The following is a 71,252-nucleotide window of genomic DNA, read 5'->3' as shown; positions in this document are numbered from 1 at the left end:
CATCCCAGTCAGTAGCGTCTGCAGCCTCCTCTGCCTCTCAAGTCCGTTTGCGTCCGACAGCGAGGACCACCGGAAGGCTGGAAGTCACCGGAACTCATAGATGGCAGCGCTGTGCTCAGGAACGTGGGTGAGATTGAGAGACTGGTACCTGGAGGAGCAACGACACGGCGCTTGTTAGGAGGGACGCAAAGGAGACACAGAAACAAAGAGAGAAACTGAATAAGCCAGCAAGCTGCACGTGGGCTGCTCCCAACTACACTTTACAAGCCCAGGGCAACTCATGCTGTGGAGCCTGGGCCACGTTCTGACCCAGACACATCAAATATCCATCAGAGGGCAAATGAAGATGACGCACATCCTTCAAGGAGGCCTTCATCTGCACCAGCGCCAACCAGCATCACCGTACCACATCCGTACACGTACACAGCGCTGGCTCGTCCTGCAGTACCAGAACAGCGCTACGTAGTCACAATGCAGAGAGGAGGTATCTGTAGTGAGCCCACGCTATGTGTAGGACCACCAGTATTCATATTACAGTACTCTATACATTTTGAGGAGACCACTTTTGGAATACTTCCTTACGAATCAGCGTCGGACTTCCAGGTGGGACGATCCGTTCATGTTTCGTCGGCGGGTGAGCGTGAACTCACGTGACAATTTTAAAACTGAATGGAAGGAAATTGTCTTTTTTGGATTCCCCCCCCCCCTTTTTCTCCTTAGTTGTACTTGGCCAACTACCCCACTCTTCTGAGCCGCCCCGGTCACTGCTCCACCCCCTCTGTTGATCCGGGGAGGGCTGCAGACTACCACATGCCTCCTCCCATACATGTGGAGTCACCAGCTGCTTCTTTTCACCTGACAGTGAGGAGTTTCACCAGGGGAACGTAGCGCGTGGGAGGATCATGCTATTCCCCCCAGTTCCCCCTCCCCCTCGAACAGGCGCCCCGACCAACCAGAGGAGGCGCTAGTGCAGTGACTAGGACACATACCCACATCCGGCTTCCCACCCACAGACACGGCCAATTGTTTCTGTAGAGACGCCTGACCAAGCCAGGGGTAACATGGGGATTCGAACCGGTGGTCCCCGTGTTGGTAGGCAACGGAACAGACCGCTACGCTACCCAGGTGCCCGGTTGAGATCTTTTCTAATCCAGCTTTTCATCCATCCCTCCATTATCCAAACCACTAATGCTTACTCATGATCGCGGGGATGCTGGAGCCTATCCCTGGAGTCACTGGGTGGCAGGCGGGGAGACACCCTGGACAGGCCGCCAGGTCATCACAGGGCCCACACACACACACACACACACACACACACACACACACACCTAGGGACAATGTAGTATGGCCGATTCACCTGACCTACATGTCTTTGGACTGTGGGAGGAAACCGGAGCACCCGGAGGAGGAAACCCACACAGACATGGGGAGAACATGCAAACTCCACACAGAGGACGACCCAGTTTCCCCCTACATATTTTCCTAGGTGGTCTGGGGTCCAATCTGGGGACGTTGTGGTCACCAGCCCTCGTATGAAGTGTGAACATGCTAAAAATAGTGAGCTGCACTTTGCTGCCTTACCATTCAGAGCTCCGGTGGTAGTAGTAGCCCTCGATAGTTGCTGTGGATTTCTGGAAGCAGATATAATAAAATCCAGCAAAGGAGGCTCCGCTGATGTCTTTGATGGTGTGGTCAGGGACGAGGAACTGCTCCTGGTTGGGGGAAACAAAGAAGTTAAAAAACACTTAAATAACTTTTTTATAATAAATGAATAAATTAAATAATCTTTTTTGGTTCATCTTTGGGGATGTTGCGTTGGACCACTCAGGTTTGGTGTCTGGTTGTTTATATCATTGGACAGGACAGTGAGGGCTGGTGGTGAGTAGGGGTGTAAATAAATATCAGTACGCTTGAGTATTTCAGTACTATTCTTCACAATACTGTATTGATATTGCATCAAAATGCATTTTCAATATGCAATGCATATTTTCAAAAACACTGCATCGATTCTCAAGATTACATACAAGAAGACCTGGAGGAAGCACTACTTCCTGTTTTGTTTACATCCCTGACCACCCCCACAGGTCCTGGGCCAGTTCAGAAGCCGGGACGGATGGTCCAGGGTGAACCACCAGTATCTACTCATACTGAGCTGGACGGTTCTGAAAACGGACCTCCTGAGACACGGCCATGCTGAGGCAAAACATCGTACCTTCCACCTCATGAAGATGTAGTCGGAGTTCTTCAGTTCCTCGTAGTCAAAGTCATCGCAGTTGAACATCTTCGCATACTGATAAAAGGCCTGGAACTTGCCCTGGATGAGGACACAGAAAAAAATAAAGGGGTCGGACATGGAGGGAGCGGGACACGTGCTGTTATTTTGGAGCGAATAGTCAAAAAAAGCTGTGAACTTACCCAATGTTTTCGATCCACATCTTCGTCTGCGTCCCATTTGCGGGTCAGGAAGGGTCGCTTCCTGCTGATAATCTCTCCTGCGAAGAACGTGGTCAGAGTCGGGTACTCCTGTGACAGGGAGATAATTAAAAACTCAAGGTCAGCATCCTGCCCCAGCAAGGGTCTTGTCTGGCTCTTACCCCTAGCCAGGGTATGTATTCACCTTCAACACACGCGCACACACCCTCCTATTTGATCCTATGCTCTCATGTAGAACACATTGGGTTGCATTTCTTGTGCAGAATATGCTATATAAATCCCCCCCCCTTTTTTTCTCCCCAATTGTATCTGGCCAATTACCCCACTCTTCCAGTCATCCCAGTCGCTGCTCCACCCCCTCTGCCGATCTGGGGAGGGCTGCAGACTACCACACGCCTCCTCCAATACATGTGGAGTCGCCAGCTGCTTCTTTTTCACCTGACAGTGAGGAGTTTCACCAGGGGGACGTAGCGCGTGGGAGGATCACGCTATTCCCCTCCAGTTCCCCCTCCCTCCCTAACAGGTGCCCCGACTGACCAGTGGAGGTGCTAGTGCAGTGACCAGGACACATACTCACATCTGGCTTCCCACCCGCAAACACAGCCAATTGTGTCTGTAGGGACGCCCGATCAAGCCGGAGGTAACACGGGGAATCACACCGGCGATCCCCATGTTGGTAGGCAACAGAACAGACCGCTACGCTACCCGGACGCCCCTGCTATATAAATCTATTGATTGATTAAAAGCAGTTGTCACTGTTTTGCGATGTCAGCTCTGGTTCTAAGCAGAGCATCCTGACAGGATGCAGACTTAGTGAGCTCTGAGTGGCGAGTTTCAACATTTATGTGCTCAGAAACCAGAGGTGCAAACTTCCCTCACCTCTGTCAGGCCTTTTATCTTCAGGTAGCCACATAAGTAGGAATCCTCCATGGTGACATGCTGAACAGAAAGGAGGGGAAATGTTCACGTCTCTGTTACTCAGTACATTACGATTTGCAAGTAAAGCAGCGAATGCATTTGATTAGCTGTGTGCAGCTGCACACATCCCCACCCAAACCTCCGTGCTTTGGGTGGTAAGGGTGCACCTGACAATAAAATAACAAGCGAGCTGGACTGAGAGATGATTTCATGCTGATCTAAGGCAATATGGATCAAATGACAATAACAAGCCAGAAATTAATCAGTCTTAAATGATCTCTCGTGGCAATTTGCAGCAAATATGAATCATGTAATATTGCGACTGGCAGTAACTCGCTATTGTGTCCTTACTTACAAATCATTATTATCAGTGTCTTCTGTTGAGTCCTCCTTCTTTTGCTTTTCTGGATTTTTCCTTCTTTTTCACCCTAATTGTATCCAGCCAATTACCCCACTCTTCCGAACAATCCCGGTCACCGCTCCACCCCCTCTGCCGATCGGGGGAGGGCTGCAGACTACCACGTCTCCTCCGATACATGTGGAGTCGCCAGCCACTTTTCACCTAACAGTGAGGCGTTTCACCAGGGGGACGTAGCGCGTGGGAGGATTAAGCTATCCCACCCCCCAGTTCCCCCTCCCCCCCAAACAGGCGCCCCGACCGACCAGAGGAGGCGCTAGTGCAGCAATCAGGACACATACCCACATCCAGCTTCCCACCTGCAGACACAGCGAATCGGCTCTGTGCATGACTGTAGTCCAGTGACTTCCGGTTTCTACTGCAGCGGTCATGCCAGTTTCCTGTTTGTTGGCGTGTGCTATTGACAGTGGCATATTTTTCACGATGCTCGCAAGATTTTCCATGGATAAATGTCAACCACATGCACAGAATTGTTGACAAACTTTCACCTGCACCTATCACCAAACGGGTGAAGGGTTTCAAGCTGTACATATCAAGTTACGTCCACAATTATGAGGACGAGCAGACGGACGGACAGATGGAATTGTGGACGTAACTTGATATGTACAGCTTGAAACTTTTCACCACAATTCCATCCGTCCGTCCGCTCATCCTCATAATTGTGGACGTAACTTGCCTCTGCATCTTCCTCTGTCACTCTAGCCACCTGCGTGTCCCCCCTCACCACATCCATAAACCTCCTACTCTTCCTCCTCTCCCGCTGCCTCTGGACATGCCTTCCCCCTCACCTTCTCCTTCGCCCAACAGTAGCAAGTTTCCACCGGCACCCTGCTGGCCAACAGTACCGGTGGTGGGTGTTGGTAACTCTGGCCTCAACCGATCCGGTATGGAAATATGATTTATAATAAAAAATCCATCCATTATCCAAACCGCTTAGCCTTACTCAGGATCGTGGGGATGCTGGAGCCTATCCCAGCAGTCATTGGGCGTCAGGCGGGGAGACACCCTGGACAGCCTGCCAGGCCATCACAGGGCATAAATGAGATATAGCTGATGAACCTAATCCATTCTGCTATCTGATAGTATTCAGTCATCAGAGATGTGTCACCCAGGACAAACCAGCACCTCCCAAGCCATGCATTTCAGCATTTCTCCACTTTTATAAAATTCCTTTCGTCCCAGAGGCATCCCGGGGAAGATCTCTGTTTGTCCCAAACCCATTTTCTATTATCCCCGGGACGATGGGCTGCCGTTGGTCTCGAGCCCTGTCTTTCAAAGACAGAAGACCAGGAAAGCATCGGGTCGACGATGTTTCCCCCTCCTGTCTTAAAGCCTGTACTGACCAACTGGCTCCAATCTTCACTCAGATCTCCAGCAGATCCCTAGAACTGTGTGAAGTCCCCCCCTGCTTCAAACGCTCCACCATCATTCTAATGGGCAAACAGATCAGTGAATGACGCAGTCAACATGGGACTGCACTACATCCTGCAACACCTTGATTGCCCAGCAACATATACAAGGATCCTGTTTGTGGACTACAGCTCAGGCATTCAACACAATCATTCTCCCAGCTCACTGTATCCCCCGTCATCTGTCAGCGGATCACCAGCTTCCTGACAGGCAGTAAACAGCGAGTGAGGCTGGGGGAAGTCATTTCTGGTATACTGACAGTCAGCACTGGTGCTCCCCAGGGATGTGTCCTCTCCCCACTGCCCTTTTCCCTCTACACCAACGACTGCACCTCCAAGGACCCAGCTGTTAAACTCCTTAAGTTTACAGGCAACACTACTGTCATCGGACTCATCTAGGATGGTGATGTGTCTGCATATCGGCAGGACATTAAGCCACTGGTGCTCTGGAGCAGTCAGAACAACTTGGAGCTGAACACGCTCAAGAGACTGTGGGGATAACAGTGGATTTTAAGAGACACCCCTCAGCACTGCTCCCCCTCACAACATCCAACAGCCCTGTGTCAACCATGGAGACCTTTAAGTTTCTGGGAACTACAATTTCCACAGACCTGAAGTGGCACACCAACATCAACTCCATCCTCAAAAAGGCCCAGCAGAGGATGTACCTTCTGTGGCAATTGAGGAAGTTTGGTCTGCCACAGGAGCTGTTGAGCCAGTTCTACACCGCAGACATTGAATGAGTCCTGTGTACATCCATCACAGTCTGGTTCGGAGCAGCTACAAAATAGGATAGGAACAGACTGCAGCGAACAGTAAGGACAGCAGAAAAAAATGATTGGTGCTCCCTGCCCACCGTGCAGGACTTGTATACCTCTAGAGCCTGGAAACGGGCCAGCAGAATCAGCACAGACCTACCACACCCAGGGCAGTTTGTTTGAACTCCTAGCCTCTGGCAAGCACTACAGAGCAATGTGCACCAAAACCACCAGACACAGGAAGTTTTTTCCCACAGGTCATCTCTCTCATGAACACTTGTAAACATGACCCTTTGTAAATAGCCCCTTCTCGTCAAGATTTCTCACTTACAGATCTCCGATGTGCAATACAAATGGACAACTGTAAATACATACAACTACTGTATACTGTTATGTTATTATATATATAATAGTAACTTAATTATATAACAGTATATAATTATATAAATATATATATATATATATATATATATATATATATATATATATATAGGTATAATAAATTACTCTGCCATAACAACACTCTGTATAGTTCACACAAAGTTGAATCAGTTCATCTGGAGACGTTTATTGAGAGAGAAACGTTTCATCATCATCGTCTAAGTGACCTCTTCAGTCTCAGCTGACTGCAGGTATCCCCACCCTGATAAACAATGCAGTGGCATACGACCGAAAACAACGATCACTTTCATATGCAAATTGCCGTGACCATTAACTAGAGTTTCAATGGCCATGTGTACGATTCAAAGAGGATTTGGGAATGTTTGCAATCACAGCGTTGTAAGATGGCGACAGATGTACTCTTAGACCCCCCCCCCCCAGTTCCGGCATGGTTATTCCATTCACACAGACGGCCTCTTTGACTTTGTTCCTCCCTATCAAGGATGTGCACATCCTCATCCTTGAAAGAGTGGCCACTGGCCTGTAGACGGGTGTAGACTGTGGAGTCCTGGCCTGACGAGGTAGCTCTCCTGTGTTGTACCATCCTCTTGGCCACCATCTGTTTGGTTTCCCCGATGTACAAGTCACGGCAATCCTCCCGGCACATAACAGCGTACACTATATTGCTCTGTTTGTGCCGGAAGACCCGGTCCTTGGGGTGGACCAATTTCTGGCGCAGTGTGTTTTGGGGTTTGAAAGTAACCGAGATGCGGTGTTTGGATACTACATGTCTCAACTGTTGCGAAGGTCCCGCCACATACAGAATCACCGCTGGTTCACGCTAAGGCAGCTGTTGTCCTCCTCTCTTCGATCGGCTGGTGCACTGTTTGGGCGTCTTCCTGGCTTTGTGACAAACGCCCAGTTAGGATAACCACACTTATCCAGGGCCTGTTTAAGGTGGGATCTCTCCCCTTTCCAGGCCGCTGTGTTGATGGGGACGTTGTCAGCTCGGTCGTGTAGCATCCCGATGACTCCTAGTTTGTACTACAGTGGATGAAGAGTACATTTGTCATGAGTACATCTAAGAGTACATCTGTCGCCATCTTACAGTGCTGTGATTGCAACCATTCCCAAATCCTCTGTGAACGGTACACGTGGCCATTGAAACTCTGTCACAGCCATTTGCGTATGAAACCAATCGTTGTTTTCGGTCATTATGTCACTGTGTTGTTTATAAGGGTGGGACTACCTGGAGACTACAGAGCTCTCGTTTCTCTCTCAACACACGTGTCCAGATGAACTCATTCCCCTTTGTGATTTTCTTACCAGGATTACTGAGCATGCATAAAGACACTGTATAGTTGTGACACACCTTTTTGTGCATACATACTTACCTCCAGCATTCTATTTATCATTCCTATTTATTTCTTTTGTTTGCCTTTGAGTGATATATGTACGTGCTAGAAGCTACTGTAACCCGGAACCAAAATCCTTGCATGCGTAAGTACACTTGGCCAATAAAGTTGATTCTGATGTGATAAGTTGTGCAGCAGACGTGCCACAACTTGGTGCAGCGCCACTAGGACATGGCATGCAGCGCTCTGCGGTGCCGTCTGCACACACTCGCGTGTCGCCCGCTAAAGGGGCGAATGTAAAGATAATGGTGCCACCGCCGCGCAGCCGCCGGACACACGGGCCGTCTGACAGGTCAGCTGACGGGGCGTCGGGGTAACCGTCCGTACCGCGCCTCACCTGCAGAACCACCTCCACATCGTACGAATTCCCTTTGCTCTTCTGGTGGCCTCGGAACTTGGATCCGCTGTACAGCAGCGAGGTGACGACGCCGGGCTGCCGGGTGTTGATGGGCGGCAGGGGGATAAGCGAGGCCGAGGACGCGGAGGCCCCGGCTGGGGAGCCGCTGAGGTATCCGGCGGGGACAGGCATGTTTCTCGGATCGCAGGCTTGAACACCGACCGTGGTCGGCGACCGTCCGGCGGTTAAGTACGTCGCGTTCTACGGAGCGCGGAGGAGGCTCGTCGACATTCAAATCCGCCGTCACTCCCCCCGTGTAGTCCGCCAAGGACCGAGAAAAGTAAGCGGACCTCGACGCGGCGCCATAGGTGGCAGCAACCGCTTCTCTCATTGGTCGACAAGTTTGGCCGGCCTGAGAGCTCGGCGCTCATTGGGTTCTTTTGCGGAAGGCGGCGTGCGTCATTTGTTTTTGTAGTTTTTTCTGTTGCGAAATGGCAAGGAGAAGAGGGGAGTGTGCGCAGTTTGAGAACTACAATTACCAGAACCACATTTAAAAAGAAACCCTCCGTTACACACGGAAGGTCACGCAGGCGATTGAACGCCGAGGCGTGTGTCGCAGCACCGGGTAATAATACAGCTGCGTCTCACGCGTCGCTTCCTTGTTGGTGAAGTACCCGGGCGGTCTCCGTTGTCTCTCACACAGCGCTGCATCCATGAAGTGAGTAAGAGCCTAGATCCCCCCGACAACGCCGCACGCTGCCGCCCCCCCCCGCCCGACCCCCGACAACGCCGCACGCTGCCGCCCCCCCCGCCCGCCCGCCCCCCCGACAACGCCGCACGCTGCCGCCCCCCCCGCCCGCCCGCCCCCCGACAACGCCGCACGGTTCTGAGCCTGCCACTATGTTCAGGGGACTGGTGAGATTTCCCAGTCGTCTTTGGGGACCTGCTCTTTCCCTTGGCAAGGACTGCTCAAAAGGTCCGCTGGCCCCCCTCCCCATCACTCGCAGCGCCCACTCGGCCGCCACCTCGGGTAAGACCACCAAACCAGATCCACATACATGCATGCAACTACTGTAATCCAGCCATGCACCAGTTCTGTAGGTTGTCTCTGCTGATCTTTCATGTCAACAGAGAGGAGGAAGTTTTATGAGGATGTCAGCATATCCCAGGGAGAAGGTACGTTTTCACGCGGAGGGCATGGTGGGTCAGAATATTGATACAATCCATCTTTACAGACTGTATTTCTCTGCACGTGCGCAACACGGCGCCGTCGACGTTGCGATGCCTTCTGTCAAGGCTCCATTGCTGCTTGTTCAGGTGGCCTGTATGAGATCAACCTCGACCGGAGGAAACTGAAGACACCAGGTGGGAAGCTGTTCACGGTGCCAAATGAAGCTCTGGCCATCGCCGTGGCAACGGAGTGGGACGCACAGAGGGACACGCTCAAGTTTTACACCATGCACTTGGTATGAACTTTGACCTTCCGGGGATGTTGGGGCGTTAATAGCCTGGGTGCGTAAGATGTTTTACCCTCGCTGTTTGCAGGACCTCCCTAAAAATCACGGTCAGCGATGTACATCACATCGGGAGGGCGTCCTCTGTTGCTCACATGAGCAAAAAAGAAAAGGGGTTTGTTTAAGATTGTGTATAGTTGTTAAAGTATAGCTCAGCACGCATTGCAATCTGCTACGTGTGTGTGTGTGTGTGTGTGTGTGTGTGTGTGTGTGTGTGTGTGTGTGTGTGTGTGTGTGTGGGTGGGTGAGAGAGAGAGAGAGGCATGGTGGGAGTGGAGAGACTGAACAGGTGAGTTAATTTGGCAGGGGCGATTCAATGAAATGATACAAATCAGACATACCTGGTGTAAAACCAAATGTCCTCATCGGAACCTGCAAATGGCCTCAGGCTGAATCTGGACTGTAGCTGGACGGTCTCCAGTTGTTTCTGGAGCACTTCTGTTTGTTTCCTCATTGACTGGTTTTGGGCCGGGGCATCACCCCAAAGTGGCAGGATTAGGAGCCACACAGTAGTCCTGCTCTTGCAGGCAGCTGCTGACATCCATCTCATTATCAGAGGAGTCCAGAGCTGGCAGAGGGGCGACAGCAGGATGCTCCTGGCGCTCCCACACACCTAGCCTGGGTGCAGGTTTGGAGTACTCATGCCATGCAAAGAGTGTGGGGACAGCTCCTTTCTTGAGCCTCCTTAACAAACCTGTAGCTGGCACAGCGAAATCACCCAGTTCAACATGCCCACTACACACTTCTGTACTCTTGGTGACGGTAAATGCATCCCTCCGAATCTTCGCTAGCCACTATCTCTGTCTTCCCAGTTACCAGGGAATGAATGAAAACTTAAAAAGAGAATTATAACGCGCCGAATTCACACACTGTGGCACACAACAGTGCTCATGGAGCCTGATTCACGGCTCTGACACTTGAATGGCCCTTTTTGCCCTGTTGGATTCATTGATTTATTTGGACGAAGTTAAGATTTTGGACGGATAAGTTGGCAGCTAACTAATGATTCAGTAGGACGTAAGCATCCGGTTGTACCGGAAGTTCTTATGCAAACAGACACACCGGGAAGTTGTGCAGCGAGCCTATTGGTGAGATATATTCACTGGTACTGTTTTCTGTCCTTAGACCACTCTGTGCAACACTGCTATAGATAACCCCACACAGCGGGACAAGGACCAGATGATCAACGCTGCACTCAAATTCTTGGAGACTGATACAATCTGGTATTGGGTTTTTTCCATCATTTAATAACTTGTTAATTTTAGCCTTTTGTAATATAATTTTTTTAATATAATACAGAGGACTGATTGAAAGATTATGTTGGAGAGAGAGGTAGAGGTCATGAACCATCATCTTTACTCAGGACACTGATCAGCCTTGCATGTAAGAGGCTTTACTGGCTAAGGTTTGTCTTATATACTGGCCACCTGAAGAAATAGAAACAAATAGAAATACAAACACCTGATTTCAGAGACATTGAGCTGTTTTTATACAAATTTTAAACATTCAAGAGGGATCAAATTTTCAACCACAACACTATAACCCCATGAGGCTGAGTCACTGCCGGTACATGGTTTTGATTTCAACATGTGAATAAGCCTTTTGGTATAGACTGAGAATTTAAATCATTTTCGCTGACAAAGATTCACATTTGAGTCCCTTATTTGAATAAGCTGTTAATTTCGGAATCAGAATGTGAATTGTTTTTGTTGATGGAGATCAGCGCTTCATTACACTCATCCATCCATTAAATACAGGAACTCTCCACTTGTCCTGATGCACTTTTGAGTGTTGTCTGCGGGTGCTTTGGCTGTAATTGTCTGTGGTTTCTGTCTTCCTGTCAAGCTACAGAGTGGACGAGCCTCCGGGTTTGGTTGAGCTGATGAACAACGAATGGGAACCGGTGCTGCGCTGGATTGAGAAAAGGTTGGCTGCACATGACGTCTACAGCAGCTAAACTAGCCACAGCCTTTCCTGGGTGGTGACTCGGTCTCGCTGTTCTGTCCATCACTCAGAATCAGAACTAGAATACTTTATTCATCCCCGAGGAGAAATTGGGTCCTATTACAGACTCGCGCTCTAGTAAAGAAAAAACGAAAAACTAACAAGACAACAAGAAAAACAGAAATGTAGAAATAAAAGATGAAATAAGAAATAGAAATAAAAATATGTATAAAGACATATGAAAGATCTGATTAGGATGCCTCCTGGGCGCCTTCCTTTGGAGGTTTACCAGGCACAGCCAACTGGGAGGAGACCCCGGGGTAGACCCAGAACTCACTGGAGGGCCTACATGTCCAATCTGGCCTGGGGACGCCTTGGGCAAGTGGACGGGCCAGTCCCATGACCGGGCCAGTCCCATGACCATAAACCCCGAGTGTGTGACCCTCTGAGGGAGGGGTTGTAAAGTCTGATGGCCACAGGCAGGAATGACCTCCTTTGCCAGAATGCTCTGTAGTGCGTTCTGGCAGAATGAGTCTATCACTAAACGTACTCCTGTGCCCGACCAGCATGTCACGGAGTGGGTGGGAGACATTGTCCATGATGGCACATAACTTCAACAGTGTCCTCCTCTCAAAAACCACCGCCAGAGAGCCCAGCTCCACCCCCACAATGTCACCGGCCTTGCGGCGGATCACTTTATTGAGCCTGTTTGCATCCGCTACCCTCAGCCTGCTGCCCCAACACACAACAGCCACAGGAGAGCACTGCCACCACAGACCCACACCACATCCTGAGCATTGTCCGGCAGATGTTGAAGGACCTCAGCCTCCTCAAACAGTAGAGACGGCTCTGTCCCTTCTTGTAGAGGGCATCAGTGTTCTTAGCCCAGTCCAGTTTATTGTCTCTATACACCCCTGGGTACTTATAGTATTCCCCAGTGTCCACACTGACCCCCTGGATGGAGACAGGGTCACTGGTGTCATGTCCCTCCTCAGGTCAACAACCCGCTCCTTTGTCTTAGCCACGCTGAGCTGCAGATTGTTCTGCTCACACCAGGTGACAAAGTTCCCCACCACAGCCCTGTACTCAGCCTCCTCACCCTTACTGATGCATCCGACTACAGCAGAGTCACCAGAGAACTTCTCAGGACGGCAGGACTCTGTGGTAGTTGAAATCCGTGGTGTAGAGGGCGAAAAATGTCCCCCGTCCAAAAAAAAATACTTGAACTGTCTCTGGGTTGTCACATGTCAGTAGGTGTCCTAATTTAATTTTCACATGTAATCCTTCTGTTAATAGTCCTTTGTTGAAATCTTTTGAGGTGAGATGCAGTCATAAATTGCCTTTATACAGTTTTTGTTTGCTGCTCATTGGAGTAATATTATTAATAATAAGTAACAAATAAATGTTTGTTTGTAATTATAATTTTTTTAAATACCAATCAACTCTTAAATCCTGGATTGGTGCAGCATCAGCAGTAATGCGGACGTTGTACTGGACCGTTGCAGTGAAGAGGGAGCTGAGCTGGAAGGCAAAGCTCTCAGTTTACCAGTCAGTCTTGGTTCCAACCCTCACCTATGGTCATGAGCTTTGGGTAGTGACCGAAAGGGGGAGATCGTGGATACAAGCGGCTGAAATGAGTTTCCTCCGTAGGGTGTCTGGGCTCAGCCTTAGAGATAGGGTGAGGAGCTCGGACATCCGGAGGGAGCTCGAAGTAGAGCCACTGCTCCTTCGCGTCGACAGGAGCCAGTTGAGGTGGTTCAGGCATCTGATCAGGATGCCTCCTGGGCGCCTTCCTTTGGAGGTTTACTGGGCACGGCCAACTGGGAGGAGACCCCGGGGTAGACCCAGAACTCACTGGAGGGACTACATGTCCAATCTGGCCTGGGAACGCCTTGGGGTCCCCCAGGAGGAGCTGGAGGGCGTTGCTGGGGGGAGGGACATCTGGAGTGCCCTACTTAGCTTGCTGCCACCACGACCCGACCCCGGAGAAGCAGCTGAAGATAAATGAATGAATTAACTTTTTTAAATAATCACCTCTTTTTTATTGCCGTTTCGATTAAACCAAAAGTCTGTGTCTCCCACAATTGATTTGCAGATATGATGTCGTCATCGGCTCTTCCTCCAGCATACTGGGTCCAGAGATCCCGGAGTCCACCAAGGAAACATTTCGACAGCATCTCAACTCCTACAACTTCTGGTCCCTGACAGGTAAAACACTTGAGAATGTGCTCACGTTTAACACATCAGACAGCCCTGTCTCGACATGTTAGAGGTGCCACTGAGGCTGCTGTGTTGTGCAGGATATTGGTTGATATTGAGAATGTGTAGTGATAAAAAGCTCACATCAATCAAGCAGTAAAACTTTAACACAGCACATTACTTACATTAAATTGCAATGCAATGTATTTTACACTCTGAAAGAGCACAAATGCACTGAGGGTAATGATAAAGTAAGAAAACAGAGTGAATAACTAAAGTAATGACATATAAAAATATAGCTCTTAATAGAATAGAGTGAAGAAGATGTAGCAGAATAATAAAACGGTATGACATGATTCAAAATAAGATTGAATAGAATTAAAATGGACTTATTTAACTAGATTATTTAACACAATCTTGGAAAGTGAGAGGATGCCTGAGGAGTGGAGAAGAAGCATACTGGTACCGATTTTAAAGGACAAGGGTGATGTGCAGAACTGCAGCAACTACAGAGGTATAAAGTTGATCAGCCACAGCATGAAGATATGGGAAAGAGTAATAGAAGCTAGGTTAAGAGGAGGAGAGGTGATGATCAGCAGCAGCAGTATGGGTTCATGCCATGAAAGAGCACCACAGATGTGATGTTTGTTTTGAGAATGTTGATGGAGAAGGACAGGAGGAGGTCAGAAGGAGTCACATTGTGTCTTTGTGGGTTTAGAGAAAGTATACGACAGGGTGCCAAGAGAGGAGGTGTGGTATTGTATGAGGAAGTCGGGAGTGACAGAGAAGTATGTAGGAGTGGTGCAGGATATGTATGAGGGAAGTGTGACAGTGGTGAGGTGGCGGTTGGAATGACAGATGGGTTCAAGGTAGAGGTGGGATTACATCAAGGATCAGCTCTGAGCCCTTTCTTGTTCACAGTGGTGATGGACGAGATCAGGCAGGAGTCTCCGTGGGCTATGATGTTTGCGGGTGACATTGTGATCTGTAGTGAGAGTAGGGGGCAGGTGGAGGAGAGCCTGGAGAGGTGGAGGTATGCACTGGAGAGAAGAGGAATGAAAGTCAGTGGGAGCAAGACGGAATACCTATGTGTGAATGAGAGGGAGGACAGTGGAATGGTCGGGATGCAAGGAGTAGAGGTGATGAAGGCATACGAGTTTAAGTACTTGGGAACAACTGTCCAAAGTAACGGGGAGTGCAGAAGAGAGGTGAAGAAGAGAGTGCAGGCAGGGTGGAGTGGGTGGAGAAGAGTGTCAGGAGTGATGTGTGACAGCAGGGTACCAGCAAGAGTTAAAGGGAAGGTTTACAAGATGGTAGTGAGACCAGCTATGTTATATGCTTTGGAGACAGTGGCACTGACAGAAAGACAGGAGGTGGCAGAGTATAAAATAAGATTTTCATTGGGAGTGACGAAGGAGGACAGGATTAGGAACGTGTTACGGGACACTCAGGCGCAGACACAAAACTTGCTCCCAACTGACTTCGGAGTTTATTACAGGGGGCCAGCTAAAGCGACAACACACAGTGGAGGGAATTGGGCTGGGGAAACAGGACTGGGGGCAGAGACCGTGGGTGGTGGAGAGAGCAGCGATCTGGAGCAGGTGAAAATCTGGAGAACAGGGACCAGAGGCAGAGCAGGATGACTGCGGGGAAAAGGAGGATGTTAGTCAAACAGCGGGTTCAAAAATACTGACAAAAACAGATTTCACGAGCAAGGGCTAGATGCAGCACAGTGACGGATCAGAGGCTACGATCTGGCAGGCTGGAAGTGGCAGTGCTGGTCTTTTATAGCAGGTTGGCTTGATTATGGAATGGGTTGCAGGTGGTGAGGCTCTGCTCACCTATCTCCACTCACACACAGAGAGAGAGAGAGAGAGAGAGAGAGAGAGAGAGAGAGAGAGAGAGAGAGAGAGAGAGAGAGAGAGAGAGAGAGAGAGAGAGAGAGAGAGAGAGAGAGAGAGAGAGAGAGAGAGAGAGAGAGAGAGAGAGAGAGAGAGAGAGAGAGAGAGAGAGAGAGAGAGAGAGAGAGAGAGAGAGAGAGAGAGAGAGAGAGACAGGGACTCGGGGAGTGGCTCAGGTTAAGCAGCCTTTGAGGTGGAGGCTGTGGAAGGAGGGACAGATGTAACAGAACGATTGTATTAGAGGGACAGCTCAGGTTGGACGGTTTGGAGACAAAGCAAGAGAGGAAAGATGGAGATGGTGTGGACATGTGTGGAGGAGAGATGCTGGGTATACTGGGAGAAGGAGGCTGAATATGGAGCTGCCAGGGAAGAGGAGAAGAGGAAGGCCAAAGAGGAGGTTTATGGATGTGGTGAGGGAGGACATGCAGGTGGCTGGTGTGACAGAGGGAGATGCAGAAGACAGGAAGAGATGGAAATGGATGATCCGCTGTGGCGCCCCCTAACGGGAGCAGCTGAAAGTAGTAGTAGTAGTAAATTTAAAACGGACAGAGCTAACAACTGGTAAGCGCTAATAAATAAAAGTAGAAGAGGTTTACTGAAGATGAAAGCAGGATTAAAAAGATGTGTTGAGTTAACATGCAGAACACATCCTTATTATCAGTCATCCTTCTATAGTATATATCATGCTGTTCACATCTTCAGTTTTAGCTGCTCTCCAAAACTCTTGATAAGATGCTAGAATCTGTCACGTGAGATTGCTTTTCATTATTGTTTTGTTTGGTGATAACTGGTAATGTGCTGTCTCCAGTAATAATACAGCTTCTGATTATAACATGGCTCCCCCGCTGCAGGACTGGAATATGTGATCACCCAGTTGAAGTCAGTGGTGCTCTCCTTTGGACTGATTGACAGACGCTTGACTGTTGAACAGGCTGTACTGCTTTCCAGGCTGGAGGAAGAATACCAAGTAAGAAAGGAGTTTAGGGGTGTCTGGGTAGCGTGGCGGTCTGTTCCGTTGCCTAGCAACACGGGGGAGACGGTTCGAATCCCCTTGTTACCTCCGGCTTGGTTGGGCGTCCCTGCAGACACAATTGGCTATGTCTGTAGGTGGGAAGCCGGATGTGGGTATGTGTCCTGGTCACTGCACTAGCGCCTCCTCTGGTCGGCCGGGGCGCTTGTTCGGGGGGGGGGGGGGGACTGGAGGAAATGGCGTGATCCTCCCACGCGCTACGTCCCCCTGGTGAAACTCCTCACTGTCAGGTGAAAAGAAGCGGCTGGTGACTCCACATGTAAGGGAGGAGGCATGTGGTGGTCTGCAACCCTCCCCGGATCGGCAGAGGGGGTGGAGCAGAGATTGGGACGGCTCGGAAGAGTGGGGTAATTGGCTGGATACAACCGGGGAGAAAAGGGGGGGGGGGTCCAAAAAAATAAAGGAGTTTAATGAACTACAATACCTACCATGGAGTTTTATGTGTTCAGATCTCAGGTTTACATTGTGTGTGATTTTGATGATTATGTGATTGATTAGAATTAATGTCAAGACTTGCTGGAGAAGAGCTTTGAAAGCCTGCCTCCTCCTAGGAGGTTATAGTTCCAATTCCTGTCATTTTGTCTCCCCAGATTCAGCGTTGGGGGAACGTGGAGTGGGCCCACGACTATGACATGTACGAGCTGAGGGCACGGACAGCTGCCGGAGCCCTGTTTCTCTATCTGTCGTCAGAGACTTCCACCGTCAAACGCAAACTCCTACAGGACTAAAAAGGTGTCAGATCTGTCAGGGAAATGCAGCGTATGACACGCAACCGCAGATGCGTCATAAAATGCGCAGCATAGCTGTGTTGGTCTGTTCTGGTCTGGACTGGCAGCTGCTCGGGCAGTGATCTGTTAAAGCACCAGTGAGTCATTTCCCCCCCAGTAACGCCAAAACATTGGCTTGTCTTTATCTGTAGTCTCATAGGCGTCAGCTGCCAAGTGCAGCACCCGTCTTTGTTAACAGTTTTGTGTTTTGAGTCCGTTCGCAGTCATCCGTGACATTCTGGACACGGTGCAGACTTCCATGGGAGCAGCAACAAATGTTGTGCATTTGAGGGCTGCATGTTTACTTCCTGTATGTCCCGTCTTGCTAGGTTTAAAACATTATTTAGCATTTCTACGATCTTCAGCACAAGCACCATTCCTGCTGTAGCCGCTGTGCGATGTTAATGCTTGTGTTTTGTGCAGGTGTGCCATGTGACAGTTTAAACATGCTATATTGAAACCAGACTCATGGAAGTGGTAATTTTGCCGTCATCCATGCTGCACATCATAATGGGATTCCCTCTTCTCATTAAAGCAGTACAGCATTTTTGAGGATTTAAGTGTGAGAGGAGGGGGGGTGAAACGGGCTTTAACAAGAAATCCTGCCCATCTGTAAACCCTGTAAAGTGTAATGCATCATCCAGACATTTCTGTTTCAGCACAGATATATACCTCCTGGCCTTATGTTGTCATTTGTTTGTATAAAGTTGTCTGTGTTGCAAGATATGTTGAAATAAATTCAAATCATCAATAGAATGGGCTAGCCTGTTGTGTCTGAATGACTTTGCCTGGGTTGTGAATATGAACCAGACTTATGAAGACGTGAGTTTGCTGTTTCCATCCATTATCTGAACCGCTTGTCCTGCTCTCAGGGTTGTGGGGGCCGCTGTCACTGGGCGGCAGGCGGGGAGACACCCTGGACAGTCCGCCAGGCCATCACATGGGGCCGACATACGTATCTATATATATATAGATAGATAGATAGATATAGATCAGTGTTTCTCAACCGGGGGTCCGCGGACCCCTAGTGGTCCGTGGTGTAATTGCAAGGGGTCCGTGAAAATAAAATATCTTTAAAAAAAAGATCCTATGACATTTATAGAAATAGGATTATTTTACTCAAATGTGACTGAGACCTTTATCTACCTAAACTATAAAGGGTAACGGGACTTTTTTCTCTAATTACATCTGTTTCACAAGTGTAATTTATTGTATTTTAATAAAGAGATCTCGCTCCCGTTTGCATTGTTAAAAGTTACTGCATAAAAATTCTGTTGTTACATATATCTGAAAGTTACTGAATACATATTCTGTTTTGTTACATACACTACCGTTCAAAAGTTTGGGATCACATTGAAATGTCCATATTTTTGAAGGAAAAGCACTGTACTGTTCAATGAAGATAACTTTAAACTAGTCTTAACTTTAAAGAAATACACTCTATGCATTGCTAATGTGGTAAATGACTATTCTAGCTGCAAATGTCTGGTTTTTGGTGCAATATCTACATAGGTGTATAGAGGCCCATTTCAAGCAACTATCACTCCAGTGTTCTAATGGTACAATGTGTTTGCTCATTGGCTCAGAAGGCTAATTGATGATTAGAAAACCCTTGTGCAATCATGTTCACACATCTGAAAACAGTTTAGCTCGTTACAGAAGCTACAAAACTGACCTTCCTTTGAGCAGATTGAGTTTCTGGAGCATCACATTTGTGGGGTCAATTAAACGCTCAAAATGGCCAGAAAAAGAGAACTTTCATCTGAAACTCGACAGTCTATTCTTGTTCTTAGAAATTAAGGCTATTCCATGCGAGAAATTGCTAAGAAATTGAAGATTTCCTACACCGGTGTGTACTACTCCCTTCAGAGGACAGCACAAACAGGCTCTAACCAGAGTAGAAAAAGAAGTGGGAGGCCGCGTTGCACAACTGAGCAAGAAGATAAGTACATTAGAGTCTCTAGTTTGAGAAACAGACGCCTCACAGGTCCCCAACTGGCATCTTCATTAAATAGTACCCGCAAAACACCAGTGTCAACATCTACAGTGAAGAGGTGGCTGCGGGATTCTGGGCTTCAGGGCAGAGTGGCAAAGAAAAAGCCATATCTGAGACTGACCAATAAAAGAAAAAGATTAAGATGGGCAAAAGAACACAGACATTGGTCAGAGGAAGACTGGAAAAAAGTGTTGTGGACGGATGAATCCAAGTTTGAGGTGTTTGGATCACAAAGAAGAACGTTTGTGAGACGCAGAACAAATGAAAAGATGCTGGAAGAATGCCTGACGCCATCTGTTAAGCATGGTGGAGGTAATGTGATGGTCTGGGGTTGCTTTGGTGCTGGTAAGGTGGGAGATTTGTACAGGGTAAAAGGGATTCTGAATAAGGAAGGCTATCACTCCATTTTGCAACGCCATGCCATACCCAGTGGACAGCGCTTGATTGGAGCCAATTTCATCCTACAACAGGACAATGACCCTAAACACACCTCCAAATTGTGCAAGAACTATTTAGAGCAGAAGCAGGCAGCTGGTATTCTATCGGTAATGGAGTGGCCAGCGCAGTCACCAGATCTGAACCCCATTGAGCTGTTGTGGGAGCAGCTTGACCGTATGGTACGCAAGAAGTGCCCATCCAACCAATCCAACTTGTGGGAGCTGCTTCTGGAAGCGTGGGGTGCAATTTCTCCAGATTACCTCAACAAATTAACAGCTAGAATGCCAAAGGTCTGCAATGCTGTAATTGCTGCAAATGGAGGATTCTTTGACGAAAGCAAAGTTTGATGTAAAAAAAATCTTATTTCAAATACAAATCATTATTTCTAACCTTGTCAATGTCTTGACTCTATTTTCTATTCATTTCACAACATATGGTGGTGAATAAGTGTGACTTTTCATGGAAAACACAAAATTGTTTGGGTGATCCCAAACTTTTGAACGGTAGTGTATATCTGAAAGTTACTGAATACATATTCTGTTTTGTTACATATATCTGAAAGTTACTGAATACATATTCTGTGTTGTTACATATATCTGAAAGTTACTGAATACATATTCTGTTTTGTTACATATATCTGAAAGTTACTGCATAAGAATTCTGTTTCGTTAACTATATCTAAGTTACACTGAAAGCTCTTATTTTTTCCCCAAAGAGTGAATAAATGCCATAATGCAATTTAAAATGCAGTTTCTGCTGTTTCCATCAAATTGCAACCCCCCTCCCCCAAGATCAGGTGGAGGGGTCCTCAGGGTAGATCAAAAATACGCAGGGGGTCCAGGACCCCAAAAAGGTTGAGACCCACTGATATAGATAGATAGATGGATAGATAGATATGTATGTATGCCGGCCCCTGCACACCTAGGGACAATTTGATAGGGCAGATTCACCTGACCTACATGTCTTTGGGCTGTGGGAGGAAACCCACGAACATGCAAACTGCACACACGGGACGACCCCCAAGGTTGGACTCCCCCGGGGCTCGAACCCGGGAGCTTCTTGCTGTGAGGTGACCGTGCTAACCACTGTGTTTGCTATGTATGCAAGCATAAATAAACAAATGCCAAACTCGGCTCCTGCCAACTCTCACTTGTATCCTGATAAATGCCCGCAGTGTTGCCTCGTTAATGTCGGCGTTTTAAAATTCCGACTTCACTCCGGTTTCACGGATTTCCGATTTCTTGATCCCGGTTTTACACGCCGTGTGCTGACGCCGGCCGTGCACGCGTGATGGGCGTTGTGCTTGTCCAATCGTCTTCGTTGTTATCGGCGCTTGGCCAATGACGGCGCTCGGTGGGCGGAACCTTCCGCGCGTCTCCCCCCCACAGCGTCATTCCATGGACTGACCGCCGCCGAGCAAGATGGAGTTCCTCCTGGGGAATCCGTACAGCACCCCGGTGGGGCACTGCATCGGTACGTACCTCGCTGCTCCCCCGGGCGGCCTGCGATGCAAAGAAACATGGCGGCCCTGCCGCGTAAACCGGTTGGGACGGGTTGCCACCGCGCTCGATCATGTACTTGGCTAGCCCGAGCCGCTAGCCCGAGTCCGTGAACGAGTTCTTGGCTGCTGGCGAGCCTCCGGAGGCTAGCCGCTGTTAGCCCGCTAGCTAGCTAGCTAGCTAGCTTGCGAAAGAACGTAATGTCTGCTGTGGCTGCGCCAGTGTTACAGCTGGGCAGCAGTCTTCTAACATTATCCCTTATTTGTCATTGTTCGGTTAGCTTTGCTCACGTAGACACCACTGTTATCGGTGTCCACTCTCGTGCCCTCTCCCCTGCACCTGACATCCCGTCCTCTCATGTCTGCGGTACTGATGTGTCAGTGTTCATGTACTCCTACTCTGATTCCGCCACTCGCCGCCTCTTGGCGAGCTGGCACAGTTCACCTGCATGTACTCAGGGTGACATTTGCTCCCGACTATGACAGGATTACTATGAAGTAAATGTACTGCTAATGCTCCATGCAGTACTTGGGTAGCAAATGTATTACCACTATTACTTCATGTAGTACTACTATATGATTACTATTTAACAAATATACTACTACTACTTCATATAGAATCATTATGATGGTTTCTACATGGCGAATTCATTACTGCTACTATTTCTACTTCATACAGAGATAGAGATGTACGACTACAAACCCTGCTGTTGTGACTGAGACAGAGTTCTACTGTTCTACTGTCAGCCTGACTGGCAAACAGTCATCAGTCGGGACATGAGCTTCAGAGTCGAGACGTATAAGTGAAATGCTGTGACCAGCAGAGCTGTCACTTTTACCTGTTTTAATCTCCTTTTCTGTCTTTTAGAGAGAGCCACAGATGGCTCCCTTCAAAGTGAAGACTGGACCCTCAACATGGAAATATGTGACATCATCAATGAAACTGAGGATGGGTGAGAGACTAAGGAGAATAAATCAATGATTGACAGTGCCACATCCTGGAAGTTAAATCTGTTTAACCCTGTTTTGTTTGCTGTTAACATGGTATGTGACTGACTTAGAAGAGACTACAGCCATTCTTCTCTCTAACTTCCCTTATCGGACTGTGGCATTTTAAGAGGAGAAGCCTAGTTTTTGATTTATGTCTGGGCTTATCCAAGGCCTCATGCCTTATCTGACTGCACCAATACTGTTGTATGGAAAAGACTTTGTAAAAGGTCCATGTCTTGTTTGAGAAGGAGTTGGAAGCTTAGTTAGGTGCCTTTAGCCCCGCACCTCAATTAGCCTATTTAGAAATATGTACCCGTAGACTCAAGAGATGACCCACCCACCAGCACAGGGCTGTAATCGTCTAATGATACTTATTGTTGTTAATGCCAACAACAGTCCACAGGCATTTATGAAATAGCTAAAAGGATCAGGTTATAAACACAGAATGACCGAAAAGGGACTCATTAACAAGTGTCTGCAGTTATTGTTCCACATGGCAGTTATGTAACTCAAAGGTTTTTTTCAGTGACAGTACATGAAATTATGCTCTTTCTCACCCTCAGCTGTTAAACTCTTGATAGTTGTCACAGTAGGTCTAGCAAGTCTTATCGGTCCATTTGAGACCTTTGGACTTGAGCTGCATGGTCCTTGCCTTTGATTCACCCTGTCCATGTTTGTGTGTAAGTGCATATGTGTATGTACATTTGTGTGTGTTTATTTGTGTGTGTATGTACATATTTACATTGATTTGTGTGTGTGTGTGTGTGTGTGTTTGTGTGTGTGTGTGTGTCCCCGCCCCCCTCAGGCCAAAGGATGCAATCAGAGCAGTGAAAAAGAGGCTTAATGGCAACAGGAACTACAGGGAAGTGATGCTGGCCCTGACGGTGAGTAAGCCTGGAGGGGACAAAGAATAGAAAAGTGGGAGGCAATAATCAGAGTCATTATCGTAAAAATTTTAATGGTACTGGAGCATAGGTTTGATGTAACCAGAAGTGATTGGCGGTCTTTACTCAGATAGAGAGGACATTATTTTTAAGATGTCCTCCCCACACTGTACTATGCCTGTAGAGTATAATACTTTTGGGATCAATAAATCATCTCATCTCAAGAATTTCTATAAGGCCCAATAAATTATTAATCTGATTACAAACGTATGCTTATAAATTGATCTATAGTTGGGCAGCACGGTGACCCAGTGGTTAGCACTGGCCTCACAGCAAGAAGGTCCTGGGTTCAAACCCCAGGCCGTCCCAGGTCCTTTCTGGGTGGAGTTTGCATGTTCTCCCGGTGTCTGTGTGGGTTTCCTCCGGGTGTTCCAGTTTCCTCCCACCATCAAAAAGACATGCATGCCAGGGTTAATACTCTTGTCTGTGCCCCTGAGCAAGGCAATGGAAAGAAGTGGAGTTGGTCCCCGGGCGCTGCAGCTGCCCACTGCTCCTGTACAATAGGATGGGTTACATGCAGAGAACACATTCATTATAAGAATACAATTCGTTGTAAGGTACAATGACAAAATAAAGTGGCTTTCTTCTGCTTTCTTCTTACCGTATAAAATGTAATTTTATGCAACAGGTTCATAAGCCTCTTTAGTAAATAGTCAGTGAATAGTCACTTTCTAGAGGATTCTGATAATAAGACATTTATACAAGTGTAGCTCATAATATATTCTTTCCCTTAAGTGAGATCTGATTTCTCCATTCTGATGGGATTTGGCTACTTCTGTCCCTCCTGCAGGTGCTGGAGACGTGTGTGAAGAACTGCGGCCATCGTTTCCATGCCCTCGTCACCAGCAGGGACTTTATTGACGGTGTGCTCGTTAAAATCATCTCACCTAAAAATAACCCTCCAACCATTGTACAGGACAAAGTGCTGGCCCTGATTCAGGTATGGCTGAGATGAAAAGGATTAAAAAAGTACATGTGTTTACATACTTGCAGCCTAGGTGCCATGCTTAAAGCTGCAGTAGATAACATCGAACATTCCAATGCAAATCCTTCTGCCTCGTATCGCTCCGCTAAGTCCTTCCCACCAAATGACCTCCGCATCCCTCTTCAGCCCCGTACACTCGGGTACAAACAGGAAATATCAAAGTGAGACTTGTGAAACTCGTATCGTAGTTGATAATCTATTCATATAAAAAAAAATTTTCGGTAAATCTCCTAGTTACACAATGTTGTTCATGTGAACTTGACATTTCAAGTTGGTCTTTAGGGTTAGGGTTACAACTACAAGTGACTGACGGGGCAGGGCGGACACGAATTGATCGCGGACGTGCGCATCTGCATTTGTCGAACAGCCATTAAGAACACCCTCTCTCTAGTGACCCGTGATTGGCTAAAATGTTCCGTCCCAGGCTAGATTTTTTTTTTTAAGCTTGAATACAGAGCCAAGAGGAGATGCAGAAGTCCAGTTTTCTCTCATACCAGTTGAATTACTGAATGGTTATTATGGAATTTTTGCCCAATTACGCCATAAAAAAACTGCCTACCCCAGCTTCAATCATTTACACACTACAAACTGTGTACTCTGTCATGGTTGTGTTATGAGCAGTGATTTGTTATAACTTTGGTGACTACATCTGACTGATAGGTGTTGAGAAATCTAAGAACCTCGGCTGCGGCCTCTGTCAGAGAACTGGACTTTCTAATGACAGAACAGAGACTTAAGATTAAGATGTACTTTATTAATCCCCGTGGGGAAATTCATCCTCTGCACCCATCCCAACACACACTGTAGCTAGCAGCAGTGGGCAGCCGCCGTGCAGCGCCCGGGGACCAACTCCAGTTCTTCTTGCCATGCCTCGGTCAGGGGCACAGACAGGGGTATTAACCCTAACATGCATGCCTTTTGAGTTTTGTAGCCCTTATCAACTGCTGGAACTTAACGAGCTCATTGAGTGTCAGGTTCTGATTTTGCTTTTCCATTGGCGACGGCCTGGTTTTGGAGGTAGTTCCAGGATCCTAATTTCGACCCTGCTCAGGAGGAAATACTGAATCTGAGTGCCGAGAACCGAGGTGGGGCTAACAGTACTGTCAATCATGATCGGTCAAGTAGTGTGTCATCAAACCATCACCACTATGCTCCAGCCCCAACCACCATTTTTAAAAACAGCGGCAACAGAACCATTATGTTAGCTTTGCATGACAAACTCGCATGACAAATGATGTTGACAGTGGGTTTAAACCGTTGTGAGACAGGTTAGTTGTACTCTACGGATGATGTGTTGTTGCAATACTAATCCTGCTCAGTACGAGAGGAACCGCAGGTTCAGACATTGGTGTGTTTGCTTGGCTGAGGAGCCATTGGTGCGAGGCTACTATCTTTGGGATTATGACTAAACGCCTCAGAGTTCCCCCCTAGACACAACGATACCATGGTGCCACAACCTTCAGTTGGAACAAGTTTTATTTAATTTCTTTCTTATTTAATTCAGTGCTTTGAGTGGCTGACCAGGATAGCCGGCTTTGGTCGGTGAGCAGGGCCTTTTGTGACGGGGCTGGGGTGCGGCCGGATGACGGTCGCCCCTCTCTCGACTCGCAATGCATGTTTGTGGAGAACCAGGTGCTAAATCACCTGTAGACAACCTGATTCTGATAAGAGGGAATGACCATCCCAGAACCGGGGGGCGGGGCCTAAGAATACATCTGTCACCATCTTACAATGCTGTGATTGCAAAAATTCCCAAATCCTTTGTGAATAGTACACATGGCCATTGAACCTCTAATAGCCACACCCATTTTTGCATATGAAACTGGTCGTTGGTGTTGGTCGGTATGCAGCTGTATTGTTTATAAGGGTGGGGATACCTGCAGTCAGGTGAGACTGAAGAGGTCACTTAGATGAGTGATGAAACGTATCTGTCAGTAAATGTGTCCAGATGAACTGATTCAACCGTCTTTGACTTTCTTAGCTAGATTATTGAGCGTGTCTGTGAATGTTCTCATTCATCCAGGTCATGGTTATCCAAAGGAGTTGAATCAAGTGCAACTGGACTTGGTATATATCCGTGAAGACGTTTCGCCTCTCATCCAAGAGGTTTCCTCAGTTCGTGCCTTTCCGACTAGACGAAGCTAGTCTGACTGACTGATGATGAGACTCAGAATTTATCCTCTAGGAGTCGTTGTCAGAGCTATAGATGCCCATGGCTCTTTGTGTCCCGATGTTTACCAACGCCCGTCGCTAACAGAGCCATAGATAGGAGTGGCTCTTTTGTGTACCGATGTTTGGCCACGCCCGTCGTTATCGGAGCTATTGATATGCGTGGCTCTCCTGTGCTCCGATGTCCAGCCGCGCCCGTCGCCATCGGAGCTATTGATTTCCACTAGCCTGCACCTGTGTATCACAATGAAAGGACATAGAGCAGACAGAATCATAGAGAAGGCACAGAATCAACTCCTGAATGAAAGAGTGAGACAGGTCCATTTCACTGTTGAAAGGCTGAAGGAGAGATCTGACCAGCTACTCCAGCAAATAACATCCCACTTGCCTGGTGCGGTCTTGGAGAGGATCACTGATTTCACCAAGAAAGCCCAACTATCTCAACACCACAAAACCAAAGAAAGGCAGACAAGGAAGTTTCAAAACTTACAGCGACGAACCAACAACACTAGCCAAGCAGATATACTTACCTGGAGACAAAAGACAGAACATCCCACACAAAACGGAACGCAGAGCAGATGGATCAAGAATCTGTCGGACAAGGTACTTTCCCAATCAGAGAAGGAGGTCTTAGCCAAAGGACTGAACTTCGCCATGACAACCAAACAACTACCTAAAGTTGACCTCATCACATCCACAGAATCAGCGATAAGGAAAAACAATCTTAACGGAACCTGAGGCATAACAGCTTAAGGTTAAAGGTATCAGCAGCTCTATCCAATGCGAAACTCCCTCCTTCCAACCTAACCATGGAGGAAAGCAAAGCCGTGACAGCCTTGAGCAAGGATGAAAACGTCACTATCCTTCCAGCAGATAAGGGGAGATGCACGGTTATCCTCAACACAACAGACTACCACGCCAAGATCACGTCATTACTCAGCGACACCGACACCTATGAACCTCTGAGACGCGATCCTACTAGTGGTTACAAGAGGAGAATAATAGAGTACCTACAGAAACTACAGAAAGGAGGAACCATTGATCGGATACAATACCACCGTCTCTACCCACAAGATAACATTCCATGCATATATGGACTCCCTAAGATCCATAAAGATGGAACCCCCCTCAGGCCCATCGTCAGCAGCATAAACTCGGTCACGTACAACATTGCCAAACATATAGCCAACATCTTGACCCCTTTAGTGGGTGAAACACCTCACCATATCCAAAACTCCATTGACTTCGTAGACAAGGTCCAAGGCGTAAAACTGGAACCGGATGAAACCATGGTATCCTACGACGTGACCTCGTTATTCACCTGCATCCCAACCATGGAGGCTTTGGAAACTGTGAGGCAACGTTTGCTACGGGACAACACCCTCCACAATAGGACCAACCTCAGCCCAGACCAGATTTGCCAACTACTGGACCTTTGCCTGAACACTACATATTTCCAATTCAGGGGCCAGTTTTACAGACAGAAACACGGCTGTGCAATGGGCTCACCAGTATCGCCCATTGTGGCCAACTTATATATGGAAGAGATAGAACACAGGGCCCTGAACTCCTTCAGAGGAACACCTCCGAGCCACTGGTTCAGATATGTGGACGACACATGGGTCAAAATCCAAACACAAGAGGTGCAAGCGTTTACCAAACACATCAACTCAGTGGACAAGAACATTAAATTCACAAGAGAAGACGTAAAGAACAACAGTTTGCCCTTCTTGGACTGTGACGGCCACATTGGGGAAGACAGGAGCCTCCACATTGGGGTTTACAGGAAACCTACACACACAGACCAATATCTACTTTTCGACTCACACCACCCTCTGGAACACAAACTGTGGTTTGCGACACAAAGCTGACAATGTGCCCAGCAGCACTCAGGCCCAACGAGAAGAACACAAACACCTGAGGGGAGCTTTAAAAACCTGCGGCTACCCCAGTTGGACCTTTGTGAAAACTGCAACACGTTCCAAAAAGACCAACCAGGTGAGCGACGAGGAGAAAAGGAACAGAAGGAATAGAACAGTCATCCCATATGTTTCCGGGGTCTCCGAGAAACTCAGGAGAATTTTCAACAAACACCGCATCCCGGTATACTTCAAACCCAGCAACACACTCCGACAAAGACTGGTTCATCCCAAAGACTGTGTACCACACACCCAAAAAAGCAATCTGGTGTATGCTGTACGATGCAATGAGGATTGCACTGACCTATACATAGGAGAAACCAAACAACCACTACACAAACGGATGGCCCAACACAGAAGGCCAAACTCCTCAGGACAAGACTCGGCAGTCTGTCTACACCTAAAGGAGAAGACACACTAGGCCTGTCAGATAGCATTTGAAATTCGAATGTACATTCGAATTATGGTAATAATATTCGAATTTGAATATGAAAATATGAAATTCGATTTTTTTGTAATATATTTTTTTAATATATTTTTCCCCCTTATTAATATTATTATTATTAATGCACACACGTTTAAATGGAAATAAATGATGGTTTCGTGAAACGTATTTTATGAAAATAAGCATAGCCTACATCCGTAGTAAAACCGGAAATTAAAAAGCTCTTGTCAGTTCCCACGCCGAGCGGGCGGGCTCATAGAACACAGGAAATGGCGGAATCCGAGAAGAACGTTGGCTGTGACCCAAGCGCTAGCACTAGCACTAGCACATCTCCTGCGAGAGTCATTCATACTCCACAACATCTGAGAAGTTACGTATGGAAATTCTTTGGGTTTTGGGCTGTTAATGGGAAAATCGAAGAGAGAATATATCCACACCTCGGGAAGATGGCTCAGAGATACCTCGCCGTGCCAGGGACATCCGTGCGCTCTGAGCGTGTCTTTTCTGATGCGGGAAACATGGTCACCAAAAAAAGGAGCGCTCTCGAGTCTGAACACGTGGACGCTTTGGTTTTTCTCGCAAACCACTATTAGCACAACTTCTTATACTACTACAGTGAGTAGGACTCTTGATTTTATTTTTTTAAGCCCCGTGGGTCATGGATAATTTACTATGCCTATGTTACTTACGGTAAATTCGTTAACACCATCTGGCCTTTTCCTAGTCAGATTTATTTTACCTGTATGTTACTTAGAGTAGGCCCTAGTTAACATCATCTGGCCTTTTCCTAGTCAGATTTATTTTATGTTTAGGGGTGCTCAACAACAGTTTTTGGACTAATATGTGCGGACAATGTGCTGGAGTTGTATGTTGTCATAAATATGCTGTTAATAAAAACACGGGCTACAATAGACTTACTCTCTCTATTGATTTTTGGGGGTGATATGCAAATTCAAGGTATTCGAATGCCATTCGAACCTCAGTGTGTAATATTCGTTATTCGTTCGAGGCCTATTTTTGGCATTCGTTCACAGCTCTAAGACACACTCCTTCGAGGACAGCAACGTACACATTTTGGACAGAGAAGATAGATGGTTTGAAAGAGGGGTGAAGGAAGCCATCTATGCAAAACTGGAAAAACAATCCCTCAACAGAGGAGGAGCTCTGCGACACCACCTATCTCCCACTTACAATGCCGTCCTTTCATCTCTACCCAGGAGACTCAAGAAGCCTAGCCTCCAAGAACAACAGTCGGTCACTAACGGCTCCAACGACTCTCATGACCACTGAATAATGAAGTCGAAACTAACACCCCCAATGACCGTCGCTGCTAAACAATTGCAAATCAATTGCTCCGATGGCGACGGGCGCGGCTGGACATCGTAGCACAGGAGAGCCACGCATATCAATAGCTCCGATAACGACGGGCGCGGCCAAACATCGGTACACAAAAGAGCCACTCATATCTATGGCTCTGTTAGCGACGGGCGTTGGTAAACATCGGGACACAAAGAGCCATGGACATCTATAGCTCTGACAATGACTCCAAGAGGATAAATTCTGAGTCTCATCACCAGCCAGTCAGACTAGCTTCATCTAGTCAGAAAGGCACAAACTGAGGAAGCCTCTTGGATGAGAGGTGAAACGTCTTCACGGATATATACAAAGTCCAGTTGCACTTGATTCAACTCCTTTGCATTATTGAGCGTGCATCAAGACATGTTGACAGTGTGACTGTGGCTTTTTCAGTCGTATTTCTTAAGCTTTACAGTTCTTGAAATACAGTGGAAACAAAAGGAAGAACCTAGACCAGAATTTACACAGGTTCTTAAATGTTCTAGATAGGGAAAGTTCCAGGTCCCAGGTTTTCCAGTTCTGACAGTGGGTAAAGCTGATAGAGAGGGGTATGCAGTATCAGGCCGAGATGTTTCTTACATTACTGTGTTTGCTTGGAGGCTCAGGATGTGCCTGTGATCTGCAGGCAGAGCTGTGAGTGACGTCCAGTCTCTCTTGAGCCCCAGTCAGTCTGGAGGCTTCAGGTTACCTGCTGCAGCTCAGGTAGCCTGGCTGGCTCAGGTGAACCACTCTCCTTTCCCCCTCGGAGATGGCCGAGACCTTGCCATCACCATTGACAACACCGTGGTGATGCCAAATTGGACTATGAGGAATCTGGGTGTGATCCTGGATGACCAACTCTCGTTTTCTGAAAATGTTGCATTGGTTGCTCGCTCCTGCAGATTTCTCCTCTATAACATCAGGAGGATTCGCCCATTCCTCACCAACGAGATGGCACAGGTGCTCATCCAAGCTCTGGTCATCTCCCGGCTGGACTACGGCAACTCCCTCCTTGCTGGCGCCCCGGCGTCGGCCATCAGACCTCTGGAGCTTGTTCAGAAAGCTGCAGCTCGTCTGGTGTTCAACCGCCCTAAGTTCTCCCACACAACTCCCCTTCTCATGTCCCTACACTGGCTCCCAGTAGCTGCTCGCATCCAGTTTAAGACTCTGGTGCTGGCCTACAGGACAGTGAAAGGAACAGCTCCTTCCTATCTCCAGGCCATGGTCAAGCCCTACACCCCCGCCCGACCACTTCGCTCAGCTGCCTCGGGACGCCTGGTTGCCCCGTCGCTCAGAGGCCCTTGCTGCCGATCGACCCGGTCCCGGCTCGGTTCTGGCATGGCCCCACAGTGGTGGAATGAACTCCCCACTGATGTCAGGACAGCTGAGTCGCTGCCCATCTTTCAGCGCAGGTTGAAAACTCACCTCTTTAAGAACTACTACCCTGTTACTTGTTCTTAGCACTTATTGTATTCACTCATTTAAAAAAAAAAATCTCTTTCTTGAACTTTTATTTTAGCACTGGTTTTGCTCTTAGATGCTTGTTTAGATGCATGTATGACCTCTGATGACTAGTTGTTCTCCTGACTTCCTACGTTAAATGCACTTATTGTAAGTCGCTTTGGATAAAAGCGTCGGCTAAATGACTGTAATGTAAATGTAACGTAGAAGTCCATCTAGCTCCAGATGGAGCACAGATCTGGGACGGCAACACAACACAGCTAACAGGCAAACGGAACTGAGTTGTTGTTTTGGTTTTTTTACCTTTATTTACCCAGGGTAGTATGCTGAGCATATGTGCTCTTTTTCATTAACACCCTGCTGTACATTCACACTGTTCCACACATTCACACCTTGGAGATGCCCCGTGCAACCACAGTCTTCGCTGGTGTCTTGACACATGCTCAGTAGTCCAGGTAAGAAAATCCCAGAAAGCTGAATCAGTTCATCTGGACACAACATTGATTGGGAAAAATGTTTCATCACTCATCTAAGTGACTTCATCAGTTTCGTCAGTCTCAAATGACTGCAGATATCCCCCAACCTTATAAACAGCACAGTTGCATAAGGACCGAAACCAACCATCAGTTTCATATGCAAATGGCCATGACCGTTAACTAGAGTTATAATGGCCATGTGTACTATTCACAGAGGATTGGGGAATGGTTGCAGTCACAGCCTTGTAAGAGGCCATCTGTGTGAATCAGGAACGACCATCCCTGAACGGGGGGTGGGGGTTAAGAGTACATCTGTCGCCATCTTACAATGCTGTGATTGCAGCTATCCCCAGTCCTCTGTGAACAGTACACATGGCCATTGTAACTCTAGTTAACGGTCACAGCAGTTTGCCTATGAAACCGAAGGTTGGTTTCGGTCGTTATGCAGCTGTGCTGTTTATACGGCTGGGGAATGTCTGCAGTCAGTTGAGACTGATGAAGTCACTTCGATGATGATGAAACATTTCTCCCAATAAACGTCGTGTCCAGATGAACCGATTCAACTTTCTGGGAGTCTTCACTGGTGGCTACTGAGCGGCTCCACTGGAGCAGTTGGTTTGGGGTTTAAGTGCCTTGCTCAAGGGCACATCAGCCATGGTTATTGAGGTAGGGGAGAGTGCCATTCATTCACTCCCCCCAGCCACATTTTCCTGCCGGTCTGGGGATCAAACAAGCCCACTTTTCTGAGTCACTGTAGCCTTGAGAGTAGGCTAACAAGGTTGTAACTAGAAGGTTGCTGGCTCAAATCCACAACTGGCTTGGATATTCTGTGTGGGAACTTGAGGGAGACACTCTAATTGTCTGCCACTAAAGTGGTCTTGAGCAAAACGTTTCACCAGCAACCCTCCACTGGTTGAATTCTTTACGTTTGGGGTGTAAATAAAACGAGATCGCCTGCATAAATCCACTGCAATAATCCAGTCTGTCCTGTGCACATCCATCACTGTCTGGTTTGGATCGGCCACCAGACTACAACCAACAGTTAGGTCTGCAGAGAAAATCATTGGTGCCAACCTGCCCTCCATTCAGGACTTATACACCTCCAGACTCAGGAAACGAGCGGGCAACATCCCTGCAGACTCATCACTCTGGTCACAACCTGTTCAAACTCCTCCCCTCTGGCAGGCGCTACAGAGCACTGTACCCCAAAATAACCAGATATAAAAACAGTTTCTTTCCGTGGGCTGTCATTCAAATGAACACATTTAACACTGTCAATAAATCCAACCATGTTTTATATACTGTACTGTACATGTTGTACATACTGTACTGTACATGTTGTACATACTGTACTGTACATGTTGTATATACTGTACTGTACATTGTCGTATACTGGTACACTCTGTCATGTACATCTACCTCAGGCGTGTATTTCAGCATCTCTGATATATTCTCTGCACCACTGCACCTTATCACCTCTTATTTCACCTGTATAAGTCAGTCCTTGTGTATATATGTGAAGGTTGTTGTGTTGTAGAGGTGTTATTCTATGTATAAGTCAGTCCTTGTGTATATATGTGAAGGTTGTTGTGTTGTAGAGGTGTTATTCTATGTATAAGTCAGTCCTTGTGTATATATGTGCAGGTTGTTGTGTTGTAGTGTTGTTATTCTATGTATAAGTCAGTCCTTGTGTATATATGTGCAGGTTGTGTTGTAGTGTTGTTATTCTATGTATAAGTCGGTCCTTGTGTATATATGTGCAGGTTGTTGTGTTGTAGAGTTGTTATTCTATGTATAAGTCAGTCCTTGTGTATATATGTGCAGGTTGTTGTGTTGTTGTGTTGTTATTCTATGTATAAGTCAGTCCTTGTGTATATATGTGCAGGTTGTTGTGTAGTAGTGTTGTTATTCTATGTATAAGTCAGTCCTTGTGTATATATGTGCAGGTTGTTGTGTCGTAGTGTTGTTATTCTATGTGTAAGTCAGTCCTTGTGTATATATGTGAAGATTGTTGTGTTGTAGTGTTGTTATTCTATGTATAAGTCAGTCCTTGTGTATATATGTGAAGGTTGTTGTGTTGTAGTGGTGTTATTCTATGTATAAGTCAGTCCTTGTGTATATATGTGCAGGTTGTTGTGTTGTAGTGTTGTTATTCTATGTATAAGTCAGTCCTTGTGTATATATGTGCAGGTTGTTGTGTTGTAGTGTTGTTATTCTATGTATAAGTCAGTCCTTGTGTATATATGTGCAGGTTGTTGTGTTGTAGTGTTGTTATTCTATGTATAAGTCAGTCCTTGTGTATATATGTGCAGGTTGTTGTGTTGTAGTGTTGTTATTCTATGTTAAGTACACTGAGAGAGCCACCAAATTGGAGTCGCGTTCCATGTAGTGCAAACCTACATGGCCAATAAACATGATTCGGATTCTGAAGCCTCTTTCACACTGGCCAAAACCCCGCTAACATCCACCTTTGGTGGTCGGTGTAAAAGGGTACAGTCGGCATTCACTCCCGGGTCACATGTCTGTGCAGGAGTCGCGGGTTTTATCGGCTCCACCTCCGATCGGCATTGACGTAAACGTGACACTCGGCTGGACACGCGAATTTGCGCGATGACGTAGCGCCGTTGTCCGTACGTCATAAAATCGCGCCGGCAGCTGAGGAAAAGCATCTATCGTTTGTGGGTACAACGTCTTCGTTCAAGCAGCGCTCGAACATGGGTCAGCCTGCGTTGAGTTTGTATGGTGTGAAAGAGAGACCGAGGTACAAGATATAAAAAGTAACGTTAACCACCGTCTCTCTGGCGTCCACGCTGCTTTCTACTGTTTACTTCCTGTTTTCCGGCGCCTTCGGGACGTCGCGAACGTGGTGACGTCAAAGATGACGCGACAGAAGAAAAAAAGAAGGGCAAACTCGTCTGCTGGCGGCCAGACCCGGGTCTGTTGGCACTGTGAAAGGGCTCAACTGCCCATTTTTAGCGGGTTTACCTGCTTTTGAAAACCCCGCTCATACGCGCTGGTTTTGGTGTACAAAGGGTTTAATTAGGGGTTGGGAAGCGGAGCCTTACACGCCGTTGACTGGTCGTAGCTGGGGTGATGTCAGCTGTGTCTCTGCACCCAGAGCAACCTTCAGATGTAGACCTTCCAGGGCAGGTCACCGGGACAGAGCTAGACTGTTTGTCCAAGGACTCGTCTTGCATTTGAAAGCCCTTGACAAACCTGCCTTTGGTCTGTCCTTTAGCAACCCGCTCCAGCGTCGCCTCACACACTGCCGAGTGTGAGTGACTAAGAGGTCAGTTGTCTGCTTTTCTCTGCCCGTTCCTCGCTGTGTCATCTCCAACAAACCTTTGTTTTGCCCCCCCCCCTCCCCCTCCTCCCCTCCTCCAGGCGTGGGCTGATGCGTTCCGTAGCAGTCCTGATCTTACGGGTGTGGTCCACATCTATGAAGAGCTGAAGAGGAAGGGCATCGAGTTCCCCATGTCTGACCTCGAGACCCTGTCACCCATACACACACCGCAACGGGTGCGATGACGTCATTATAGGCTGCTTCACGAGTCATGTGAGTGCTCTGCACACGCGTGTGTGTCTCCGTGTGGTGTAACTTTGTTCTCTCTCTCTTCAGCTGGCGTCTGCCCCGGAGGGTGACCCCAATCCGCAGAAGTACAGCGCCCCACCCCAACCCACGCCGCGCTCCGTTCCCCCAGCCTACACCACCCCACAAGTCCCCAACATCCACGCCTCCGGCTCCATCAACCCCACACCTGAACAGGTAACGTACCGCACACCTATAGACAGTTCCGACTCAGGCACAGCTTCCTGAGAGTCGGCCCAGTACAGAACCTGTCTGTCTGTCCTTCTGTCCCTCTGTCCGTCTTTCAGTCTGTCTGTCTGTCCTTCTGTCTGCCTGTCTGTCCTTCTGTCTGTCTGTCCTTCTGTCTGTCTTTCAGCCTGTCTGTCTTTCATTCAGTCAGTCAGTCTGTCTGTCTGCCCTTCTGTCCCTCTGTCCGTCTTTCAGTCTGTCTGTCCTTCTGTCTGTCTGTCTGTCTGTCCTTCTGTCTGTCTTTCAGCCTGTCTGTCTTTCAGTCAGTCAGTCAGTATGTCTGTCTGTCCTTCTGTCCATCTTTCAGTTTTCACTTCAGTTCATTTCAGTTTGCTTTCTTGGCATGACCAAAGTGATACATTTGTGTTGCCAAATCAGTCAACAAAGCTGAAAAACAACAATCTGGTAAAATAACAACAATATGAATGTAAATAATAACAGTGATATTAAAGTAGATCAATAATATTAAGTTACAGCACACATTAAACAATAACAGTGATATTAAAGTAGATCAATAATATTAAGTTATAGCACACATTAAATAATAAGTGTTAAAGTACATCAATAACATTAAGTTATAGCACACATTAAATAATAACAGTGATTTTAAAGTAGATAAATAATATTAAGTTATAGCACACATTAAATAATAACTGATATTAAAGTAGATAAATCATATTAATTTACAGCACACATTAAATAATAACTAATATTAAAGTAGATAAATAAGTTACAGCACACATTAAATAATAACTGATATTAAAGTAGATAAATAATATTAAGTTACAGCACACATTACATAATAACAGTGATATTAGAATAGATAAATAATATTAAGTTACAGCACACATTAAATTATAACACTGATATTAAAGTAGATAAATAATATTAATTTACAGCACACATTAAATAATAACAGTGATATTAAAGTAGGTAAATAATATTAAGTTACAGCACACATTACATAATAACAGTGATATTAAAATAGATAAATAATATTAAGTTACAGCACACATTAAATTATAACACTGATATTAAAGTAGATAAATAATATTAAGTTATAGCACACATTAAATAATAACAGTAATATTAAAGTAGATCAATAATATTAAGTTACAGCATAAATTAAATAATGGTAATATTAAAGTAGATAAATAATATTAAGTTATAGTATACATTAAATAATAACAGTAATATTAAAGTAGATAAATAGTATTAAGTTACAGCATGTGTGTGTGTGTGTGTGTGTGTGTGTGTGTGTGTGTGTAAGTTTTTGTCTGTATGTGTATGTGAGGGTGTAAAAGACTTGTTTTGCATGTGTGTGTGTTTGTTGATCACCCGCTGTCCCTCTCTCTGTGTCTCAGTCTCTTTCCCGTCTCTCGCTCTTCCTCTGTGTCTCTTATCTCTGTCTCTGTCACTCAGAGAAAGACCTGCTTCCTCCTTTACTTGCAGGACATGTAGTCATCGTCAGGCTTATAATCTGACAGCTCAGCTCATCAGTAACATGAGTTTGTTGTCATTTCTAAGTGAATGTCTGAGACGAGTGAACGATGACCGTCATCCCAGAGAATCCACAAACTACACAGGCCAGGGAGGACGGTTTTTGGTTCCCTTTTGAGATGCCTGGCTTCTTCACACAGGTTGTGTAGCAGACTGGCAGACCTCGTGTTGTTGATTAAATCCCATGTTTTTCCAGATTTGCCGTTTGCGCAGTGAGTTGGAAATTGTGCGTGGAAACACCAAAGTGATGTCAGAGATGCTGACCGAAATGGTTCCAGGACAGGAAGACCCCTCGGACCACGAGCTGCTGCAGGTCAGGACTCCTGTGTGTGTGTGTGTGTGGGATTGTTGTATGTGTGTCTGCACTTACTTTTTGAACAGTGTCAGTAGGGCTGTCACGATCATGAAATTTTAGTTGACGATTAATTGTCATACAAGTAATCACGATTAACGGTTTAATTGTCTTTCTTTTTTTTTGTGGCTTTTCCCCCCTTTTCTCCCAGTTGTACTTCGGCCAGTTACCCTATTTTCTGAGCCGTCTGTCTTTCCAAGTTCGGCGAATTGGGTGGGATGGTGGATCCGTAGATGGTTTGTGGTATTCGCGCTTTTAACCACCACCTTTTTGCTGCAAAGCCAACAAATCACCTCCTCCAAGTTATCGGGCTCTTCCTTTTAATTTGGCTTAAAACCAACATGTGCCCACAGCGCTCCTGTAGTGTTTGGCTTTGCAGCTACGTCTGTGATGTTCATGTCAACACATACTCGTCCAAATGCAGTCATCCAATATTACAGAATAGGCAAGGCTCAGCGTTTTCAGTTTTTACCGATTTTAGCCGAAAAATACCCAGATTTTTTAAAAGGAGCAAATCGGTTTAATCTGATTTTCACCTGGATTTTATGTTTCCACGGATCCAAAAGTTGTTCCTGTTCATGTGAGGTTATGTAACAGTGTCCTCTTGTGGCAAAATCCGGCATGCTGGATGACTTTGAGAAATAAAAACCCAAAACGCTGAGCCTTGAGAATAAGCATCTCAAGATAAACAGTTTGTTGGCGCTAATTCTCCACTCATGTGCCAGGGGCGCAACAAGAGGACGTCATTAAAAGAGCGCCAGTCTGGGCATCTAGCATAGCGGTCTATTCCGTTGCGTTGCGTAACACAGGGATCTTCAGTTCGAATCCCCGCGTTACCTCCGGCTTGGTCAGGCAGCTCTACAGACACAATTGGCCGTGTCTGCGGGTGGGAAGCCGGATGTGGGTATGTGTCCTGGTCACTGCACTAGCGCCTCCTCTGGTTGGTCGGGGCGCCTGTTCAGGGGGAAGGGGGAACTGGGGGGGGGGGATAGCATGATCCTGCCACATGCTACGCCCCCTGGTGAAACTCCTCACTGTCAGGTGAAAAGAAGTGGCTGGTGACTCCACATGTTTGGGAGGAGGCATGTGGTAGTCTGCAGCCCTCCCCGGATCAGCAGAGGGGGTGAAGCAGTGACAGGGACGGAAGAGTGGGGTCATTGGCCGGATACAATTGGGGAGAAAAGGGGGAGGAAGTCCAAAAAAAAGAAAGAAGCGCCAGTCAAACAACAAACGGTGGAAAACGAGGTGGAAATAGTGACTGAAATATGACGTTTCTGTCGTTTCATCCAGCTGTTTTTATGCAAATGAATAAACAATTATGCAAAATGATCGCGGTCAGGTCAAATAATCATGATCAGGCATTTATGTAATAAGTCTCGTAGGAATGTGCTCACAGCTCTTACCAGGCACGGCGTACTATCACAGCCGACACTCACCCACTTCCTGATAACCTGCATCAATACGACCAACAAGACTGTGTTTCAGTTTAATTAAAATGTCACTGTCCTCCCAGGAAGACAACCACTACCACTTGTTTTGGACCCGCCCAAAAGTAAACACCTTTTGGCTGTAGATTTATAAAGAATTAGTGACTATATTTTGGACAAAAATTACTTTTAATTGGGATGAACTTCTCTTTGGTCTCTTACATGCAACCCCCACAAACATTAATACAAGTTACTTATTTGGAGTACTGAGTGTAGCTGCTAGAGAAGCAATTACAGAGAAACAGCTTCGGCCAGACAGCCAGCCCATCGAAAGAGGACTGGTATGATGTCATCTATAGAGGATTGGTGTGATGTCATCTATAAAGCGCTGGTGTGATGTCATCTATAGAGGACTGGTATGATGTCATCTATAGAGGACTGGTGTGATGTCATCTATAGAGGGCTGGTATGATGTCATCTATAGAGGACTGATGGGATGTCATCTATAGAGGGCTGGTATGATGTCATCTATAGAGGACTGATGTGATGTCATTTATGACATGGTGGTGATAGAAAGAATCACCTCCATGAGGCTTGAGGAAACTAAATTTGAGGAAATTTGGGAGAAGTGGAAATTGTATATTCCCCCAAAACCTCCTTCTTTTGTTTAAATTTGTTTATGTAAGTGTGGTTTTTGTACTTTCTCTTTTTTCTTTTCTCTCAAATGGAAAAACACCCCATGTCCTGTTTTTTATTTCCGTAATTACTCTGTAAAATGTAGAAAAGATGGATGACTTTGTAAAAGTATCTAAGTAAAGATGATTATGTAAAAATTCTGTTAATACGTGATTCCAAATAAAAAAAATAAAATGAAAAAAAGTCACTGTCCAAAACAAGAAGTTACCAGTGACCATTAGAGAATGCTATAAAGTGTGTGTGTGTGTGTGTGTGTGTGTGTGTGTGTGTGTGTGTGTGTGTGTGTGTGTGTGCGCGCGCGCGCGCAGGAACTGAACAGGACTTGCAGAGCCATGCAGCAGAGGATAATGGAGCTCATCTCGTGTGTGTCCAACGAGGAAGTGACCGAGGAGCTTCTCCACGTCAACGATGATCTCAACAATATCTTCCTGCGCTACGAGAGGTCAGAGTAAAGCCTGCAGATTCTTCCATGTGGAAGAACTGGAGATATGGCCCGTCTGCTGACAGAGAGGATTTTTCTGGAAATCCATTTTCACTGTTTGGTTTTTATAAAACCAAACAGTGAAAGTAAAATGTTGTTAAGAAATAAAAAACAGTTCTTAACAAAATTATACTTTTTGTGCCCCTGGTAGCCCAGGGAAACTGCTCTGGTAAACCACCACAATTTTCATGTGGTTGTCGGACTTCAGGCCGCCCAGAGAATACGTAACAAATCACACTCTGTATCAGTCAGCAAGGATCGCATCATTTCCTTCTAAAATACAGGACGATTCTGTATTTTAAGGAACGGGCGGCAACTCTACCCGTCAGTGAGCCATCGAGTCTGTGCAACTTCCGGTCGGTCTTACCTGCAAATGCTTCTTTGAATTAGACATGGAGTCCTTCAATGCTGACAGCATTTTTACCACAGGCCTACACTGGACTATGATGTTCTTCTCCTTTTCTGATTCAAACACAAAGTTGTGTTGAAATCTCCACCCAGTGAAGCTCATTTTTCACCTGAAGCCACGTGCTGCACTGTCGTGCCCTTGTGAGGTTGAGAAGTCTCTGTGCTGTTACTACCATGCTGCATTATGCACTGGTAGTAGTTCTTTATTTAAAATATTAATATGGTAAAATATAATATTAAAAAAAAACCATTTATATTATTTGGAAAATGTCATCCTGAAAAATAATCAGTTTTTAAAAATTGTATCGGTAATCTGATTACGTCTTTTTTCTGTAACTATTACTTTTTTGTATCCTGATTACATAATGTATTTTACTGTATTCTGTTACTCTCCAAGCCTGTATATAAGTATATAAATATATAATGAGTAAATACATAACAAGTAAATATATTATAACATGTAACTGTAATATGTACTCAAATTTTTAAAATTAATTTGATTGTATTTTAACTTCATATTTTACAGATTTAGAAATTTTAGTTATTTTTTGATTTTACTATTTAATTCTACTGTATATATAAACGACTAGAGCAAGTATTAAATAATGTAATAAAGTAGAATATATAAGAGTAGATAAAGAAAACTGCTGTAGGAGATAGTGAGTGTTGTGTATAGTATTGTCTCTCAACAGTATTCTCATTCAGAACTGTGAAGGCACTGACATGTTATTTTTCCTTTGGGCGAGAGATGATCATTCTTTCCTCTTTCTTTGTCTCCGTCAGGTATGAGAGGTTTCGCTCCGGGAGGTCTTCTGCTCAGAATGTCAACAACGGGGTGAGTCAGTAGTAACTGCCCCAGCAGGTAACAGGATGTGCCCACTGCGCTCTGTTTAATTTTTCACAGGGAAACATTCAACCTCAGCTGCCTTTTAGCTCCGATAATTAACTCCAGCTCATGTCTCGCTCACTTTGTTTCTGATGGTTATCTGTAGTAACAGCCTTTACACAGCTACAGACCACCCCACCAGCCAGCTCTCATACTCACACTCCGTCGTCCCAGTTAAAGCTACAGTCCTAAAGATTTACCAGCTAACAAATATCCTACCTGATACTTTCTAACTCTCCGTTAAAGTTTCCCTGGGCAAAAGGATGAGATCCATAATGTTGCGGGTCTTCACCAGAGCAGCAAAATGCAGAAGGCAGGTAGTGTGGAGTCTGAAGAAGAAGTGAAGTTGTTGTGTCAAGGGCTGCATGATATATCGTTTTAGCGTTATTATCGCGATGTGCGCACGCGCAATTGTCACATCGCAGACCGTGCGATGTGAAGTAAGGCGACGTAACTGAAACACCTCATGCTCTAACTTTTTGCTGCTTGATACAAAGGAAAACTCACACGGGTGTCATTTTCCATGAGTAATCTACAAGAGAAATCTGTCTGACATGACATAATTTACTCCGATTTGATACTTTCAACTTTGCAATTTCTCTCTCCATTTGGACGAATGATACATTGACGTGTTCGTCTGCTTCTTGGCTAGTGATGCACGGATCGCCGTTTTATCCGTGGGCAGGGTCAATATCCTCGGGTGAGCCAAGTCATAAAAACTAACATTCTTATTAATAGTGGATGGGTTTCGGGTGGGTGAAATAATACATCATTAATGAAGAAAATAATAATCACCTTCTCTAAAATGTGAACATACCCCCCCCCCTTTTTTTCTCCCCAATCAAAATTGTCCAATTACCCCACCCTCCCGAGCCGTCCCGGTCACTGCTCCACCCCCTCTGCCGATCCGGGGAGGGCTGCAGACTACCACGTCTCCTCCCATACATGTGAATATATTTTAATCTCCGTTTCAAATATGAATGAGCAGACTAGACTCTCATTGCATTAAATGCAGCATCCATTTGTGTTAAACAGGAATGGAGGCAAAAAAGATCTGAGAGAAAATTAAAAAAGCATTAAAAGCAAAAAAAGGGAAGGGTGGAAAAGTTCCGTGTGGGAGCAGTTGAGTGAAATACTCAACCATGACGAGTCAAGTGCTGGTATGTGATATGCAGCAGCTGTGAAGCGCTGTACGTATATGATAGCCACAAAACTGGTACCTCAGACTTGGTGTAATATGTTACCGTATCATCACACTTACATGTATATCCCACTGAGAAATAACGGTATTGTGTGATTGGGTGTGGGTCTCTTAAATCGGAGAAAAGAATTCATTCAGTTGGGTGGCGGGTGTATGGTTTATGTGTACATGCAGATTGGCATGACGTCAGAGCTGATCCGTGCGTTACTGTTCTCGGCTGTCGCTCTGTGTCATCTATCTGGCTCCATCTCCTCTTCACATTTCACAGCTTCCCAACAACTCCCCTACAAAGTCACCCCAATCATTCTAGAATGATTAATTCTTTCCAAATTGGATCATCCGCAGATGATGTGGTTTTGTTGGCTTCATCAGAACGCGACCTCCGGTGCACACTGGGGCGGTTTGCAGCTGAGTGTGAAATGGCCGGGATGAGAGTCAGCGGCGAGTCAGCGGCGAGAACACATGTTGCATAGAATAAACAAACAGTTGCAACACGTATCCACAGCTAGGCTGTGATCCAACATGGCAGCAACAATAAAGTCATGTGACTGATGGGAATAATGAATACGGTTTCTACACTCTGTATGCAAGTTCTGGCAGTATGAAATGTTTTGAGTTTGGCAATGTCCGCCACAAACTCTCATCCTGCTGTTATTTTTGTGCCTATATTTTGAGCACACAAATAAATGTTTTTTACACACATTAACTTAATTTCGAAGAGAGGCACAAAAATAACGCCATAGGTTTGCAGCTGAGTGTGAAATGGCTGGGAGGAGAGTCAGCACCTCCAAGTCTGAGGCCATAGTTCTTAACCGGAAAATGGTGGACTGCTCCCTCCAGCTTGAGGGTGAGTTGTTATCTCAAGTGAAGGGAGTTCAAGTCTTTCGGGGTCTTGTTCACGAGTGAGGGTAGGATGGAGCGGGAGATTGACAGGCGGATTGGTGCAGCATTAGCAGTAATGTGGACCTTGTACTGGACCGTTGTGGTGAAGAGGGAGCTGAACCGGAAGGCAAAGCTCTCAATTTACCAGTCAATCTTCGTTCCAACCCTCACCTATGGTCATGAGCTTTGGGTAGTGACTGAAAGGGAGAGATCACGGATACAAGAGGCTGAAATGAGTTTCCTCCATAGGTTGTCTGGGCTCAGCCTTAGAGATAGGGTGAGGAGCTCGGGCATCCGGAGGGAGCTCGGAGTAGAGCCGCTGCTCCTTCGCATCGACAGGAGCCAGTTGAGGTGGTTCGGGCATCTGATTAGGATGCCCCCTGGGCGCCTTCCTTTGGAGGTTTACTGGGCATGGCCAACTGGGAGGAGACCCCGGGGTAGACCCAGAACTCGCTGGAGGGATTACATGTCCAATCTGGCCTGGGAACGCCTTGGGATCCCCCAGGAGGAGCTGGAGGGCATTGCGGGGGATAGGGGCATCTGGAGTGCCCTACTTAGCTTGCTGCCACCGCAACCCGACCCCGGAGAAGCTGCTGAAGATGAATGAATGAATGAATAATTCTTTCCAAATAGAGCTATTGAAGTCATCTGGTGAAAATTCCTGTATTGTTTTTCATATTGTAATATATATCGCAGGACAAAAAATATCGCAATGTGGGTTTTTTGCAATATCATGCAGCCCTAGTTGTGTCTAACAAGCAGGTATGACACAACAAGCTGGTAGAGGACCTCCTTTACCAACAGATAGTACAACGTCAATAAGTAAAACTCAGGTTCAGCCAGGCGCTCAAATAACACTGTCCTTACCAACGCTTACATAGCAGTAAAAAAATAATGATTTTCAGGACTGTAGCTTTTATTGAGAATTAATCAACAAATTTTTTTTTTTTGGTTCCTTCTCCCTTTTCCCTCACTAGTCATTAAACTGTCTGCAGCTTTTGTAAAATTAAGCCCCACCTCATCTCCACTGTGGTTGGTTGGTTGGTTCATGTGAAGGACAGGCAAAGTGCAACATGTTTTCCAAAACGAACCCTTCCCTTCAGCCTTGCAGCTGCCACCTCACCGACCTGCATACAGACTGCAACACTAGTTTAGATGAAGGCAGAACATCAGACACCTGCGGCACGTCCTCCATATTTTCAGACCACACACCTTTCCATTCTCTCTGCTGTGATACTGTACATCTCTCACTGCATGGTGTTCTTTCTGCTAATATGGTGTCTCCCCCCCCCCATTCAATCTCTACTGTCCACTGTCAAGTGTGTGAGGAGTTGCATGTGGCATGTCCAGTCAGCCCTCCTCTCAATGTCTCTTGTGCTATTATCATGCCCTGCACTGTGTCCCAGCACAGGCATGTTAATGGTACTCATTGTGTTTCTTCCTTTCTGTTTGTGTCCTTTTTATGGCTAGCTGAGGCAGGCAAGTATCAAAGTACTCTCACCCTCCCACTGTAACTAGTTCCATAAATAACATGGCTGAAACATGGGCTCCACCTCCTACCTGTCTGATATGCCCCCATATGACATGTTTTGACTACACCCCTCCAACAGCAAATAACCCTGACCAGGGGTTATGAGGTAGCTGGGTATTGATGTAGTTGATAATGGAGTACAGTCTCATGCTAGAACAGCCAGTACGTTCCTAGAGTTACGGTCTGGTAGCCTTGTGAGCCAGCTGGTGCTTTTGTGTTTAAAATTCTGCTGTGTCACGCTGCGTGACAGAGCCCCCTCTGATCAAAGCCTCAATTGAGCCGTTCTCGTTTTGGACGAGGTTGTCCTTCTGAATCGCTCTCACCGAAAGAGAGAGAGAGAGAGGGAGGTCAAACTCTTTTCCTCACAAAGACACTGAGATCAACGTGATCAACAAGCAGACTGGTCTGGCTCTCAAAGCTCACTCTAAAATAAGTTTAGTATCATCTCGAATGGCCGGGGTTTGACATACAGTTTGTCTTCTGAGCAAACATGAATGAGCCTAGGGTGACTCCTCCAGATCTCTCCTTCCTCCTCGTTCCTGCATTCTTAAGGGGGAAGAGTTTATCTTAATTAATTTGTTCTTAATTAGACGGTGAACGCCCATGGCCAGGGTTTGTTTCACGGCAAACAAAAGTGCTGCCAGGCCCTGACAGTAGGTTGACAAGATGACAAATTATCAGTGAGATTTTAAGATTTTGCATCACCTTTTTCTGTTGTTACACTGCAGTTTAAGCAGCTTAAATTCTGCTGTTATCCCCCTTAAGAAAAATGGTTGCTTCCCTCTGTCATGGACATGTTTCCCCTCTTCTGAAAGTAACAGGTGACCTTCCATATGAAACTGTGCATTCTCCCCTCATACACCATGCACTGTTAGTTTGTTTTATTCAAACCCATGCATTTAATGTCTGTATTTTTCAAAGCACGACCAAGGTCATCTTCCTTTGCCATTTTACCTTTAATGTAAGTGGTTTGGTTAGCAGCAGCTGAGCCAAGACCTCGCACTGCCTCCTTCTCTGCTGAACAGCTCTCGGTATCGAGTCTCACTTTTGAAGGGGCGGCCATTCCCATGTCCTCCGTCTCTGACAGGTCCTAAGTGAAGCTACCGAGGACAACCTGATAGACCTGGGCCCGGGCTCCCCAGCAGTGGTCAGCAACATGCCCGCTACCGCTCCCACCAGCCTCCCCCCCAACCTGTCCACTCCAGGAGTACGCCCATCCTCCCCTGCCTCCCTGGCCACACGGCTGGCTGGCCTCGGTACGTAACCCACCTCCTTCCTCATCTACAGGAAGCTGGGCATAAACTATAAGATAATAGACTGACTTCCATCCACTCACATTGCACGTTGTCCGTCTTGGGGGAGAGATCCCGCCTCTGTTGCTCTCCCTGAAGGTTTCTTCCTATTTTTTCCCCCTGTTAAAGGGTTTTTTAGGGAGTTGTTCCTGATCCGATGCGAGGGTCTAAGGACAGGTTGTTGTGTTTCTGTAAAGCCCCTTGAGGCAAATTTGTAATTTGTGATATTGGGCTCTACAAATAAAACGGACTTGACTTGTCTGACAACTAGTGCTGCTGGATCATTATACTGAGGAACCAGCTCTGGTAGAGCCCATAATCAGTTAAATTTTCCACCTGTTTTTCATGGCAACAAGATGGAGGTGTGTGTGTGTGTGTGTGTGTGTGTGTGTCTGTGTGTGTGTGTGTGTGTGTGTGTGTGTGTGTGTGTGTGTGTGTGTGTTGGGTAAATGTGGTAAATATGAACCCTGGTTGGATTTTGAGCACTGGTTCAGGGAAGGGATGAATGATGAATGTCTGGTTGTGGGTATGTGCACATGCTAATGTTTAAAGGTACAATCTGTAATGTCCTGCTCCGCCAATGGCTATGTTGAGTGCAGCAACAACACTAGTGCTCTACTGACAACAAGAAACATGATGTACTTCACCAGTCGACAACATTGTGTATTTGTTTGGGAAATGGAAACAGTTGAAAGCCTTGAAAAGAAGTGAAAGTGATTCGGCGTCATTTGGTTTTCTCATTTTCAAGTAATAAAGCGAACAACGTTGACTACGTCTGACCGAAACAACAGCAGAATTTGGACGAACAGCCACTGTGTACATCAGTTGTGGACTGTACTTTTATATCTATTTTTTTTGGGGGGGGGCTTTTTCCCCCCAATTGTATCTGGCCAATTACCCCACTCTTCCGAGCCGTCCCGGTCGCTTCTCCACCCCCTCTGCTGATCCGGGGAGGGCTGCAGGCTACCACATGTCTCTTCTGACACATGATACATAAGTCACCAGCTGCTACTTTCACCTGACAGCGAGGAGTTTCATCAGGGGGACGTAGCACATGGGAGGATCAGGCTATTCCTCCCAGTTCCCCCTCCCCCCTGAACAGGTGCTCCGAGCAACCAGAGGAGGCGCTAGTGCAGCGACCAGGACACATACCCACATCCAGCTTCCCACCCGCAGACGCGGCCAATTGTGTCTGTAGGGACGCCCGACCAAGCCGAAGGTAACACGGGGATTCGAACTGGCGATCCCCGTGTTGGTAGGCAACGGAATAGACCGCCATGCTACCCGCACGCCTGGACTGTACTTTTAATGATGGTGCTGGGTTATTGATCCACAGGAAATCAGACATTTTTTGTTGTTATTTTTGTGTAATTGCATTCTGGTTTTAGACGTATGATTACTGTGACATCACGGGATGGGTTTGTTTTGTGCCTCCTATTCAGATGTAGGTGCAGATAGTGTGAGCACCACCCTGAGCTTGCTGTCCAGCTGTAAGCCTCCGCCCTCCCAGGATGACTTTGACATGTTCGCTCAGACTCGGACCGGAGCTCTGTCTGAACCACGCCAGACGTAAGCAAGAACACCTGCCTACATTCAGAACATCCTGTCTGAAACTTGCCCTCAGCGCAGCGTCAGAGAATGAATCAATGAATCAGCGATCAGCTGTGATTGATGGGCTTGTGCTTTAAAAGAGGGAAAAGAAGGAACATGATATTTATCTACAGTCCTTACAATAGACAACTGTTAATGTGGAGGAAATTCATCCTTTCAATATTCTTTTCCAGGTTTATTTCAGTGCTGGGATGCAGTATGCGCCCTTCGGGCATGATATTTCTGCTTAATCTACTACTACTACGTTTGGCTGCTGAAAGCTCGTCAATGAATTTCAATGACCACATTTCATTGCACTTATAACACAGTAGACGGTGGACAAACAGGCAATGATCTCAGCTTGTGCTCAAGCCCCGACACAGAAGCTTCTGAAATGAGCTTTATGTGACATTTTATTTATTCTATGTTTTCATCACAAAGCTAGCGCCAGTCAGACTGGAGTACTTTACTGAACTAACATTGCCTTTGCAAGTTAACTAATGTCTTTTATTGGCTTTTAAGACAGCGAGAAACGCAACTGAGGCTAGCAACCAGGCAAAGAGAGAATACTGAGCTCTGTGAAATGTTAAAGGAAAATGCAGCCAAAATGTAGCTTATTCACACAGTGTACACACACCCGAAAACCGTAAAATGGGTTTAATGCATGGACGGTGAACCGAGGCATGAGAGATATTTCACATTATCCTTTCTGTCTCAGGGCTCCAGAGGAAGATAGCCTCCCTCCTACCCTCGATGTTCGACAGCTGACTATAGGAGGGGTGAGTCTCCATCACACTAGTTCCTTTATCCAGCCTTCATCACACAGTTCCATATCCAGCATAGGATTCACTTTCAGGACAATCCATCTCACAACCACTTAAATTTCAATTGCGTGCGTGTGCGTGCGGGTGTGTGCGTGTGTGTGTGTGTATGTGTGTGTGTGTGCGTGTGTGTGTGTGTGCGCAATAGTCTGTAACACCTCATCAAGCAGAAATTTGCTCACGTGCATGTTGCTGACTGATGCTGCTGCTGCAACGAATGCTAAACTAGCAAAGCGATGCTCAAGACTTGCCTTGGTCATTTTTTAAGCTAGTTTGCTGTTGGCCTCTGTAGCCTCTGAGTCTTCTGTTTAACAGCTGGAGTAGGAACTACTTATGCTATTTAACATTTACTTTCCTAATGTAGGCATTTAGCTGGCACCCTTATCAAGAGTGTTAAATGCCGGGGACACACTACACAACTTTCAAGCCCCATTTAACAATGATTTGACCTCACGACTGATTTTTAAGATCTGGCTGAGTCCCCACTGATCTATGGAGGTGGCACTGGACGATTATCTTATATAGTATGTGAGGCTGAAAGACTCCAATATCTTTATTCCTGATTGGGAAAGATTCATGTCATTAAAATCAAACATGCACCTTTGCAGAAGTACATAATCCATCCATCCATTATCCAAACTGCTTATCCTGCTCTCAGGGTCATGGGGATGCTGGAGCTTATCCCAGCAGTCGTTGGGCGACAGGCGGAGAGACACCCTGGACAGACCACCAGGCCATCACAGGGAGTGCATAATATACAGTAATATTTAGAAGGATAGGTTAGCTAGAGGGGCAGCATGGTGGCGCAGTGGTTAGTGCGGTTGCCTCACAGCAAGAAGGTCCTGGGTTCGAGCCCCGGGGTAGTCCAACCTCAGGGGTCGTCCCGGGTCGTCCTCTGTGTGGAGTTTGCATGTTCTCCCCGTGTCTGCGTGGCTTTCCTCCGGGTGCTCCGGTTTCCTCCCACAGTCCAAAAACATGTAGGTCAGGTTAACTGGCTGTACTAAAAATTGTTCCTAGGTGTGTGTGTGTGTGTGTGTGTGGGGGGGGGGGCCTGTGATGGCCTGGCAGCCTGTGCTGGGTGTCTCCCCGCCTGCCACTTAATGACTGCTGGGATAGGCTCCAGCATCCCCGTGACCCTGAGAGCAGGGTAAGCAGTTTGGATAATGGATGGATGTTTGATTTCTTTTGACTGGAATCTGGAGTCTTGACAAACTCGCGCAGTGCGAGTTGGTGACTCCTAACAGAGATAGGCAGTTGCTGATGAAAACTAAGTGTGAGAGAAAAGGGAAAAAATAGAGGAAGTGGAATAAGGTGAGTCAGAAGGAGGCAGAACTAGTGAAAGAGATGAAGAGCAAACAGGATATATGCTGGAGAACAGTGATGGAGGGTGTGTGTTTGTGTGTGTGTGTGTGTGTGTGTTTCCTGTCTTTTCCCTGTACGTTGTGTTGTTCCTCAGAACCACAGTCATCTTTATGTAACAAAGTGTGTTGTTGTGTCCCTGGCAGTCGGGATTCAGTGTGCTTCAGTTCTGCCACTAGAGGAAACTTAATCTGACCTCTGGGTCCATTTTTAACCTTGCTGATGTCGCTTTTCTAATATTGTTTTTACTAACTAGACATGTTAGATGCTTAGAATATGCCAGACTAACTGTATGAGTCTAGAAAGTACAATACCTTTGTGGGTGTGCATGTCTTTGATATGACGCTATGCTGTCGCCCTCTGATGACCCATTTCTGTCATGCAGGCTGGGAAGTTCACACACTAGCCACCAGTCTGTGTAGCTAATGCTAATGCTAAGTTTGTCTGGTAAATTTGTCCTCTGTCTGACACTGTAGCAGGCAACCAGCCGTCATTCGGAGGTTGTTCTCTGTTCTAAAAATCAACAACACAAATCTAAAATCTGACCATAGGGGGCGTCCGGGTAGCGTAGCGGTCTATTCCGTTGCCTACCAACACGGGGCTCGCCAGATCGAATCCCCGTGTTACCTCCGGCTTGGTCGGGCGTCTCTACAGACACAATTGCCCGTGTCAGCAGGTGGCAATCCGGATGTGGGTATGTGTCCTGGTCGCTGCACTAGCGCCTCCTCTGGTCGGTCAGGGCGCCTGTTGGGGGGGAACTGGGGGGAATAGCGTGATCCTCCCACGTGCTACGTCCCCCCAGGTGAAACTCCTCACTGTCAGGTGAAAAGAAGCGGCTGGTGACTCCACATGTATGGGAGGAGGCATGTGGTAGTCTGCAGGCCTCCCCGGATCGGCAGAGGAGGTGGAGCAGCGACCGGGACGGCTCGGAAAGCGTAGGGTAATTGGCTGGATCCAGTTGGGGAGAAAAAGGAAAAAGAAAAAAATCTGCCCATAGGAAAATTGAATAATCAGGTCAAATGAAGGGACGTGCAGCTGCGGTGGTGGACTGACAGGGAGTTCATTCCCCGCCCTGCTGTCCAGCATGGCGATTGACTTCTTCCTCCATGCTGGCATTGCTCAGCGTGTCCATGTAATCCAGACTGCTGGTTTGCTGTTGTGTTGGTGTGAGTGGAGTTGTTCCTGAAAGTCTTTTCCCAGACCAGTGGCGTGTTCATGTCATTCATTTACACTAAATGTATTCTTGAGTTACATTTCAGTTGACGCTGACGTTCATTCAAGTTCTATTTTCTGTTTGTTCATGGGGCGGGGGGTATTTTATGTTGTGGCTTTGCTGCCCCTGGCCACGCATGGCGCTCGGTGCTGCCCCCTAGGGCGCGGAGGGCCAGTCCTCTGTCATGGATGACATAGAGGAGTGGCTGTGTTCTGATGTGGTGAGACCCTCATGATTTTATTTCTGCCTGCTTTTCCCCTCCTCTTTCTGTACCCTCTCTTTTTTCCATCAGCAGCTCTCCCTAATCTACTCTGACTCTGTTTTATTAAGCAAGACAATAACATGTCTCTCTTCCCTCATGTTTTTCACCACACCTCCTTACTCTTTGACCAATCATGTGTCTGGCTCCACTGTCCAGTCTGTCCAGTTACTAACGGTGTGTTTTTGGGGTGGTTGTGGCAGTACCGTGGGGTAATAAATAGCCCTACATGTTGGTCTACAAGTGTGGTTTTGTTTGTACAGTTTGATGTACATAGACATGGGTGGACTATCTAATGCACTCTTTTATAATCTAACTGCACGAGCTTGGGTTAGGGGTGGTGATTGGACACCTTGGTCGTGTGATACTTGTGTCATGTGACTTGAAAGTATCAGCTGATTTCTGGGGTTACCTTTGTTGGTACGTTTTATGCATTGAAAATTGAGAAGTTTGTTCCGGGTGCTTGTTGGTTTTTAATTAGTAGTGGCGGGTGTGCGGGCAGGATTTGTGTGTGGTGAGTTTGTGGTGGTTTGTGGGTTTTGCTTTGTAGTTTTGTGACGAAAAACTTGTTCTAACTTTTATTTTGTTCTGAACAGAAGGGAGACGAGGGAGAGGAAGGAGTCACAAGTGAAGGTGAGTCAGCTCAGTTCAGTTTCCCTCTCTAATAACCCTCAACACGTTTTCACTCATTCTTATCCCTGACAGTTCTTCTTCTCCTCCTCTTCTCTCTGTCAGAGTTTGACAAGTTCTTGGAAGAGAGAGCCAAAGCTGCAGAAATGGCTCCCAGTCTGCCGTCGCCCCCTAATGGTGAGCCTGGGGCGATGCAGGGAACACCCAGCCGCAAGAAAGCAGACCAACAAGAAGATGCGCTGTTCGCCATGTAGACCTCTCACCTTTCACCTTCCTTTGACAACCCCCCCCCCCCCCCCCAAGCCCTGGCGTGTGACCCGACCAGCTGAACAGCAACATGCCAGGACGGACTGCAGCTGTGCACTTGTGTGTGTCACGCGACACACAAACACGCCACGCATAACACTCAGAACACACCTGACGCACTCACATGCCCCCTCGATTTATTTTCAGCCCTGCTGGCTAAACACCACCCGGCTACACTACAGTCTGCCAGTGCTTTATCTTCATTAAAAAGGGAATCTTTCATTCTTTTTTTTAGTTTATCTTCACTACATGAAGGGAAAACCATACAAATGCGCCATTTTAATACACTATTAGACAAGTGGAGCTCACCAGCTAGTTCTGGAAACAACAAGGGTCACTGTACAATGATGTTCCTGACTAGTCCATGAAGGACGTTTTCTGTTGTACTGTGTTTGTGGACTTCGTTAGCCGCTTGTGGTCTGCAGAGAAAGGACAGCTAGCGTGTTGTGTGGTCATCTTTCATCTTCCCTGATCCCGTGACCTCGGTGTGACAGAGGAGGTCTGCCTGTCTGTTTATTATGACCACATACACACCTGATGAAGACTCCCCGGCATGCCGTACCGTCATCCACTACCATCCTCCTCCTCCTCTGAACATTTAGACAGTTTGCACCATTAGAAGTATATCTGCCATTGTTTTCCCTCATTATGGGGCCATTCTCATTATTTGGTCACATGTTTAGACATCCTGATCGTGCCCTATGAGGAAGCCTTTACGTGTGACCCACGTGATTAACAGTCTGTCTCGCTTAGTGGTGACCTTGATTTCCATGTTGTGTGGAGTGGGGCTGTTGTATATCTGTAAATGATAAATGCTGAGTTTATTAGTCGTGTGTATATAGTATGTTTAACCAGGCCGTGTACGGGAGAGACGTCGGCATTACAGGAGATTAAAAGGGCATCTGAGCAGGCTTATCTTCCTCAGCCGCTCTCGGAAGAGGTTTACCTCACCGTGGGAGGGAGGAGGAGGAGGAGGCTGAACGTTCACCATCTCCTGTAGGGAAGTTCCTCCTCCGTGGCTGGCGAGCTGCCAGGCGACACTAGATATTTTGAGCAAATCCTTTTTTCCCTCCGTTATAATCTGTTCAGCACTTTGTTTATTTGGTCAGGATTCTCAGATGCAGTTTGAAATGATTTTGCAGAGACTTTATTTGCTTTTTGAATTCTTCATCAGAATGACCTCTGTGTAGGCAGGTCTGTCTGTCTGTCTTCATGTATGATTCACTCATGTGATTTAAGGGAAACGCACTGTGCTGGATATATAGATGTGTATTTATATATCATATTTCTGTCAAGCTGTCCGTCTGCTGAAGACGGTCACGTGTCTTTAGGTGAGACGGGACGCTTTGTTAGTGTCACATGACCACAGCGGGCTCCCCGCCGGGTACCGGGAGGTTGGTCCGGATGCTGAACCGCTGCTCGTCTTCCTGCAGCAGGTTGCTGGGTGAAGCTGGGTCATCGGTCCGGTCTGAACTCGTCTGAGTGGACCACGTTGTATGTTTTCTGTTTTACTGAATTTAAACTTAAAGGACCAATGTTTGTGTGTTTAATTATTTGTGTTGAAAATGAACATGTGGTAAATTACAGACTCTGAGCTGGTAATCCGTCAAATGGTCCCAGTCTTTGGCTTGACGTCCATGCTCCTCTGTCAGAGGATGTAATAACGAGAACCCTTCACTCACGTCTGTTTCTCCCTCATTTCTTCATGCTGACATCTTCAACATAGCTTACCTTCCAGCCAGACACTCCTCTTCAGAAGCTACTGCAGATGCAGACACACACTTTACTCCTGACTAGTACATGTACTATGCTGCACCATTACTCCTGACTAATACATGTACCATGTCGCACTATTACTCCTGACTAATACATGTACCATGCTGCACCATTACTCCTGACTAATACATGTACCATGCTGCACCATTACTCCTGACTAATACATGTACCATGCTGCACCATTACTCCTGACTAATACATGTACCATGCTGCACCATTACTCCTGACTAATACATGTACCATGCTGCACCATTACTCCTGACTAATACATGTACCATGCTGCACCATTACTCCTGACTAATACATGTACCATGCTGCACCATTACCCCTGACTAATACATGTACCATGCTGCACCATTACTCCTGACTAATACATGTACCATGTCGCACCATTACCCCTGACTAATACATGTACCATGCTGCACCATTACTCCTGACTAATACATGTACCATGCTGCACCATTACTCCTGACTAATACATGTACCATGTCGCACCATTACCCCTGACTAATACATGTACCATGCTGCACCATTACTCCTGACTAATACATGTACCATGTTGCACCATTACTTCTGACTAATGTGTAAATGTACCATGTTGTACCATTACTCCTGACTAATACAATACGTACATGTACCATGCTGCACCATTACTCCTGACTAATACATGTACCATCCTGCACCATTACTCCTGACTAATACATGTACCATGCTGCACCATTACCCCTGACTAATACATGTACCATGCTGCACCATTACCCCTGACTAATACATGTACCATGCTGCACCATTACTCCTGACTGATACATGTACCATGCTGCACCATTACCCCTGACTAATACATGTACCATGCTGCACCATTACCCCTGACTAATACATGTACCATGCTGCACCATTACCCCTGACTAATACATGTACCATGCTGCACCATTACCCCTGACTAATACATGTACCATGCTGCACCATTACCCCTGACTAATACATGTACCATGCTGCACCATTACCCCTGACTAATACATGTACCATGCTGCACCATTACCCCTGACTAATACATGTACCATGCTGCACCATTACCCCTGACTAATATATGTACCATGCTGCACCATTACCCCTGACTAATACATGTACCATGCTGCACCATTACTCCTGACTAATACATGTACCATGCTGCACCATTACCCCTGACTAATACATGTACCATGCTGCACCATTACCCCTGACTAATACATGTACCATGTTGCACCATTACCCCTGACTAATACATGTACCATGCTGCACCATTACCCCTGACTAATACATGTACCATGCTGCACCATCACCATCACAACAAGTATCTCTCTCTGTCTGTCTGTCTTCCCCTCTCTTTTTCTCTGTCTCCCCCTTTTTCTGTCAGTCTCTGTCTCTGCACCTCTTGGTCTATCTCTCTGTCTCCCCCTATCTCTGTCTGCATCTGTCTGCATTTCTGTCTGTCTGTCTCTCCCCCCCCCCCCCTCTTTCTCTCTCTGTGTCCCCCCCGCCGCCACCCTCCCCCCCGGTTGTTGTTCTCAGCTAGCTTAGTGAACAGGAGCGTTTTAACCAACCTGTAAAGTGTAGGTAGTGAGCTGTATGACAGAAGGAATAGTTTATTTATTCAGCATCAGGTTTTCTTCTTTTGACCTCTGTGTTTTAAAGATCATCTTATTGTACAGGTGAAATGAGGAAAGAACTGCTCTACTTACTAGAGAAACACTGTCCCTGACTGGGATGTGTGTGTGTGTGTGTGTGTGTGTGTGTGTGTGTGTGTGTGTGTGTGTGTGTGTGTGTGTGTGTGTGTGTGTGTGTGTGTGTTGCTGTGATGGCTGGGTGCAGCAGTAAACACATGGTCGTACCCTGGTGTTTGAAGTTTGACTGCTGGTTTCTCTGCTGACAGTGTGTGTTTGCTAAGTAACCCTCTCTCCCTTTAGCGATGAGAGATGACACACATCATTACATGATACACATCACATGGTACACATTACATGGTATATGAACACACCCAACACATGACACAAGCATCACACACAAATCTACATCCAAAGGACACTTTCTGCAAAGCACCAGTATAATATTGCACATTTCATTATTTTTCTTTGCCTCGTGTGTGTGTGTGTGTGTGTGTGTGTGTGTGGTTGTGTGCGTTTTCTACTCGGCCATACTGAAAGGCAAAGCTGTGCGTGTGTTATGAATGGTGGCGTGCTGAAAGTGAAGCGAGGCCTCCGGGTGTGTTGGGATGAAACGTGCGTTTCTGTCCAGCCTGGTTAGATCCCTGCTCTCCTTCCACGTCAGATGCCGTCGGTTTGCAAACGAAGGCCGTGCGCTTCGCCGGAGACTCATCTCAAGCCCCGCCCCTCCAGCCCCGCCCGCCATCCATCCATCCATCCATAGCAGCGTGTGTTGTTGTGACCGGATAAGATGTCAGGTGTGCTGCTGGAGAAGAAAGGAGGCCGTGTGACTGCTGCTCCTCCTCCTCCTCCTCCTCGGTTGCTCCGTTTCTTTTTCTGTTGTTGGACTTTATGCATGAACTCTAATAAAACATTAGCTTTGTGAGACCGACTCCGACCTCCGTCCTCTTTCTCTGATCCCCATTGTTGTATGTGTTGGGCTTTAAACAGACGTCCCTACACAGCGGGGTGACCTGTGTGCTCGTGCCATGACCCACCAGCGGAAACACTTCCTGGTCCACGAGCCACCAAACCACATCCGTCCATCCATCATCCAAGCCGCTTATCCGAGCAGCAGGCGGGGCGACGCCCTGGACAGGCCGCCAGTCCATCACAGGCCCACACACACATTCACACACACCTAGGGACAATGTAGTACGGCCGAGTCAGCTGACCTACATGTGTTTGGACTGTGGGAGGAAACCCACGCAGACACGGGGAGGACATGCACACTCCACACAGAGGACCACCCCCAAGGTGGGACTGCTCCGGGGTTCAAACCCAGGACCTTCTTGTTGTGAGGCAGTCGCGCCAACCACTGTGCCACCGTGCTGCCACGCCAAATGACCCCTCTGCCATCTAGTCCTTTTGATAACCTTACTAGTGACCACATTTTATCTGCAGTAAAATACGCAAAAACTTCAGTCTGTAGAAAAAAAGCGAAATGACAACACCCGCTATATTTTTCATCAATGCCGTTTTCTCATTTCCATCCTTCCATCGTGTCCTAACGGTCAAATGAAACTTGCAAGACATCAACCGTGCACATCAGTTTAGTGGCGTTTCCGAATCACCGCGTTGTTTGTTTGTATCGACTCGAAAAGTGTGAACATCATTTCTTTCTTTTTTATTCAAATTGCGCCTCCAAATAAGACGTGTTTATTGTGGACGTCCCATGACCCACTGGCCCCCTCCTGTCACCCACTAAAGGGTCGTGACCCTTAGCTTGAAAACCACTGCTAAAGAAGATGGAGTCTGTACAGACCGCAGCGTCCCTCTGCAGAGGGAACGGGTCTGGTGGAGCTGGCTGGCTGGCGTGTTCAGCTAGCTGGCGTGTTCAGCTAGCTGGCTGGCGTGTTCAGCTAGCTGGCTGGCGTGTTCAGCTAGCTGGCGTGTTCAGCAGGGAGGCCGGCGGCCAATCTGAGTCACCGCTCATCAGTTGTGGCTCGTTTGTGCTCGGCATACAAGAATTCCCCTGCTGGATTCCTGCAGATGACCTGCAGTAAAACCCGGTCCATTTACCTTGGCCTCTCTCTCTCTCTCTCTCTCTCTCTCTCGCCGTCTCCCTCCCTTCCTCCCCTCTGCCGTCAGACGGGGGCCCACTAGGGGCCCGCTGGGGGCTTCCCCATTGGTCATTTGGGATCGCCTCATTTTCGAACGTGGCCCTTCACATTCTGCTCCAGTCGCCAGAGAGAGAGAGAGAGAGAGGGAGGGAGGGAGAGAGAGAGAGAGAGAGAGAGAGGAGAGAGAGAGAGAGAGAGAGAGAGAGAGAGAGAGAGAGAGTGAGAGAGAGAGAGAGAGAGAGAGAGAGAGAGAGAGAGAGAGAGAGAGAGAGAGAGGAGAGAGGAGGGAGGGAGAGAGAGAGAGAGAGAGAGAGAGAGAGAGAGAGAGAGAGAGAGAGAGAGAGAGAGAGAGAGAGAGAGAGAGAGAGAGAGAGAGAGAGAGAGAGAGCAGCTCCTCTGCTGCAGGATTCCTGTTTAACCAAAGCCCAAGGAGGGACGTTGGAAAAGTTCTCCCGCTGTTGGTTTGGATCCTAAAAAGTGAAGTATAATCTGAACTGGCTGGTTGTGTATCTAGGGTGCTGTTGTGTGTAACAAAGGTCATGGTGGATTTCTCTTTGGAAGGTAAACCAGCTTTAATGTTGGGTCGTTGATCGTTCACGCTGTAAGAGGAAATGACTAAATCCGCATAGTTCTGTCCAACTAAACTTCCTTCAGTTTAACGATGACTTATCATATATCACTAGATTCAGTTCAGCTCTAACAGCCACTTGTACTGAAATATGTATTACCAGTAACATCACTGCCATGTGCCGGCCCAGATGTAGAGTAATAAAGTCTCAAATGCGAAAGTATACGTGGTACCACCATGTAGTAGTACCAGGGTGTAGTAGTACCACCGTGTAGTAGTACCAGGGTGTAGTAGTACCAACATGTAGTAGTACCAGGGTGTAGTAGTACCAGGGTGTAGTAGTACCACTGTGTAGTAGTACCACCATGTAGTAGTACCACCATGTAGTAGTACCACCGTGTAGTAGTACCACCGTGTAGTAGTACCACCATGTAGTAGTACCAGGGTGTAGTAGTACCAACATGTAGTAGTACCAGGGTGTAGTAGTACCACTGTGTAGTAGTACCACCATGTAGTAGTACCACCGTGTAGTAGTACCAGGATGTAGTAGTGGATAAGAAGACACGCTGGCCGCTGGCTGGCGGGTCTGACCCTTTAGTCTAGCGGTTAGCGAGGTCTCCTGCGGTGCGGGCGGTACGGGTTCGCTTCCCGGCCGCGGCACTTCCTGTGATGCGTTGTCCCCCGAATTCGCTACAATACCAAGTCCAGTTGCACTCGATTCAGCTGCTTTGGACAAAAAAATACATGGATGTTCCCCCCCCTCGTCTCACTTTCAAGTGTAGCGTTTCCCCGGATGCGCCCTGAAAACATGGCGGGTGGGACGTGACGTGACGTTACGTTACGCTAGCGACACACCGACAGGAAGTGAGTGGCGTCACATGACGCCGCCATTCCAGCCGGCGCTACTTTTCAAAGCGGAAGCGAAGAGGAGGATATCCGGTCCAGCATCCCTGACCAAATTAAACTCAACAGCAGGCAAGATAAAAGGAGGCGACAAGTTCGAAAAGAACGTGAAGTTTGTTTCCCCAAGACATTGCCCTCGAATAACATAGATTTTATCTTGGGGACTACGACCTTACATGTATTTCCGGTGCAGCCCTACAACCGCGAACGTCGCTGAGTGATTGGAGGGACTGATTGGGCCGCTGAATCAGGTGACCCATGACATCACGGAAGTTTACACGATTTTTCGGCCAACCAATAGCGTTGCTGGTAAACACGGAAGTTGAAGTTCCGCTGACGGCCGTGGCTCTCAAACGGAATCGGCGCAGCGGTTCAGCGCGTCCCCACGCTAGGAAGGAAATCCCAGGGGCCTCATGTGGCATCCATACTAGGGGCAAACCTGTTCTCACACACCCATGGGGTTTGATAGCCCTGAAGTGTGTCTCAGACACCAAGGTAGAACCCGAGTAATCCCCAGGTAGAACCCGAGTAATCCCCAGGTAGAACCCGAGTAACCCCTAGGTAGAACCCGAGTAACCCCTAGGTAGAACCCGAGTAACCCCCAGGTAGAACCCGAGTAAACCCTAGGTAGAACCCGAGTAACCTCAAGGTAGAACCCGAGTAACCCCCAGGTAGAACCCGAGTAATCCCCAGGTAGAACCCGAGCAATCCCCAGGTAGAACCCGAGTAATCCCCAGGTAGAACCCGAGTAATCCCCAGGTAGAACCCGAGTAATCCCCAGGTAGAACCCGAGTAACCCCTAGGTAGAACCCGAGTAATCCCTATGTAGAACCCGAGTAACCCCCAGGTAGAACCCGAGTAAACCCTAGGTAGAACCCGAGTAACCTCAAGGTAGAACCCGAGTAACCCCCAGGTAGAACCCGAGTAATCCCCAGGTAGAACCCGAGCAATCCCCAGGTAGAACCCGAGTAATCCCAAGGTAGAACCCGAGTAATCCCCGGGTAGAATCTGAGTAATCCGCAGGTAGAACCCGAGTAATCCCAAGGTAGAACCCGAGTAACCCCTGGATTTAGACACCGTCTGGCTAACACCGATGTCTTTGCAGGCCTGGGTGATCGCTCGTTGCAAGAGGCAGACAACAGATGTTGGGAGGAAGGAATTACAAATAACCGTCATGCTTTGCTCCTGACTCATACAACCATGAGCGCTAAAAAATTCCATGGATGTGTAAGAACAAATTTGCCCGTAGTAACGGTCGCTACATGAGGCCCCTGGTTACACACCGTAACAGCCCAGCATAGGGCAGGGCAGGAGACAGAACAACTCTCCATGAGCTGAGACACGAGGGAGCCACAGCTGAAGCCCCAAATAACAACCGCTGTCAAAACACTCAATACAGGAGGGGTGTATGACAATATTCATACACTCGAGTATCGCGATATTATCTTTTGTGATACTGTATCGATTATCAAAACCACCATATCGATTTTAATTGTTTACATGTAAAGGTTCGCGACAAACGTTTTGTGTTGTGTGTAACCTCACGACCGCTAGACAACAGTGTTGTAATCTACCTTCATCCATTTGACTCTTCCACTCCAACCCAACAATGTCAACTGTGACAGCAAGTAGCATAAGCACAAAGAACACAGGCCTATTAAACCGCAATGTATCACCTTTCTTATAGTATCACAATATATCACCTTTCTTATAGTATCACAATATATCACCTTTCTTAGAGTATCACAATATATCACCTTTCTTAGAGTATCACAATATATCACCTTTCTTATAGTATCACAATATATCACCTTTCTTACAGTATCACAGTATATCACCTTTCTCACGGTATCACTATATATCACCTTTCTTATGGTATCACTATATATCACCTTTCTCACAGTATCACAATATATCACCTTTCTTACAGTATCACAATATATCACCTTTCTTATAGTATCACAATATATCACCTTTCTTATAGTATCACAATATATCACCTTTCTTACAGTATCACAATATATCACCTTTCTTATAGTATCACAATATATCGCCTTTCTTATAGTATCACAATATATCACCTTTCTTATAGTATCACAATATATCACCTTTCTTACAGTATCACAATATATCACCTTTCTTACAGTATCACAATATATCACCTTTCTTACAGTATCACAATATATCACCTTTCTTATAGTATCACAATATATCCCCTTTCTTACAGTATCACAATATATCACCTTTCTTACAGTATCACAATATATCCCCTTTCTTATAGTATCACAATATATCACCTTTCTTACAGTATCACAATATATCACCTTTCTTATAGTATCACAATATATCACCTTTCTCACGGTATCACAATATATCACCTTTCTTATAGTATCACAATGTATCACCTTTCTTGTAGTATCACAATGTATCACCTTTCTTGTAGTATCACAATGTATCACCTTTCTTATAGTATCACAATGTATCACCTTTCTTACAGTATCACAATGTATCACCTTTCTTACAGTATCACAATGTATCACCTTTCTTGTAGTATCACAATGTATCACCTTTCTTACAGTATCACAATGTATCACCTTTCTTACAGTATCACAATGTATCGCGATATGTTGAGTCATAACCGCTGTATCGTGATACGTGTCGTGTCGCCAGATTCTCCCCATTACACAGCCCTACAATACAGAGTGAGTCTTAGAAAAGCGAGTGACATCCACAGCAGAAACAGATAGGAGGAGGGAGCGCTGACAGATACGGACAGTAGAATTCTTACAATTACAATTAAATCAAGTTCTCTTTCAAATCAAACATTCCAACATATGAGTGGAAAGAGTTGTTCTTGCAACTGCATGTATAACCTTTTTTTTCCTTTTCTTACTCGAACGTACTTTAGCCATGTCATGTGACATGCTACTTCAGTCCACTTTAACATCAAATCCTACTGGGACCACTGCAGAAAATTGCAGATGAACATTTGATATCCAGGAAGTCACATTATGGACACTACCCCTGACTCTCCCTGCAACAAATTAGCCACAGTTTCGAACATTGACCATATTCGGTCCAGCCATATCCTGGGTCGTGATCTAACGTTGTCTTCATGCATGCTCAATAATCCAGGTAAGAAAATACCAGAAGGTTGAATCAGCTCATCTGGACACAACGAGTCTTGAGAGAGACACGTTTCATCATCATCCAAGTGACCTCTTCAGTCTCAACTGACTGCAGGTGTCCCCACCCTTATGAACACTACAGTGGCGTAACGACCCAAACCAGCGACCAGTTTCATATGCAAATATGGGTGTGACCACTAACTAGAGTTATAATGGCCATGTGTCCCGTTCACTCTTCAGGTTCAGAGATGGTCACTCCGTCTTCACGTAGATGGCCTCTTTGACGCCCCGTTCAAACCAGCGTTCCTCCCCATAAAGGATGTGCACATCTTCATCGTTGAAAGACTGGCCACTGGCCTGTAGATGGTGTGGACTGTGGAGTCCTGGACTGACGTGTTGGCTCTTGTGTGTTGTGCCATCCTCTTGGCCAGCGTCTGCTTAGTTTCCCCCAATGTACAAGTCACATGTTTAGCATTTTAACCTGAACCCTAACTCTGCACAACACAGAGGCTACCACACGTGGTGGATTATCCCTTAGATAATTATTATTATCTAATAGGGCGATGATAGGATTATTATATATGATTATATATATAATAGGTGGCAGAGGTGAAGATGATAAGGTTTTCATTGGGAGTGATGAAGAAGGACAGGATTAGGATTAGCTGGGTATACTGGGAGAAGGATGCTGAATATGGAGCTGCCAGGGAAGAGGAGAAGAGGAAGGCCAAAGAGGAGGTTTATGGATGTGGTGAGGGAGGACATGCAGGTGGCTGGTGTGACAGAGGAAGACGCAGAGGACAGGAAGAGATGGAAACGGATGATCCGCTGTGGCGCCCCCTAACGGGAGCAGCCGAAAGTAGCAGTAGATTATATATATAATTTGCTAGCATGTTTTGTTTATTTGCCTCAAACTGCTTTTCAGACTAGTTGTCTTGGAGACAGAGAGCATGGTTCCACCCCGTCCTCTGTCCCAGGGCTGCGGGGGCAGCGTCGGGTGGAATGGCGGCCGCAGGGCAGCGCTGCGTTGCATTGTAGTTGCATTGCGTGTTTGTTGGTGCTGTGCAATGTCTCCGCTCTGCAGCAGAGCGCTGGCCACAACACGGCGCAGCCGAGACCCTCCGCGAGCTGTCTAGCAGAAGGCTCATTGGTCCGATGAACCGGTTGGTCTTGACAGACGCTGACCATCCTCCACCTCAACTCACAGGCCTGACCCAGGCCTGACCCTGATGAGATGCTGCATCGGACTGAATCCTTGATGTCAGTTTACATCTGGTCTTCAGAAGCATCTGCCTTCCTGAAGACCAGCGGATATAAAAAGGGTCTGCCTGCAAGCTGAAAGACTAGAGGAGTCCTCCAGGACTAAAATACCTCCTGGATTTAAACACACACACAAAAAGAGGTGTAACAACACATTGAAGTGTTTGATTTCCTTGTATTGTCATGTGGTCTTATATATGCATACAAGGTGGCCTGGTGTCAGTGCTTTCTCCTGCGTGGCGTTCATCTCTTCGTGACGAACAGATGCTGCATGTCTGTAAATACCATAGCGAACAAAGCAGATCTGTTCCCGGCATTGTGGGAGTTCCCAGAAGGATCTGCGGCAGGTTCCTCGTTCACATCTTGTCTGAGCCGACACATTTACCGGACGAGAGTCGACAAAGTCCCACAGACGTGTCTCAGGTGGTCCCACCGACGTGTCTCAGGTGGTCCCACCGACGTGTCTCAGGTGGTCCCACAGTCGTGTCTCAGGGTGGTCCCACCGACGTGTCTCAGGTGGTCCCACAGACGTGTCTCAGGTGGTCCCACAGTCGTGTCTCAGGTGGTCCCACCGACGTGTCTCAGTTGGTCCCACAGACGTGTCTCAGGTGGTCCCACCGACGTGTCTCAGGTGGTCCCACCGACGTGTCTCAGGTGGTCCCACAGACGTGTCTCAGGTGGTCCCACCGACGTGTCTCAGGTGGTCCCACAGACGTGTCTCAGGTGGTCCCACCGACGTGTCTCAGGTGGTCCCACAGTCGTGTCTCAGGTGGTCCCACCGACGTGTCTCAGTTGGTCCCACAGACGTGTCTCAGGTGGTCCCACCGACGTGTCTCAGGTGGTCCCACAGTCGTGTCTCAGGTGGTCCCACAGACGTGTCTCAGGTGGTCCCACAGACGTGTCTCAGGTGGTCCCACAGACGTGTCTCAGGTGGTCCCACAGTCGTGTCTCAGGTGGTCCCACAGACGTGTCTCAGGTGGTCCCACCGACGTGTCTCAGGTGGTCCCACAGACGTGTCTCAGGTGGTCCCACAGACGTGTCTCAGGGTGGTCCCACCGACGTGTCTCAGGTGGTCCCACAGACGTGTCTCAGGTGGTCCCACCGACGTGTCTCAGGTGGTCCCACAGTCGTGTCTCAGGTGGTCCCACCGACGTGTCTCAGGTGGTCCCACAGTCGTGTCTCAGGTGGTCCCACCGACGTGTCTCAGGTGGTCCCACAGTCGTGTCTCAGGTGGTCCCACCGACGTGTCTCAGGTGGTCCCACCGACGTGTCTCAGGTGGTCCCACAGTCGTGTCTCAGGTGGTCCCACCGACGTGTCTCAGGTGGTCCCACCGACGTGTCTCAGGTGGTCCCACAGACGTGTCTCAGGTGGTCCCACCGACGTGTCTCAGGTGGTCCCACAGACGTGTCTCAGGTGGTCCCACCGACGTGTCTCAGGTGGTCCCACCGACGGGTCTCAGGTGGTCCCACAGTCGTGTCTCAGGTGGTCCCACAGACGTGTCTCAGGTGGTCCCACCGACGTGTCTCAGGTGGTCCCACAGACGTGTCTCAGGTGGTCCCACCGACGTGTCTCAGGTGGTCCCACAGACGTGTCTCAGGTGGTCCCACCGACGTGTCTCAGGTGGTCCCACAGACGTGTCTCAGGTGGTCCCACCGACGTGTCTCAGGTGGTCCCACAGTCGTGTCTCAGGTGGTCCCACCGACGTGTCTCAGGTGGTCCCACAGTCGTGTCTCAGGTGGTCCCACAGTCGTGTCTCAGGTGGTCCCACAGACGTGTCTCAGGTGGTCCCACCGACGTGTCTCAGGTGGTCCCACAGACGTGTCTCAGGTGGTCCCACCGACGTGTCTCAGGTGGTCCCACAGACGTGTCTCAGGTGGTCCCACAGACGTGTCTCAGGTGGTCCCACCGACGTGTCTCAGGTGGTCCCACAGACGTGTCTCAGGTGGTCCCACCGACGTGTCTCAGGTGGTCCCACAGACGTGTCTCAGGTGGTCCCACCGACGTGTCTCAGGTGGTCCCACAGTCGTGTCTCAGGTGGTCCCACCGACGTGTCTCAGGTGGTCCCACCGACGTGTCTCAGGTGGTCCCACAGTCGTGTCTCAGGTGGTCCCACAGTCGTGTCTCAGGTGGTCCCACAGACGTGTCTCAGGTGGTCCCACCGACGTGTCTCAGGTGGTCCCACCGACGTGTCTCAGGTGGTCCCACCGACGTGTCTCAGGTGGTCCCACAGACGTGTCTCAGGTGGTCCCACAGACGTGTCTCAGGTGGTCCCACCGACGTGTCTCAGGTGGTCCCACAGTCGTGTCTCAGGTGGTCCCACCGACGTGTCTCAGGTGGTCCCACAGTCGTGTCTCAGGTGGTCCCACCGACGTGTCTCAGGTGGTCCCACAGACGTGTCTCAGGTGGTCCCACAGACGTGTCTCAGGTGGTCCCACCGACGTGTCTCAGGTGGTCCCACAGTCGTGTCTCAGGTGGTCCCACCGACGTGTCTCAGGTGGTCCCACAGTCGTGTCTCAGGTGGTCCCACCGACGTGTCTCAGGTGGTCCCACCGACGTGTCTCAGTTGGTCCCACAGACGTGTCTCAGGTGGTCCCACAGACGTGTCTCAGGTGGTCCCACCGACGTGTCTCAGGTGGTCCCACAGACGTGTCTCAGGTGGTCCCACCGACGTGTCTCAGGTGGTCCCACAGACGTGTCTCAGGTGGTCCCACAGACGTGTCTCAGGTGGTCCCACCGACGTGTCTCAGGTGGTCCCACCGACGTGTCTCAGGTGGTCCCACAGTCGTGTCTCAGGTGGTCCCACCGACGTGTCTCAGGTGGTCCCACCGACGTGTCTCAGGTGGTCCCACAGTCGTGTCTCAGGTGGTCCCACAGTCGTGTCTCAGGTGGTCCCACCGACGTGTCTCAGGTGGTCCCACCGACGTGTCTCAGGTGGTCCCACAGTCGTGTCTCAGGTGGTCCCACCGACGTGTCTCAGGTGGTCCCACAGTCGTGTCTCAGGTGGTCCCACCGACGTGTCTCAGGTGGTCCCACAGACGTGTCTCAGGTGGTCCCACAGACGTGTCTCAGGTGGTCCCACCGACGTGTCTCAGGTGGTCCCACAGTCGTGTCTCAGGTGGTCCCACCGACGTGTCTCAGGTGGTCCCACCGACGTGTCTCAGGTGGTCCCACAGTCGTGTCTCAGGTGGTCCCACCGACGTGTCTCAGGTGGTCCCACCGACGTGTCTCAGTTGGTCCCACAGACGTGTCTCAGGTGGTCCCACAGACGTGTCTCAGGTGGTCCCACCGACGTGTCTCAGGTGGTCCCACAGTCGTGTCTCAGGTGGTCCCACCGACGTGTCTCAGGTGGTCCCACCGACGTGTCTCAGGTGGTCCCACAGACGTGTCTCAGGTGGTCCCACCGACGTGTCTCAGGTGGTCCCACCGACGTGTCTCAGGTGGTCCCACAGTCGTGTCTCAGGTGGTCCCACCGACGTGTCTCAGGTGGTCCCACAGTCGTGTCTCAGGTGGTCCCACAGACGTGTCTCAGGTGGTCCCACCGACGTGTCTCAGGTGGTCCCACCGACGTGTCTCAGGTGGTCCCACCGACGTGTCTCAGGTGGTCCCACCGACGTGTCTCAGGTGGTCCCACAGTCGTACTCTCACTTGAGCGTCGGCCCGTTCCTTTCGCTAAGCCCTGGTCGTTTCCGACGCCTGTCCGCTCGTCCGGTGCGGTCCGGCCTGTCGGGGCCGGGCCCTCCCAGCAGCAGCGGCGGCTTTCTGCAGCCGGGCCCCGCAGCAAGCAAACAAGTGGTGGCGTGGCCGCGTCAGCGGCTGACATTGATTGACATGCTGTGTGGATTTTCTCATTACAGACACGTCCCGAGGCCATTTAAGGGCGGTCGCATATTCCAGCTGAAACCTCGGGCCGGCGGGACGCGAAGGAAACGCCGGGGGCCTCAAAGGGCCAAAGGACGGAGATCTGTGTGTATGTCAAAGCCTCCCGGCTGTTTCTGCAGCGGCCCGTGTTGACGCCGACGCAGTTGTGATTCCAGTGTTTCCCAATAAGCCTGCACGCGGGTGTGTGTTAGTCCCAGGAGCTGCGTGTCCTTCCCGGGAGCGTCCTCCCGTCCACACAGCTGAGGGAAACACCGCGGCCGGTGACTCACAGGAACGACACGGCCCTCCTCGCAAACCGCCCACATACACACCCAACCCCGCTCTCATTAAACACCCAACTAATAACAATAATCACCGGCCTCCCGGCCTCGGTCACGGCCCGAGTGAATCCAATTACCTCCCCGAGCGTCCACCCTCAACAGGGCGGCTGGTGTTTAGGATTATGGACGTTGCAGATCAGCGCTTTTCCCATTTTCCTTCAGCTTCTCCTCCCTGTGCTCACCGCGGCGGCCTGCAGGGACGCCATCACGTCCTCCTCCTCCTCCTCCTCCTCCTCCTGCTGCTGCTGCTGCTGCTGCTCCTCCTGCTGCTGCTGCTGGCCTTCTCTCACAAACCAGCAGAGGTGACGTGGACGTCTCACAAACCAGCCGATGTGACGTGGACGTCTCACAAACCAGCAGAGGTGACGTGGACGTCTCACAAACCAGCAGATGTGACGTGGACGTCTCACAAACCAGCAGAGGTGACGTGGACGTCTCACAAACCAGCAGAGGTGATGTGGACGTCTCACAAACCAGCAGATGTGACGTGGACGTCTCACAAACCAGCAGAGGTGACGTGGACGTCTCACAAACCAGCAGAGGTGATGTGGACGTCTCACAAACCAGCAGAGGTGATGTGGACGTCTCACAAACCAGCAGAGGTGACGTGGACGTCTCACAAACCAGCAGAGGTGATGTGGACGTCTCACAAACCAGCAGATGTGACGTGGACGTCTCACAAACCAGCAGAGGTGACGTGGACGTCTCACAAACCAGCAGAGGTGATGTGGACGTCTCACAAACCAGCAGAGGTGATGTGGACGTCTCACAAACCAGCAGAGGTGACGTGGACGTCTCACAAACCAGCAGAGGTGATGTGGACGTCTCACAAACCAGCAGGGGTGACGTGGACGTCTCACAAACCAGCAGAGGTGATGTGGACATCTCACAAACCAGCAGATGTGACGTGGACGTCTCACAAACCAGCCGATGTGACGTGGACGTCTCACAAACCAGCAGAGGTGACGTGGACGTCTCACAAACCAGCAGAGGTGACGTGGACGTCTCACAAACCAGCAGAGGTGATGTGGACGTCTCACAAACCAGCAGAGGTGACGTGGACGTCTCACAAACCAGCAGAGGTGATGTGGACGTCTCACAAACCAGCAGATGTGACGTGGACGTCTCACAAACCAGCCGATGTGACGTGGACGTCTCACAAACCAGCAGATGTGATGTGGACGTCTCACAAACCAGCAGAGGTGATGTGGACGTCTCACAAACCAGCAGAGGTGACGTGGACGTCTCACAAACCAGCAGAGGTGATGTGGACGTCTCACAAACCAGCAGATGTGACGTGGACGTCTCACAAACCAGCCGATGTGACGTGGACGTCTCACAAACCAGCAGAGGTGACGTGGACGTCTCACAAACCAGCAGATGTGATGTGGACGTCTCACAAACCAGCCGATGTGACGTGGACGTCTCACAAACCAGCAGAGGTGATGTGGACGTCTCACAAACCAGCAGAGGTGACGTGGACGTCTCACAAACCAGCAGAGGTGACGTGGACGTCTCACAAACCAGCAGAGGTGACGTGGACGTCTCACAAACCAGCAGAGGTGACGTGGACGTCTCACAAACCAGCCGATGTGATGTGGACGTCTCACAAACCAGCAGATGTGACGTGGACGTCTCACAAACCAGCAGAGGTGACGTGGACGTCTCACAAACCAGCAGATGTGATGTGGACGTCTCACAAACCAGCAGATGTGATGTGGACGTCTCACAAACCAGCCGATGTGACGTGGACGTCTCACAAACCAGCAGAGGTGACGTGGACGTCTCACAAACCAGCAGATGTGACGTGGACGTCTCACAAACCAGCAGAGGTGACGTGGACGTCTCACAAACCAGCAGAGGTGACGTGGACGTCTCACAAACCAGCAGAGGTGATGTGGACGTCTCACAAACCAGCAGAGGTGACGTGGACGTCTCACAAACCAGCCGATGTGATGTGGACGTCTCACAAACCAGCAGAGGTGACGTGGACGTCTCACAAACCAGCCGATGTGACGTGGACGTCTCACAAACCAGCAGAGGTGATGTGGACGTCTCACAAACCAGCCGAGGTGATGTGGACGTCTCACAAACCAGCAGATGTGACGTGGACGTCTCACAAACCAGCAGATGTGACGTGGACGTCTCACAAACCAGCAGATGTGATGTGGACGTCTCACAAACCAGCAGATGTGACGTGGACGTCTCACAAACCAGCAGATGTGACGTGGATGTCTCACAAACCAGCAGATCTGACGTGGACGTCTCACAAACCAGCCGATGTGATGTGGACGTCTCACAAACCAGCAGAGGTGAGGTGGACGTCTCACAAACCAGCAGAGGTGATGTGGACGTCTCACAAACCAGCCGATGTGATGTGGACGTCTCACAAACCAGCAGAGGTGATGTGGACGTCTCACAAACCAGCAGAGGTGATGTGGACGTCTCACAAACCAGCAGAGGTGATGTGGACGTCTCACAAACCAGCAGAGGTGACGTGGACGTCTCACAAACCAGCCGATGTGACGTGGACGTCTCACAAACCAGCAGAGGTGATGTGGACGTCTCACAAACCAGCAGAGGTGACGTGGACGTCTCACAAACCAGCAGATGTGATGTGGACGTCTCACAAACCAGCAGATGTGACGTGGACGTCTCACAAACCAGCCGATGTGACGTGGACGTCTCACAAACCAGCAGATGTGATGTGGACGTCTCACAAACCAGCCGATGTGACGTGGACGTCTCACAAACCAGCAGATGTGATGTGGACGTCTCACAAACCAGCAGATGTGATGTGGACGTCTCACAAACCAGCAGAGGTGATGTGGACGTCTCACAAACCAGCAGAAGTGATGTGGACGTCTCACAAACCAGCAGAGGTGATGTGGACGTCTCACAAACCAGCAGATCTGACGTGGACGTCTCACAAACCAGCAGAGGT

General features: G+C 47.9%; 3 protein-coding genes across 6 annotated transcripts in view; 2 read left to right on the top strand and 1 right to left on the bottom strand.

The window, feature by feature from the left end:
* LOC130127471 (glucose-induced degradation protein 4 homolog) overlaps positions 1-8,426 on the bottom strand; it is a 9,922-nt gene extending 1,496 nt beyond the window's left edge. The window contains exons 1-6 of one of the 2 annotated variants that reach the window (XM_056297125.1): positions 8,070-8,426; positions 3,313-3,372; positions 2,416-2,523; positions 2,213-2,314; positions 1,582-1,712; positions 1-148 (exon numbers count right to left, since the gene is read on the bottom strand). The exon at positions 1-148 is cut by the window's left edge and continues 1,496 nt beyond it. In XM_056297125.1, the coding sequence (XP_056153100.1) occupies positions 85-148; positions 1,582-1,712; positions 2,213-2,314; positions 2,416-2,523; positions 3,313-3,372; positions 8,070-8,261 (657 nt within the window). In that variant the 5' untranslated portion in view covers positions 8,262-8,426 and the 3' untranslated portion in view covers positions 1-84. The remainder of the gene's footprint in view (positions 149-1,581; positions 1,713-2,212; positions 2,315-2,415; positions 2,524-3,312; positions 3,373-8,069) is intronic. The other variant, XM_056297126.1, reaches the window with a different exon arrangement.
* Positions 8,427-8,554: 128 nt separating this feature from the next.
* On the top strand, positions 8,555-18,564 carry atpaf2 (ATP synthase mitochondrial F1 complex assembly factor 2). Of its 2 annotated transcripts, XM_056297123.1 has the most exons (9): positions 8,712-8,787; positions 8,978-9,099; positions 9,201-9,245; positions 9,387-9,535; positions 10,709-10,806; positions 11,429-11,509; positions 13,623-13,735; positions 16,479-16,594; positions 17,248-18,564. In XM_056297123.1, the coding sequence occupies exons 1-9, from the start codon at positions 8,783-8,785 to the stop codon at positions 17,383-17,385; spliced, it is 867 nt and encodes a 288-aa protein (XP_056153098.1). In that variant the 5' UTR covers positions 8,712-8,782; the 3' UTR covers positions 17,386-18,564. The 2 variants fall into 2 exon arrangements, with proteins under 2 accessions (XP_056153097.1, XP_056153098.1); XM_056297122.1 differs by having other exon boundaries at positions 8,555-9,099.
* A 2,706-nt stretch (positions 18,565-21,270) lies between these two features.
* On the top strand, positions 21,271-54,383 carry tom1l2 (target of myb1 like 2 membrane trafficking protein). 2 transcript variants are annotated; one of them, XM_056297118.1, is made up of 15 exons: positions 21,271-21,331; positions 22,225-22,309; positions 23,152-23,230; positions 24,081-24,230; positions 35,465-35,599; positions 35,700-35,846; positions 37,594-37,710; positions 40,181-40,314; positions 41,545-41,596; positions 46,349-46,517; positions 47,996-48,122; positions 48,862-48,922; positions 51,697-51,756; positions 52,392-52,428; positions 52,531-54,383. In XM_056297118.1, exons 1-15 carry the CDS (start codon positions 21,280-21,282, stop codon positions 52,677-52,679), a joined length of 1,554 nt encoding a protein of 517 aa, XP_056153093.1. In that variant the 5' UTR covers positions 21,271-21,279; the 3' UTR covers positions 52,680-54,383. The 2 variants fall into 2 exon arrangements, with proteins under 2 accessions (XP_056153093.1, XP_056153094.1); XM_056297119.1 differs by lacking the exon at positions 51,697-51,756.
* Positions 54,384-71,252: the final 16,869 nt, after the last annotated feature.

This window comes from Lampris incognitus, chromosome 17 (assembly GCF_029633865.1).
Source record: "Lampris incognitus isolate fLamInc1 chromosome 17, fLamInc1.hap2, whole genome shotgun sequence".
Lineage (NCBI taxonomy): Eukaryota > Metazoa > Chordata > Actinopteri > Lampriformes > Lampridae > Lampris > Lampris incognitus.
The sequence above is the reverse complement of the archived record's forward strand: the minus strand, read 5'-3'. Positions and strand labels throughout refer to the sequence as shown.

What these genes read in the sequence shown, in the direction of transcription:
- atpaf2 (XM_056297122.1), top strand. Translation starts at nt 8,970, where the DNA reads ATGTTCAGGGGACTGGTGAGATTTCCCAGTCGTCTTTGGGGACCTGCT. An exon ending in AGTTTTACACCATGCACTTG is followed by an intron (nt 9,536 to 10,708) that starts GTATGAACTTTG and finishes TTCTGTCCTTAG; the next exon opens with ACCACTCTGTGCAACACTGC. An exon ending in TTGGAGACTGATACAATCTG is followed by an intron (nt 10,807 to 11,428) that starts GTATTGGGTTTT and finishes CTTCCTGTCAAG; the next exon opens with CTACAGAGTGGACGAGCCTC.
- tom1l2 (XM_056297118.1), top strand. Translation starts at nt 21,280, where the DNA reads ATGGAGTTCCTCCTGGGGAATCCGTACAGCACCCCGGTGGGGCACTGC. An exon ending in AAGTGATGCTGGCCCTGACG is followed by an intron (nt 23,231 to 24,080) that starts GTGAGTAAGCCT and finishes TCCCTCCTGCAG; the next exon opens with GTGCTGGAGACGTGTGTGAA. An exon ending in AAGTGCTGGCCCTGATTCAG is followed by an intron (nt 24,231 to 35,464) that starts GTATGGCTGAGA and finishes CCCCTCCTCCAG; the next exon opens with GCGTGGGCTGATGCGTTCCG.